Source organism: Pan paniscus, chromosome 2 (genome assembly GCF_029289425.2).
Source record: "Pan paniscus chromosome 2, NHGRI_mPanPan1-v2.0_pri, whole genome shotgun sequence".
NCBI classification, from domain to species: domain Eukaryota; kingdom Metazoa; phylum Chordata; class Mammalia; order Primates; family Hominidae; genus Pan; species Pan paniscus.
The window spans coordinates 132,264,803-132,335,443 of record NC_085926.1 but is presented as its reverse complement, the minus strand read 5'-3'; the positions used below and the strand labels follow the sequence as shown (position 1 = coordinate 132,335,443).

Here is a 70,641-nt window from a genome sequence, read left to right as displayed (position 1 = left end):
ATTCTTTTCTCTTTTTAGGTAAGTTAAAGTAATTATCTGGATGTTGTAACAGTTTTCTCTTTATCCTTAGAGTTTAGAAATAGGTCTAGGTCATTTCTTATCCATTCAGCCTGAAAATCAACAAGTTCTTTCAATCTCCCATCTTTAGTCTCACATCTTTCTTTGCCTCAGGACAATGGTGGTTTTAAAAATTATTATTATGCTTATTATTTCTTTCATGTCTTCCTTTTTCTCCTTCGGAAGTCTTACCATTCATGCATGTTGGGTCATTAGATCTACCCTGCTAGACTGATCTTTTCCCTAATTTACGTCTCTGTATCTTTGTTCTGTGCTTTAAGGTGCCCTTGAGTGCTGACCTTGATTTCCCATCCCAATCATCTCTCTCAATTGTAGTGACCATTTTCTCTTTCAAGTCATCTGATGAGTTGTTTAGTTGGGAAATCACATTTTTTTTACAGCTTCGTTAAGTCTTTTTTTTCTCTCTATTTACATATCTACAGGGGCTTTTTTAAATTGTTTTTTAAATTCATGTTGTCATCTGTCTCTTTCAGCCACTGTGTCACTGGGTGTGTGTTTTGTTTGTCCCTTCTGACCGCCCTCTCTTTGCCAGCTCACTGGGTTCAGGTCTGAGGATGGGAACACCCTAAAGGACAGATGTTCTATTGAGGAAAAGGAGGGGAAAAGCTCCATCCTAAGTAGAGATGCAGGGATGCTGCCCATCTCCTGTGCAGGCACCTGGAAAAGGCTTCTCTGACCTGGGCTCTGTAGGGTCTCCCAACCTCAGGAACTAGGGAACTTAGCCCCCTGGTTCAACAACTTCTTAGTTCTGGGATGGGGCGCAGGGGACCAGGTATCTTCATCTAGTGCAATGTTAACCTTCCATTGGTCTCTGGGGTCCAAGCTCTCTCCAGCACTCACTTCTCAGACTTTACTTTGAGACTCCTCAGTATTTGCAGATCTGATGGGGAAGAACTACCAGCTCTGTTCTTTCTACTGTTTCCTACAACCGTTTATCTTGAGAGGAACAGAAATTCATTTGGAAGTGGAGAGAAAGGAAACCATATTCCAGTTACCATGTCCCCAGAATCACCTCTAAAGTGACTTTTTAAAAATGAAATTTAAGTATAAAATTGGATTTATGGAAAAGTATTAATAATATTACAGGTGGTACCTGATGTTACAGAACTCACAAAGGTGATGTTTGAATGACAAAGTCTGAAAACACTGCACCAGAAAAATGTGAAATTTCCCTTCCAACTCTGGTGTTCTATTACTCTTCGCAGCAGAGTTACCAGAATCTTCTTCTAACAGGGTGTGACGCGTCGCTTTAAAGAAAAAAAGGAGGAATGATAATCATGATTAAACTAGTTAAATGACTGGTTTTAATGACTTCTTCATGGTTATACAAGCCATACATCTATATCATATGTATAGCATAGGCATGGAGAGACCTCAGAAGAGAGACAGATAATTTAAAAAAAGCAAGGAGGCAGGAGTTACCATATAATGTTTTAGAAACAGTCCGGCTGAGCAATTGCAAGGACACAAAGCAATGGGGCTATTAGAGAAAGGCAGGACAGGAATTGCAGCCACCATAAGGGATTCCTCGCAGGAGGCAACCCCTCCATAAAGGCATCTGGGTGAGCGAGGGTCTGGAGCCCAATCTGCCTTTACTAGAGGGTATTACTCCCCAAATAAGAGCCCCGCATGTTTGTTTCTTTTGTTGTGTAGTATTTACACAACAATGTGTGGGTGAGGGGAGGAAGGTCACTGTGGCACTTCTTAAAGGCCCATCTAGCACACCTATTCTTCTCAAAGCCACAGACACACACAGAACTTCAACATTCACAGCCCTGGTCACTCGGGCTGCCATTGGCTCTTCAGCAACACACAGTCTGGCACTTTGTGCCGGGATGTCTTGCCTCCATCTGCAGTGGACTCGCCCAGTTGCTCAATGTCTCCAGAAGATGCAGATGATTTCCCTAAGGGCCCAACACTACACTTAACTGAGGACTCCCAAGAATGCCTTCCTGGCCTCAGGAAAGCTTCAGGCCCGAGGGATGATCAGAAAGGGCTTGCTTTCAGGCCACCGGCCTTACCAGTTCTGACTCATTTCGTTTAAAATAGAACATAAAGCACAGGGAGGGGATACAGCCCATCACAGTAGTTGTAAAAGCCTGACAACCAGAGGGACGTGGTGAAGGTGAGCCCTCTCCATAGCAGCTCACGAGCCCACCGACTGCCCCCCACCCCACCCCTCCTGCCGAGTGGCAGGGCATGGCCGGGCTGCACCTCTCGCTCCCAACTCCGACTCAGGACTCTAAGGGCCTGCCCCGCTTGGGTCTCCCAGACCCGGGTGGCTTATGATATTGAGCTCATCAGTCAACACCAGACGCCACTTCTTTCTAAAGTCTGCTGTGTACCCGATCGCACACTCGGTTTTGGCCCCCCACACGGGCCCAGGGCCCTTGGGGGCTCCGCTCGCAACGGAATGGGCCAGCTTCAGCCTGCGCAGCACAATGGTCCGCCCTCCCCGGCTGGCGCGTGGCCCAGCCCGGGGGGTTTCAGTCGCTTCGGAGAATTCACTTATTGTTTGCAGGGCTCGGCGGCCGCCGCCTGCAGCCGGCGGGCTGCAAATCTATTCACCCTGCAGCCTGGCGTCCGGCGCTGCCGCGGCGCGTCTCCCCCGCGCACCTGCCCGGCGCCCCCTCCCTTCCCCGCCGCCATCTGTCGTCTGAGAGCCATTGTAAGCAGCCGCGCCTGGCGTCCTGGACGACACCCAAGGGGACCCGGGGCTTAGGCCTGGCGAGAGGCAAACAAGGAGGGTTTATTCCAGTCCCGTTTGGAGGTGACCTTAAGCAAAATAGCCAAGTCTGAGGGCATCCGCCTGCTCCCCGGACCTCTGGCTTTTAGCGCAGGGTTTAGGGGCCCCTCCTGGACGCAGAGTCCCAGGGTTCACAATCTGAGCCGGAGCGTCCTGCCTGGGCATTCTGGGATGTAATCTGGCCTAGAGGAGCCCTGCAGCGGCCGCTCGTCTCCTTGAAGAGCCCCGGGAGCCCGTTTCAAATGCAGATGTTGGTTTTGTCTGCCTGCACGTCTGATCCTCCGAATTTATACCCATTGTCCGGGCCTCTTGGGATGCTGGGTTGAAAGAAGAGTTTCTCTTTTCTGAAATGGCAAATGCAGCCCTTTCAAGTCCCACCAGCCAGCCTGCTGCCCCCAGAAGTCTGTACCCATATTTGTTGAATATCACACATCCTCCTTTCATGTCAGTGGAAAGTTAAAAATGTTTTAATATATCCCGACCGAAAAGAAAATAAAACAAAGCTATGGTCATTGTGGAGCTTGCCTTTCAAACTACAACCTTGATCCGCAGATTCGAATCCTCCCTCCTTCCTAGGTATCTATCTCCCCAGCCTGTTTGAGAACCTTTCCTTCCTCTCACTGTGCACTCAACCCCCCCATACACACAAACAACAAGCACATCACATCTTTTTATAGATGGGAAAGCCAAGGCCAAAAGATGGGAGGAGCTATGGACAGCTGTGAACTTTATCTCTCTGTGGATTTAAAACAAAAGAGACCCACACTCAATTTGAGCTATTACTAACAGCCATTTCCATGCAAAGAGAAGTGTCAGGGCTCAACGTGGGAGATTTGGGGCTGGTCTCTCAGGTAAAGCTTCTCCAGACGGACACCTCAGTGGGGTTACCTGGGGCAGTAGCCCCAACTCCTGCTCAGTCTCTTGACCCTGCCACCAAGAACGGGAGTGCCAGCACCCCAGATGCTCCAGATCCCAAGAAGCACACTCTAACAAGGCTGGGCAGAGTTCCGTGCAGACTGGGGCTCTCCTGCTTAAAACTCTTGGTGCTTCCAGCCCATAATTCTCTATCCAAAGGGAGGCCTGGTGAGGATGAAATCACAACTGGAAATCGGAACTGGAAATGTGGGTAGTATATTGTACCTCAGATCTCCACTCTTGGACAGAACTGGAAAAACGGGGGGAAAATGTGCTTCTCTGCTTCCCTTTCACCATCCCCTTCAGTTCGCAGATGGGTTCTTTCTCTGTATTTGTAAATATCACATATTATTCCTTCTCTCTCTCTCTCTCCTCTTTTTCTCTGTGTGTGTGTGTGTGTGTGTGTGTGTGTGTGTGTGTAACACATATACCTGTTACTGAATTCAAAAGGAACAAATGGCTATTCAGTGAAAAACAAGTCTCCCTTCTACCCTGTTCCCAGATAGCAGTGTTTGCTTTTCTGTTCCTGCTTGGCCCCAAGAAGGCCTAGGCTTCCATCTCCTGCCAGCTGTGGGACCTGGTGCAAGACTCTTTTTCTCTTTGAACCTTGGTTGCCTTCTCAGTAAAACTAGTGTAAGACTACCTACAGCATGAGCTCATTAGGACTAAATGAGAAAAGTGTTCCAGGCCCACTGAAATGCTGTGCACCCCTGTTATCACTATTTGACACAAAGCACTATTCTCATCCCCTCACCTTGTCTAGCAAGGGCCGAAGGACAGAATTTGAAGACCTTGAATAAGAAAAGGAAAGATTTGTCCGGTGGCAGGTAATAGGCTGTTACAATGTGGAGGAGAGCTGGAGTTAAGGGGAAAAAATGGCACAAGAGGCCGAAGGGAGGTATGTCTATCAGGTTGTGCTGCACAGCAAACAACCACGAAGTATATACAACTATAATCATTTCTTTCTTGCTCAGCATTTGCAGGCCAGCTGCAGCTCTGCTTGAGACTGTGGATTTGTGGGGTGTCTGGGACAGTTCTGTTGATGTGTCTTATTCAGTGACTGTGCTGAGCTCCCTCAGGTGTGTTCTGACAATGGCAGAGGCATGAACTGCCAAGCCAAACTACACAAGTGTCACATCTGCTAACATTCTATTGGCCGAATAAGTCACTTGGCCCAATCCAAAGTCAAAGAGGGTAATGTTCACTCCATCCACCATGAAATAGTGGCAAAGGTATGTATTATCAGGGATAAAAGAATTGGGAGCAATATTTCAGTCTGTCTTCTCTACGTTCCCCATCCCCATGGCTTTAAATATCATGCATTTGCTAAGGATTCCCTAACTTACATTCCAGTCCACAGCTGTCCCTTAAGTTCCAAGCAGTCCCGAGTTCCCACAGCACTCTCTTCCTCCAATATCTCCACTTGCACATCTCACAAACTTCTTCAAATAGAAATCTTGGTTCCCTACTCCTAACCCAAGCCTGATCTCATCAGTGGCCCCTCCTTCTACCCACTTGCTCAAACCAGAGGCAAAAGATCACCTTTCACCCACCGTCTCCCTCACCATCCACACCACGTTCAACCCACACAGATGATGTTGCCTTCAGAATGTGCCTCTCCCTGGCCAAGTCCCCAGCACCTCTCCCACCTACAGGTGGCTGCTGTAGCTTCTTGACTGCTCCCTTTGCTTCTGCACTTGCTTCCTTCATGCTTTTCTCAACACAGCCAGAGCAATACTCGTGAGTGAAAGGTCAAGCCATGTCACTCCCCTGCTCCAAACCTCTGACGGCTGCCATCTCGGAGAAAATTTGAAGTCCTTATGGTGCTCTGCAAGGCCCTACATAACCTGTCTTTGGTCCCCTACCTCTCTGACTTCCTCCCTAATACTCTGGCCCCCACATGGTTTGCTCCAGCCACACTGCCCTCCTTATGGCTCTGCAAACACCAGCAGGCACACACTGGCCCCAGAGCCTTTGCATTGACTGTTCCCTCTCCCAGAAGTTCTCTTCCCCCAAATATTCGTACTGCTAGTGCTCTTTCTGAGGAAAACTTCCCCTAGTCACCTTATCTAAAACATCACCCCTGACTCAAACTTTCAGATCCCCATACTTATCACTGTCAAACATATGATAAAATTTACTTGTTTATTCTGCTTATTTTCTGTGTCTAGTAGAGATAATGTATGCTCCATGTTGGGTGACCACCCCAGTTTGCCTACGGCTGTCCCTATTTTAGCACTGAAATTACTATGTCCCAGGAAATTCCTGGAAAACTGGGATGGTTGATCACTCACAAGGGCAGAGATTTTTCTGTTTTGCTCACTATCTTATTTCTCTTCCTGGTGCTTAGCACATTGCCTGGCACTCATTAAATAGTGGTTGAATGAATGAATTAGCAGTAAAAATGACCATCTGAAAATTTAAATCAGCTCATATCTGTCCTATGCTAAAAATTAATTGATGGCTCCATGTTGCACTTGAAACACAATCTAAACTCCTTACCATGGTGTATTAGTTCATTTTCATGCTGCTGATAAAGATATACCCAAGACTGGGCAATTTATAAAAGAAAAAGGTTTAATGGACTCACAGTTCCATGTGGAGACTCACAACCATGGCAGAAAGTAAAAGACACATCTTACATGGTGGCAGACAAGATAAGAGAGCTTGTGCAGGGAAACTCCCTTTTATAAAACCATCAGATCTCATGAGGTTTATTTACTGTCATGACAATAGCACAGGAAAGACCCGCCCCCATGATTCAATTATCTCCCACTGGGTCCTTCCCACAATACGTGGGAATTATGGGAGCTGCAATTCAAGATGAGATTTGGGTGGGGACACAGCCAAACCATATCACATGGCCTCCAAAACTGCATCTCCTAGTCCTTTTCTGCAACATTTCATACCTCCTCTTCCTCCACTCTTGTTAGGCTCTGGGCCAACTGACCCCCTTCTAGCCTCTTCATGAACACCCACCCTCATAACAGCTCTAGGTCTTTGCTGTTGCTGTTTTCTTGGCTTCCCTTGGAGGCACCCACTTATCCTTCAAGATTCAGTTCAATCAGTGTGTCCTCAGAGAGGCCTTCCCAGGATTTCTGGTCACAGAGGCTTCCTCCAGTGGCTACAGCTGCTCACCCAGTGTATTTCCTGCGTAGCCTCATCACTAATTATATTCACCCCTGTTTATCTGCATGCTTGTGTATTTATTAGCTGTTGCCCACAAGGGCAGGAGCCTTGTCTGCCCTGTTCTCTACCACAGCACCACCCCCTTGAACACAATGAATTATCTCCCTTGTGGTCAGGGATGGAGGAGGGTGTTGGAAAGATTTCATGCACAGAGTGAGGAGCTAATTTCGCTGAGGACCAAATGGGCTCTTTGGACAGTGAAGGAATTCCTTGTGCATTTTCAAGGAAGATATCTGTAATAAAAATTATATTTTCCATTTATTCAGTACTTAACATGGGCCAGGCATAGTGCTAAGCACCTTCTATACATCACCTCATTTAATCCCCACAATAATCTCATTATTATCTCTACTTTCAGCTATGAAAACTAAATGTAAAATACACTGTCCACTAACTACCTATCCATTCTTCACATCTTCTTTGTTAATAGAGTCCTGGCTTTGTGTAGGGTGAGAATGTGTCCAGCCCTGAGTAATGGATTACAATAATCCTGTTCCCTGCATTCCCAGACTCCCTGGCAGCTAGGAGTGGCCATGTGAGCCTATTCTGGACAGTGTGAAAGAAGTGGAGTCTGTTGAGGGGCAAGGTGTTCTAAGAAAGCTTCCATTTCTCCCACATCTTTCTTCCTAACTTAAGGTGTTGTGTTGTCTGGAGCCCTGGCAGCCATCTTCTAACCTTGAGAAAACAAGCTCCATGGTGAAAGTCATCAGACTAAATATTGCAAACCAGAAAAAGAGAAGTTCTTTCCTATTCTGGTCACATTGCTAACCAACTGAACCAACACCAGAAACCACCTCCAATCTTTTTTGTTGCATGAATGAAATAAGTCCCTATTTGTCTAAGCTACCATTAGCCAAATTTTCTGTCACTTGCAAGTGAAAACATTCCTAACTAATAGATTGGGTTTCAGATAACTTTGGAAAGAATCAAACCTAGAGAGGAAGAATTCTGTCTGGAGATTGTGACTTGTGGAAGTCCAGCAGTATAATGACTGGAATTTATGCCCACATTTTGTTATGGTGATTGATACTGAAGACAGATGCTGAAGCCATTACTTTTGAGACTACTTCAAAGAGAGAAGAGGATAAAGGTCATATTCACTGCTGACCAGAATGTTATGGTGGATTTCCAAAAGTGACAGAGGGAAATCTATAGGAAAGGTTCAGTTTAAAATGCAAGGTTTTGCATTCTGACAAGGTATAAAAGAACCAACATCTTTCAGCATTTACTGTGCTCAAGCACTATGTCAGAATTTTTACCATATCAGCCCATTTGAACTTCCCAATTGCCTTGCAATGCAGAAATTAACATCTCCACATTGCAGAGGAGTGAACTGAGGCCTGGGAAAGCAGTAAAGCAAAATAGCTAAGAGCTACAGAATCAAAGCAATCCTACCTAAAAGCCCAGCAGGATTTTTTTTTAAAATAAATTGACAAGTTGATCTTAAAATCCATATGGAAATAGGAAGGACCTAGAATACCCAAAAACAACCCTGAAGAAGAGGTTAGAAGTCAGAGGACTAACATCTGATTTCAAAAATTATTATAAGGCTACCGTAATCACAACAGCATGGCATTGGTGCAAAGATAAACAAATAAATCAGTGGAACAGATATATTCAATATATAGCGATTTTCTTTCTTTTGGATATATACCCAATAGTGGAATTGCTGGGTCACATGGTAACTCTATTTTCAGTTTTTTTAGAAACCTCCCTACTGCTCTTCATAATGGCTATACTAATTTACATTCCCACCAATAGCGTATGAGGGTTCCCCCTTTCTCTACATCCTGGCCAGCATCTCTTCTTCCTTGTCTTTTTGATAAAAGCCATTCTAACTGGGGTGAGATGGTATCTTATTATGGTTTTGATTTACATTTCTCTGATAATTAGTTATGTTGTGCATCTTTAAATATTCTTGTTAGCCATTTGTATGTCTTCTTTTGGGAAATATCTATTTGGATATCACCCATTTATTGTTCAGATTATTTGTGGTTTTTTACTAGGATGTTTGAGCTCCTTATATATTCTGGTTATTAATCCCTTGTCAGGTGGATAGTTTGCAAATAGCTTCTACCATTCTTTGGGTTATCTCTTCACTTTATTAATTATTTCCCATGCTGTGCAAAAGCTTTTTAGCTTGATGTACTATTATTTGTCTAGTTTTGCTTTTGTTGCTTGTGCTTTTGATGTCTTGCACAAAAAATATTTGCCCAGACCAATATCATGGAGCTTTTCCCCCAACGTTTTCTTCTGGTAGTTTCATACTTTCAGGTCTTAGATTTAAGTCTTTAATCCATTTTGATTTGATTTTTGCATATGGTGAGAGTTAAGGGTCTACTTTCATTCTTCTGCATATAGTTATCCAGTTTACCCAGCACCATTTCTTGAAAAGACGGTCCTTTCTCCATTCTATGTTCTTGGTGCCTTTGTGAAAAATAAGTTGGCTGTAAATGCATCAATTTATATCTGGGTTCTCTACTCTGTTCCATTTACCTATGTGTCTGCTTTTATTCCAGTATCATACTGATGTAGCTGCTATAGCTTCATAGCATATTTGAAGTCAAGTAGTTTGATTTCTCAGCTTTGCTCTTTTTGCTTGGGATTGCTTTGGCTATTCAAGGTCTTTTGTGGTTCCACGTAAATTTTAGGGTTGTTATTTCTGTTTTTGTGAATATTGCTGTTGGTATTTTGATAGGGATTGCATTGAATTTGCAAATCCCTTCGTGTAGTATTGTCATTTTAACAATATTAGTTCTTCCAATCCATGAGCGTGGAATATTTTTCCATTTTTCCATTCTTTAATGTCTTCTTTAATTTCTTTCATCAGTGTGTTATAGTTTTCCCTAAAGAGTTAGTTCTTTCATATCTTCGGTTAAGTTGATTCCTAGGTATTTTTTATTTTTTGTAACTATTGTAAATAAGATTACTTTCTTGATTTCTTTTTCAGACTGTTGTCAGCATATATAAATGCTACTAATTTTTGTATGCTGACTTTATATCATGCAATTGTATTGAGTTCTTTTATCAGTTTTTTGGTGGAGTCTGTGTTTTTTTATATATAAAATCACGTTGTCTGCATACAAGGCTAATTTGACTTCTTCCTTTCCAATTTGGATGCCCTTTATTTCTTTCTCTTGCCTAATTGTTCGGGCATGAACAACTGATTTTTTTGACAAAGGCTCGAAAGTAATGCCGTAGAGAAAGAATAGCCTTTTCAACAAACAGTGCTGGAATAATTGGAAAAGCATATGCAAAATAGAGACTACAACAAAGAAGAAGAGGAGGAGCAGGAGGAGGAAGAAAAAAGAACTTGGGCCGGGTGCGGTGGCTCACACCTGTACTCCCAGCACTTTGGGAGGCCGAGGTAGGCGGATCACCTGAGGTCTGGAGTTTGAGACCAGCCTGGCCAACACAGAGAAACCCCATCTTTACTAAAAATATGAAAATTAGCATGGTGTGGTGGCGGGCACTTGTAATCCCAGCTACTCTGAGAATGAGGCAGGAGAATTGCTTGAACCCAGGAGGTGAAGGTTGCAGTGAGCCAAGATAGCAGCACTGCACTCCAGCTTGGGTGACAGAGTGAGATTCAGTCAAAAAAACAGGGAAAGAGAAAGAAAGAAAGAAAGAAAGAAAGAAAGAAAGAAAGAAAGAAAGAAAGAAAGGAAGGAAAAGAAAGGAAAGAAAGAAGGAAAAGAAAGGAAAGAAAGAAGGAAAAAAAGGAAAGAAAGAAGGAAAAGAAAGAAAAGAAAGGAAAGAAAGGAAGGAAAGAAGGAAAGAAGGACTTGGAGTCACTCTTTTTGCCATTAATAAAAATTAACTCAAAATGGATCATAGACCTTAATGTAAGAGCTAAAGCTATACAACCCTTAGAAGAAAACATAGGAGTAAATATTCACGACCTTGTGTCAGTGATCGGTTTCTTAGATACAACACCAAAAGCATAGTCCATAAAAGAATAAGTGGATAAGTTGGACTTCATCAAAATTTAAAATTTTTGCTCTTCAAAATACACTATTAAGAATATAAAAAAGACAAGCCACAGCTGAAAGAATACATTTGCAAACTATATGTCTGATAAAGGACTTCTGTCCAGAATACAGAAAGAATTCTTAAACTCAACAACAAGAAAATAAAGAACCCAATTTTAAAGGGGGACAGGGACAAAATATTTGAACAGATACTTTGCCAAGAAGATGTAAGGTTGGCAAATAGGCACATGAAAAGATGCCAAACAGCATGAGCCACTAGGGAAATTCAAATTAAAACCACAATGAAATACTACTACACATCATTTAGAATGGCTGAAATTAAGATTTACTATACCACGCATTGGCGAGTAGGCAGAGGCAGTGATACTCTCATATGTTGTGGGTGAACATGTAAAATAGTACAACGAGTTCAGAAAGCCATTTGGCAGTTTCTTTAAACGTTGACATATGCTTACCATATTAACCAGCCATTTCTTTCCTGGGTGACTATCAAGAAAAAAGGAACTATATATCCATACAAATATTTGAACTTGAACGTTCCTAGGAGCTTTATTTGTAATAGTAATGATTCTGGAAAAAAAGCCAAATGTCCATTAAAAGAGAAATGAGTAAACAAACTGTGCTCCATTCATACAATGCCATACTACCTAGCAATAGAAAGCGATGAACTATTGATACACACGACATGGATGACTCATCAAGGGAATCATGCTAAGTGGAAAAAAACAAAAACAACAAAAAAGAGCCTACTGAATGATTCCACTTATATAAACATTTAAACAAGGTAAACTAATCTATAAGAACAGAAAGCAGATCAGCGATTTCCTGGAGATGGGGTTGGGGAGAGGGGTGGAAGGGAAGGACTGAAATGCTGAAATTAACGAATTGTTACATGTAGTTTATTATATGTCCATAAAAGTAAATAAGACTTGTTGTTTTTTGTTGTTGTTGTTGTTGTTTGTTTGTTTGTTTGTTTTGAGACGGAGTTTCACTCTTGTTGCCCAGGCTGGAGTGCAATGGCATGATCTCAGCTCACTACAACCTCCGCCTCCTGGGTTCAAGTGATTCTCCTGCCTCAGCCTCCCGAGTAGCTGGGATTACAGGCATGTGGCACCACACCCGGCTAATCTCTACAGACGGGGTTTCGCCATGTTGGCCAGGCTGATCTCAAACTCCTGACCTCAAGTGATCTGCCCGCCTGGGCCTCCCAAAGTGCTGTGATTACAGGCGTGAGCCACCACGCCCGGCCAAGACTGTTTTGTTTTGTTTTGTTTTTTTTGAGACTGAGTCTCGCTCTGTCACCCAGTCTGGAATGCAGTGGCGCAATCTCGGCTCACTGCAAGCTGCGCCTCCTGGGTTCACACCATTCTCCTGCCTCAGCCTCCCGGGCAGCTGGGACTACAGGCGCCCACAACCATGCCCAGCTGATTTTTGTATTTTTAGTAGAGACGGGGTTTCACTGTGTTAGCCAGGATGGTCTCGATCTCCTAACCTCGTGATCCGGCCGCATTTTAAAAATACCCAAGAGCACACAAGGGGTCAGTGGGGAAGCCAGGGTCCTTACCAGATCTCCAGAGCTCAGGAGCACAAGCTCTGGCCACGGTCGTGGGCTGCCTCTCAGATGGCCTAAGTCTGTTGGCAGGGGCTGTGTGTGAAAACTGTGGATGGAATAGCTGGAATTCTTTACATAAATGCCAGGAAATCCAGGGGCTTCTGGGTACCATATGAAAGTTTAAGAGAGAAAAAGAGGCTCATTTTGTGAGAAAAATGAAAGATACTTTATGGGGTCATGGAACCATGGAAACAACCCTGCCAGCCCTTCTTCTTGGTGCTTTTTGGGGCTGGGTGGGTGTTGGGAAGAGCAAATCCCAGTTCTGCCTGCCCTTTCCAGCCAGGGTCTCACACAGAAGCAGTCCATGGTGCCCACTGAGGCTGGCAGGAGGGCAGCAGGGGAGAGGGGCCATCCATGGGCATCCAGGGAGGTGAGACTCAGGCTGCACAGAGGTGCAGGGCAGCAGAAGCCCCAAACTCGGAGAGTGGGAAGTTACGCTGTTGGGCGGAGTCACAGTAGGAGCACAGAGGTTCCCCTGAAGGAGGCCGGTGTCACCTGCAGCTTTCCCTAGTGCCCAAGCTGAGGTGAGGGTGTTCCCCACAAAAGCAAGCTCTTCTTGGCAGGTAAAGACACACTCATACCTCACACAGCTACCCTGGCTGTGGGCATGGTAGCAAACTGACTGCTGGTTCTGCTAACCAGTTCAAACTCTGTCAGCAGAGCTCGTCACTTTGTAACCAGGCCTGGACCATATTATCTACTCCTTCTTCCATTCAACAGATATTTATTGTGCCAGCACTCTTGTAGTCTCTGGAAATCGTGGCCCCCGGAGCTAACATTCCAGTAAGGAGAACAGACCATATGCAAGACAAATAAGTGAACATACAGTGTCTCAGGTGTCGGTAAAGTGTGGTGGAGAAAAATAGAGTTGGGACAGGAGACAAAGAGACAGGAAGGGGTACGGACAGAGCTGGGAGGGACTGGGAAGGAAGTTGCACAGAAGTTCTAGTGTGACCCTGCTCTTCTTTTGTCTCCTATGATGGTTTTCCCCTAATCTTGTAGCCGACAACAAAGAATCAGGGTGCACTTTGTTACTCCCCTGCGGTATCCAAGAGCCCAGAAATGAGCTAATACCACCCGAACTGAGCACTTTCCTCATCTCCCTTCCAAAAGCCAGTCCTGCTAATCCTACCTCCTAACCTTAGAAAGGTCCTATCCAGAAGTCTGTCATTATTCTACCGTCTGTATATATTCAGGTCTGCTTCTCCACACATGATCACGCTTCAAAAATTCCCATGGCCCCGCCTCTTCTCCTGTGTTCCTCACCTATCATTCCCTCCTCCTACTCAAACACTTCACACTCAAAGGTGAAACTCTAACCCATCCATTTCCAGAATCCCTCCTTGCTCACGTCAGCCCTGTGGACCTCTCTTCCTGATCTCTGATAGCACAGTATGTCTGAGCCCCATGATTGAGGCAGTGGTCTCCTGACTGTTGATTTGGTGCCTCCAGCCATCCTGGTTGTGCCTCCTGTGTTTTTGTCTCTTCTGTGTCCCTGAAATGCAAGTTCATCTGAGCAAACAAAAGGTACACCACAGATATAGCTCATTTCTCCCTTAAAAACAAGGCTTTGCTTTGTCTAAATGTTCTTCTCTCCATCTGAGAAATGAAAAAGGTTTGGAAAATTCCAGCATGGGAGTGTTCAGCCTTATTTGAGTTGTGCAAGTGGGAAAAAATGTGCTTTTCCCAAAATTAAAAAAATTTCCCCAGCCTTTCCTCTGAAAGCAATTCACAAACCTCTGAGCCCAGTATGTAAGCTTGCCAGTTTCTTCACCTCTCTGAGGAATGAATTGTCCTCCCATTTGTATGTCATGGGCACGCATGCATTTGTGGGCAAAAGAGGAGAATGGAGTCAGAGTGGAAGTTAACCAATTTGAAAATGAAGCATGTGACAAGTGGAAAAGGCAAGCTCTTTGATGCCCAAGTCCCCTGGCTTTCCAGTGTACAAAAGAACCCACTGCTCAACAGCAGTAACCCCTGACTGTTTCTATTCTTCCTCTGCATCTATCCCAGTGTTTCTTCTTTCTGATGAAGGCAGCTGCCATGTTGTGAGTTGCCCTGTGGAGAAGCCCATGTGTCAAGAAACTGAGGGTGGGCTGGGCATGATGGCTCACACCTATAATCCCAGCACTTTGGGAGGCCGTGGTGGGTGGATCACTTGAGGTCAGGAGTCCAAAACCAGCCTGGCCAACATGATAAAACCCTGTCTCTACAAAAAAAAAAGACAAAAAAAAAAAAATTAGCTGGGAATGGTGGTGAGTGCCTGTAATCCCAGCTACTCGAGAGGCTGAGGCACGAGAATCACTTGAACCTGGGAGACGGAGGTTGCAGTGAGCCAAGATCACACTGTACTCCAGCCTGGGTGACAGAGCAAGAATCCATCTCAAAAAGAAAAGAAAAGAAAAAGAAAATAGAAGAAAAGAAACAGAGGGTGGCTTCTGGCCATTCAGTGAGGTCCTGAGGCCCTCGGTCCAACAGCCTGCAAGAAACTGAATCCTGTCAACAACCGTGTGAACTTGGAAGCAGATACTCCCACATTTGAGTCTCCAGATGAGACTGTGGCTGCAGCCAGTGCTTTGCTGGTAACTTGTGAGAGATGCTGAGCCGCAGGACCTAGCTAAGTGGCATCCATATTTCAGATCCACGGTAACTGTAAGTTAGTAAACTTTGTTGTTTTAAGCCACTAAGGTTTGGGGTAATTTGCTATGAAGCAATAAATAACTCATATGCCAACTATGTGCCAGGCACTATTCTTGGCTCTGGGGACAGAGCAGAGGACAAAACATACAGCATCTTTGTGCTGACATAGCCAACATCTAATGAGGGAAGGCAGATGATAAATAAAGCATGTCGACCACTTTAGTGTCCCCCAGAATTCATGTATTGGAAACTTAGTCTCCAATACAACAGTACAGGGAGGTGGGGTTTAATGGGAGGTGTGTAGATCATGAGGGCTCCACCCTATAAGTGAATTATTGCTTGTAGGCTTGGATCAGTGGCTCATGCCTGTAATCCCAGCACTTCGGGAGGCTGAGGCTGGCAGATCACGAGGTCAGGAGATCGAGACCATCCTGGCTAACATGGCGAAACCCCATCTCTACTAAAAATACAAAAAATTAGCTGGGCGTGGTGGCACGTGCCTGTAGTCCCAGCTACTAGGGAGGCTGAGGCAGGAGAATTGCTTGAACCTGGAAGGCGGAGGTTGCAGTGAGCCGAGATCATGCCATTGTACTCCAGCCTGGGTGACAGAGTGAGACTTCGTCTCAAAAAAAAAAAAAAAAAAAAAGGCCCGCAGATGTGGATTCACTCTCTCTTGCCCTTCTACCTTCCACCATATGAAGACATAGTAAGAAGGCCCACACCAGAAGCCAGAGCCTTGATCTTGGACATCCCAGACACCAGAACTGTGAGTAGTAAATTTCTGTTCTTTATAAATTACCTAGTCTAAGATATTCTGTTATAGCAGCACAAATAGAGTAAGACAGTGACAGAGAAAAATAAAGCAGTGAAGGGAACTGGGGAATTGCCAGGGTTTAAGGGTGAGTGGTGAGGTGGGGGTGATAGTGGTTGTAGCTTTAAATAGGGTGAAGAGGAAAGACCTCTCTGAGAAGGTAGCATTGAGCAGAGACCTGCAAGTGAAGGAGTGAGCCACGAGCTATCTAGGGAACGAATGTTACAGACAGAAGAAACAGTCTAGAATGAGTTTTTGTTTTACTTAGCAAAACAAAATTTAGAGAAGGAAACTCTCTTGGCTCCTCTGTTTAGCCTGTAGAAAAAAAATAACTAAGCACTAGCAGCTCACCAAAAATGCATTCTAACTTCCCTCCTGCCCACAGAAAGAGTCAGAAGTCAGACAGAGATAAGCTGTGTTTCTGTTTTCTTTCTTTCCTACATCCTCAATATAGGCAGTTACACACCTTGGCAGGTGGGACCTCTGTGATTTTGAGGTGGTGAAAGAAGCAGTCTAATGCCTTCTTGTCCTACCATTTACCTTGGTGCGGTTTTCCTGCTTGAGTTGGAGTAGAGCATGTAGGGATCGGGGAGCTGGGGCCACAGGCTACAGGAATACCAGCTGGAGAAGACTTGCATGGCCCAGCTCACTCTGGGATCCTTGGGTCCACCCATTCACATTGGGCCAGACCCCAAAAGGGGTCTAAGAAATCCAGCCAGGACCACTCTGGCTGCCCAGGGATGGTCAGAGCCAGGGACACTGATGACCACTCACTTCTATCCACACAGGCCTGAGGCTTATCTGAGGAATTCAAGGAGAGAGCAGTTTCCAAATGAGTTGCCCTTTGAAAAACGTAGACCTAAGAAAGTTATTCTATTGTGTAAGTGAGAAGGGAGAGTTTGGGTTGGCCCACTGATCCTCCTTCTCCACACCACTGTGCTCAGAGTGAGGCTGGACATTGAGATTCTGCCACCACAGCTGCCTAGGGGAAAATCTGATTTGTGAGAGGAACAGCCAAGAGCAGCTCCCCTTCAGAAATTGGACCAGAGCCAGATCTGACTCTTTGGCCTAAGTCAGAATCAAATAGCTGCCTGTGACTTCTGCCAAACACTGGCTTGACTTGATGCCTCTCACACTCAAGAAAAAAGGGATGTGAACTTTCCATCCAGCTCACGTCCTCCAGCTCTTCACAGTGTCCTACCTTGGAACCCAGGGTACTCTGCCTCTTTGCAAACAGCAGAGAAGTTTTCAATAAAGACCTTTCCCAGCCAACAAAAATGGGAAGCTTTTGTTACCATCTAAATATAGGAAACACTCACAGAGCAAAAGGGAAATGACCCCAAATGGAAGCACGGAGGTGTAGGAAGGAATAGAAAGCAATAAAAAGGGTCAATAGATGAGAAATTCCAAATGATTTACTCATTACAATATGTAAAAAACAGTAATAATATTTTGAGAGCTTTAAAATATATATAGAACTAGGCTGGGCACTGTGGCTCACACCTGTTATCCCAGCACTTTGGGAGGCCAAGGCTGGCAGATCACTTGAGGTCCGGATTTCAAGGCCAGCCTGGCCAACATAGCGAAACTGCATCTCCACTAAAAATACAAAAATTAGCCAGGAATGGTGGCGCACTTGTAATCCCAGCTACTTGGGAGGCTGAGGCAGAAGAATCACTTGAACCTGGGAGGCAGAGGTTGCAGTAAGCCAAGATCATACCACTGCACTCCAGCCTGGGTAACAGAGAGCAAAACTCAGTCTCAAAATAAAATAAAATAAAATATATATGGAATTAAAATACATGACAAGAACAGAAAAGATGGGAGGGGAGTGAGTTACAGTGTTCTCAAGTCTTTACATTGCCCTGGAATTGCCAAAAGTATTAATTTATATTAGACTTTTTGTTGTTGTTGAGACAGGCTCTCTCTCTGTTGCCCTGGCTGGAGCGAAGTGGTGCAATCACGGCTCGCTGCAGCCTCCACGTCCAGAGCTCAGGCAATCCTCCCAATTAGCCTCCTGAGTAACTGGGACTATGGGCATACACCACCACACCCAGATCATTTTTTTATTTTTTGTAGAGATGAGGTCTCCCTGTATTGCCCAAGCTGGTCTCAAACTCCTGGGCTCAAGCAATCCTCCCTCTGTGGCCACTCAAAGTGCTGGGATTATAGGCTAAGACTTTAATAAGTCAAGGCTACATGTTGTAATCTCTAGAGTGACCATGGAAAAAAATAGGAAAACTATAACTAATAATCTAAGTGGGTTGGAATAATAAAAATACTTATTCCACAAGAAAGCAAGAAAGAAGGAAAACAAAATATGTAAAATCAATAAAAGACAAATGGTAAGATAGCAGATTTGAACGCTAGTATATTAATAATTCACTAAATATAAATGGGCTAACTGTCCCAATTAAAATCAAAGATTGTCAGACTGGATCCTTTTTAAAGGAAACTAACTCAGGACACCCTTTTGTCTGCTCCGCTTAACCTTAGCCCTCTTACTGCTTGAAGGCTGACTTGATAGCTGGAAGTGCAGTGGTTATCTTACAACCATCAGGCTAAGTCTAGACACTGTGGGCAGAGAAAGGAGGAACAGAAAGACAAAAAGAGCTGGGACACTAAAGATGCCGTGGAGCTGCCACACCAGTCCCAGTACCCACCTGCAGACTTCATGCATTATGGAAGAAAAATGAATCCTTTACTTAAGTTTAAGCCACTCTTAGTGTGGCATCCAATACTCATGGCCAAACATGATTCCTACTATACAAGGCTTAGGATATTACATCTGCAAAACCCACTGATTGTTTGATACTAACCTTACCCCATTTAAATCCACTGGGTTGCATTCCACCTACAACTGATAATAATCACAGTGTGACCACACTGCAAGAGATGAGACCACTGGACCAATCAGACCACAGAAGAGTTTAGCAGACTGGGACCAGCCGCACGCATATCCTGTGAGTGCCCACTTCTCAGACTCAGAACGTCCAAGAGTTAATTTCACTCCTTCAGCAAATTTTTATAGAGCACTTACTACGTGTCAAACATTGTTCTAGTCATCAGGGACACAGACACAAACAAAACAGGCAAAACTACCTGACTTCGTGCTGTTTACATTACAGTGGGGAAGACAAACAATAAAACAATAAATAAGTGAGATAAATAATATGTAGAATGGAAGTAAGTCAGTGGAGGAAAAAAAAATGTGGAAAAAAGGACAGGGACTAGAGTATGTTATAATTTAAATAAGGTGATCAGGGAAGGTTGTGCTAAAGGATGATATTGATAAAAGACCCAAGGGAGTGAATAATAGACAAAGACAGGGACAGAAAGCTTCAATCTTCTCATCCCCAAAGCAAAAGGAGAGAATCCCAGATAACATGACTCATCCTCATGAACAGCTTTGGCAGAGGGTGCTGCTGGCTCAGAACTGCCCTTGAGTCTTAGTGAGGGAAAGCTGGCACATGGGAGGTCCCACTGCAGTGGAGAGAGGTGAGAATTTAAAGAACTGCTCCATGAGAAGGTAATTATTGAGCATGTGCTGGACACCATTAGATATACAACAACCTTATCTATGAGCTAAGTTCTATTACAATGCTTATTTTGCACAAGATGAGAGTGAGGCTCATCTTTTTGTTCTAGGTGGCAAAACCAGTTAGAGAGGAGAGAAGTTTTCCTGAGTTGCTGTTCTCAGCACCTTGCAATCCCCCACCCTAGCCCCATCCCACCATCTTCAAGTGACCGCTTATCAGCCTAACACGCAGGCAATAGTAGGAATAGAAGAGAGTACCTTCAGCTCAGAAGTAAAAAGAAAGGACCCTAAGAAGAGTTGGTTCCTCTTGGGAGCCCTGGGCTGAGCATTCCTCCTCTTCTGACTATGCCATTGAGAAGGGCTCTGTGGGCCCAGGGGTGGGTGGCAGCTGCAAGTGTGGGGGAAAATGAGCCAGCCAGGTCTCCAGCATTAAAGGCTTTGCAGTTGCAGACACCAAGGGCTCTCTCCCCTTCCCCCATCCCATTCTACCCCTCCAACTCACTCTCCATCCCAGGACCTTCCTTCCTTAGCCATTGTTCCTCATGGAAATGAGACAGCAAGGAAGATGCTGTCTTGGCACCGCCTCCCAAGGGAGCAGGTCTGGAATGTGCTGGGGACATTAGATCTCCCAGGGAACCCCAGCTGGAGTCTGACTGCTCAGCCACTCCAGTCTGCTGGCTATAAACAGGACAGCCACCAGTACGGGATGGAGACTGGACCCCAGCATGTGTCAGGACATGAAGACATACGACTAGGGCCGATCCTGGGTTTCAGATGCTCCCCAGGGCTCCAATCCCCTGAATGGCAGGAAGGGAGGGAGAGCAAACGAATTCCCCAGTAAGTGTGCAGGGAAGAGACTGTGTTCTCTCTCTCTTTCTCTTTCCCCATTAATCATGTGCTTTTTTTAGTGCCTGGCACCAGGATAGTATTTACATATGTTATGTTGTTTCATTTTCATAACAGCCCTGTGAGGGAAAATCCATCTCATAAAGGAGGGGCTGAGGCACAGAGAAATGAGTGATCACACGCTCGAGATGACATACCACCAGGGTTGACTGAGGCAATGACCCTGGTTCTTAACTACTGTGGCAGAGTCTTTCTCTCTCGCCTCTCCCTCCATTTGCCCCTTCCTGATCTGTTATTCTTCCCTCCATCTTCTTCCTTTCTTCTCTTTCTTCTCTTCTGGCCTCCCTTTCTTCTTTGTATTCATTGATCCAATAAATATTTATGTCAATGTTACATGCCTGGCACTGTGCCTGGCACAGGGAATAAAGCAAAGTCCCTCCTGATCAAGTTGACATTCAGTTGAGGGTAGATTGACCATAAAGAAACAATCCCACACACAAATAATTAGTTGCTGATGAAATGACTTGTTTCTATGCAGAGAACAGGAAGAGGGTATGCCAGAGAGTGCCAGAGGCTGGGGGTGTTTTAAGCTGGGTGGTCATGGGGGCCTCTCTGAGGAGGCAATGTGTGAGATCAGACATGAAGGAAAAGAAGGCACCAGCCACATGAAGATGTGGAGCCAGAGTTCTAAGGGTGGGAACAGCAGGTGCAAAAACCCTGGAGTGGGCAGGATCTTGGCAGGTTTGGGGTCTAAAAGGCCAGTGTGGCTGGAGCCCAGTGACCAGGCAAGAGAGCTGTAGGAGAGGTGCAGAAAAGGGTGGATTCTGGATGTGATTTCAAGAGCCCTGGGAAGTTTTTAGGAAGAGGAGCAGTATAATCTAAGTCATGTTTCTGAAAGAGCACTCCAGCTACAATGCAAAGAACAGGCTGAAGAGTGGCAATAGTGGAAGCAGGGAAATGAGTGAGGACACTATTGCAGTGGCCAGGAGGGAGAAAGTGGCAGTTTGGACCAGGGTGGGGACAGTAGGGGTGGAGAAAAATGAGTATTTACTGACAGCTACTAAGTGCCGGGTGCCAAGAGATGAGAAAGGCCCAATCCCCTGTCTTTGCAACGCATCTAGTAACAAGTTGTTCAGGGAAACAAGATCACTGAAGTCCTGTCCTGGGTGTGAAGATAGAGGTCTGCAAGAGCACAGGGGACCCAGTCGGGAAGGATCAGCTCCATTTCAGGAGGGAAGAGAGATTGTGGAGAGAGCTTAGTCTCTTCTGAGCCTCCAACTACTGCAGATGCAGATGACATTCCTGCGGCTAGCTTCAGGACCATGCTGGTGGATCATACTCATGAGACCAGTGGGGTCCTACAGAATGAAAGTTAGTGTGTGCCAAGGGCTCCAACATTTCCTAAGTCAACCTGAAAGCTGGCATTGAAGCTATTTAGGATCTCAGCAAATGGAATTACTCCCAATAGGCAGCTGGCTTTTCCAAAAGTTCAGTAGAATTCCTTCTAGTGATCACCAAGCTGAGACTTTAAGGATACACTGAGCTTCCCAGGCAAAGAAAGGGGCGACTCAGGGCATTCCCAAAAGATGCATGTTCACAGAGGAGAAAGGACTGGGGCTTCAAGTCAACAGCCAGCAGCGCCAACTTGCTGGCAATGTGAGTGAGCCACCTAGGAAGAGGGTCCTCTAACCTCAGTTAATACTTCAGATAACTGCAGCTCCAACCAACACCTCAACTGCAACCCCCTGAAAGACCCCACGTCAGAACCCCCACCAGCCAAGCCACTCTCAAATTCCTGATCCAGAGAGTCTGTGAGCTATAATAACTATTTATTGCTGTTTTAGCCACTAAGTTTTGGGATAGTTTGTTACACAGCAGTAGATAACTAATATAGAAAGAAGGTGAGTGTTGAGATAGTATAGAAGAGAAGTTAGAGAGGAAACCAAACCAAGAACAAGTTGCTAAGGGTATCCTTACCGCGTTTACAGGCTGTATGCCCAGGGGTCTCTGCTCTGTCTGTGGTCCCTGATGAGTCCAGTGGCGCATTCTTTCCACCCACAGCCACATCTCCATATGGCTGCTTCTTATGGCTGCTTACACACATAAGGACACTTCTAAAACTAGCTTATTAACACGCAGAGCCTACTATGCGCCAGCTCTAAGCTAAGGGCTCTCACATATAAGTTTTTGTTAAATTCTCACAACAAAACTTGGAGGTGAACATTATCATCCCCAGTGCCCAGGACAATATCTAGCACAGAGTAAATATATGTATTAGCACGTAGTAAGACCACGAATAAACAGACCCCAAAATATCAGGGCCTTAAAGACAAGAAATGTATTCCTTTTTCACCAAAATCCTAGGGGACAGTTGCCTGTAATGTGAAAAAACAGTTAATATAATCTTGGCTACTGTATTAATCAGGGCTCTCTGGAGAAAGAAAACCAATAAAATGGGGACAGAGAGAGATTTTAAGGAATTGGCTCAAGTACTCGTCAGGATTGACCGGTCTGAAATCTGTAGGGCAGGCTGGCAATTATATGTATGTATACATACACATACATATTTCATTTATTTATATATACATAATACTATATATAAAGAGTACAAAATTATATATATTTATTATAAAGAGTAAAAAATTATATATATTTATATATATAAAGAGTAAAAAATGTTGTGGGGGAAGAGAATAGAAATACAACTTCAAGGAGAAAAAGAACTAACTAGAATTTCTGATTCTTATTTAATAAGAACTCCTTCATGTATTGTTTTTCTAAAGCATATGGATGGGTATTAAATTGGGATGATATTCAGATTCCCTATGATACATTTAAAAGAGCAATTGAACAGCCTTATTTTTAAATGATTTTACTAAATGTTATATCATTTGCAATGATTTAAACTTCTGAAGTAAAATTATTCGTTATTCCAGTGACTTTCCAGCTTACAATTTAGAGGCAAATATTCCTTAAGAGGATATCAACTATCAATATTTTCAAATGTTGATAAGCTGTTACCTCATAATTTCTGCCAATTTATAATTTAATATTACACCGCATACTCAAATTGTCAATCTTTCACAGCACATTACCAAAGTTGTCAGGAAAACTGGACTACCATGACCAAAGATGTTACCGAGCACACACTATTCTGACAGGGAGCGCCACCATCAAGGAGCGGTTTTCTTTAACAATTCTACTTATAAACAACATGGGAATAGAAGTAATTTAAAATGTTTAAAAAGTGTTAAATGCACGACTGTTTCTGCAAATTGCATTTTGGATGCTTTGTATTACAGGGTATAAACGACCCATCCCCAACTATGGAATGTTAAGCTGACAACCAAGACAGTCAAAGCCCTCTGCAATCAATATGCCACTATTATCTGGCCATACCAAAAAATAAACAATCAGCAAATTACCTTAAAAAAAAAGCATTTACACTTAGAATTTGAATGAGAAAGGATTCCCTCCTTCTTAAAAATGTTTCTGGAGCTGCTAAAAAACTTGCATTTGTAAACAATAGTTGATAAAAATATTCCTCTGGATTGTACAAGAAGAGGGATAGAGACCACTGCTAGGACAGGGAAGATAATATCAATCAGAGTCAGCTTCCTTCTCTGGGCTTCATCAGAGCCTGGACTCTCCTCATTTTTTTAGTTCTTCATTTTCTGCAGGTAAAGTTTCTTTGGCTTCCTGGTTAGCCACCTCATCCTGTTTTCCCTTTTGTTTGCTCTTTTTTGTCTGAAGATTTATCCTTTCCTGCTGCCTTTGTGGGCTTCCTTTCCACTTTAGGGTTAGCTGACAACCTTGCAGGTCTTCTCTTGGGCTCTTCCTTCACCACCCTTTGGCTAAGCTGAGCTGACCTTCCTTTTGGGTGTCTTGGTGGCGGACAGGGTGCGTGCCAGGTGCCTGCAGCAAGCGGTGCCGGGAGCCTTGGTGAAGCAGTGCTGCCTGGCTGCTGCAGCTCCTCTGGCTGCCTGAGCTGCTGGGACCCCTAAGCAACATTTTAAATTCTTATTTTACACATGAGGAAAACAAGGCTTAGAGAAGCTAAGTCGCAGTCACTTGTCCAAGGTCGCCCAGAGAGTAAGTGGCCCATCTCCAACCCAAAGGAAAAGGCAAGCCACAGACTGGGAGAAAGTACTTGCAAAACATACATCTGATAAAGAGCTTACATCCAGAATATAGAAAGAACTCTCACAATTCACTAAAAACAAAACAAACAACTCAATTTTTTTTAAATGGGTAAAACATTTAGACAGATACTTTTTTGGTTTTTGGGTTCTTTTGAGACAAAGTCATACTCTATCCTCTAGGTTGGAGTGCAGTAGCACGATCTTGGCTCACTGCAATCTTCACCTCCCAGGTTCAAGCGATTCTCCTGCCTCAGCCTCCTGAGACTACAGACGCACCGCACCACACCCTGCAAATTTTTGTATTTTTTTTAGTAGGGACAGGGTTTCACTATGTTGGCCAGGCTAGTCTTGAACTCCTGACCTCAAGTGATCTGTCCATCTTGGTCTCCCAAAGTGCTGGGATTACAGGTGTGAGCCACCGCGCCCGGCCTGGACAGATATTTTATAAAAGAAGATGTCTGAGTGGCCAATAACCACATGAAAAGATGTTCAGTATCACTAGTTATCAGACAGTTGCAAACTAAAACCATAATGAAACACCATTACTTACCCACTAGAATGGGTAAAATTTAAAAGGCTGACAATACCAAGTGTTGACAGATGGGGAGCAACTGAAACTCTCACACATTATTGATGGGAATGTATAACAGCACAGCACTTTGGAGAACTGTGTGGTATCTTACAAAGCTAAGCATACACTTTCCGCATACCCAGCAATTCTATTCCAAACTATTCACAAAAATAAATGAAAATATAGTCTGGGCCAGGCGTAGTAGCTCATGCCTGTAATCCCAGCACTTTGGAAGGCCGAGGTGGGCGGATTAGTTGAGGTCAGGAGTTCAAGACCAGCCTGGCCAACATGGTGAAACCCTGTCTCTACTAAAAATACAAAAATTAGCTAGGCATGGTGGCACACACCTGTAGTCCCAGGTACTCGGGAGGCTGAGGCAGGAGAATCACTTGAACCTGGGAGGTGGGGCTGGAGGTCGAGGGAGGAGCTTGCCTGCAAGCATAACAAGGAAACTTTTAAATAGATGGAGAAGCTGGGCACGGTGGCTCATGCCTGTAATCCCAGCATCTTCGGAGGTGGAGGCAGGTGGATCACTTGAGGTCAGGAGTTCAAGACGAGCCTGGCCAACATGGAGAAACTCCATCTCTATTAAGAATACAAAAAAATCAGGCATTGTGGTGTGCACCTGTAATCCCAGCTACTTGGGAGGCTGAGGCAAGAGAATTGCTTGAACTCAGGAGATGGAGGTTGTTGCAGTGAGCCGAGATCATGCCACTGCACTCCAGCCTGGGTGACAGAATGAGACCCTGTCTCAAAAAATAAAAATAAAAATAAAATAAAAATAAATACATGGAAATGATCTAAGTCTTGATTATGGTTGTGGTTATACAATTGCATATAATTATGCAAATTTCTCAAACTACACACGCAAATGGTTGAATTTTATTATATCCTTTTATATTGTTATATCCTACTAAAAATGCAGGTACACCACCATCCAAAAATATTAATAATTGCGGCCGGGTGTGGTGGCTCACGCCTGTAATCCCAGCACTTTGGGAGGCCGAGGCTGGTAGATCACGAGGTCAGAAGTTTGAGACCAGCCTGACCAACATGGTGAAACCCCGTCTGTACTAAAAATACAAAAATTAGCTGGGCATGGTGGCACGTGTCTGTAGTCCCAGGTACTTGGGGGGCTGAGGCAGGAGAATTGCTTGAACCCAGGAGGCAAAGGTTGCAGTGAGCCGAGATCGCGCCACTGCACTCCAGCCTGGGCGACAGAGCGAGACTCTGTCTTGAAAAGAAAAAAAAAATACTAATAATTGCTGTGACTCCATGGTCCCTGCCTTTCCCACCTTCCTGTGCTCTCATCCCTGCCTAGCCTATGTATCTCTGGTACTTCCCTCTGACTCCTAGGAAAAAACTCTCTGAGCCTCTCCAAGGCCAACCCCTTTGTACAAGTGCTGGATTCCATTTCTCCTCCTGCCCCAGTCACTGGATTTGTGCTGGGGTGAGCAAGATGGTTCCTGCCAAAAAGGTCTGAGAAAGCAAGCTGGGGAACCAGGAAACATCAGACCCCCAACAGAGTTTAGCCAATGACCATCTTAACTAAGACTGCACTATTCATGGTCTTCAATGCTGGAGCCATCTTATTCTCCACTAGGATGTTAGGCTCCATACTCCAATTTGTCCCTTGCCTGATATCCTTTAAGATCAGTCTAATTTCTTTCAGCCTGTCTTCACTTATGTGGGTGCCTTAAACAAAATATGTGGTTTCTTTCCTGCAGGAATTTTCAGGCTTTTCATAGAAATCGATGCCATTGTGAATCTCTAAGAAAGAATACTGATTATGGAATCTCCCTGGCATTTTAAACCAGTGCCCACACAACACACCGTGAGGACTTCTGCACAAAATAAGCAGACATTATCATATCTCCCAAGAGACACTCCAGCCCCAACCCTGCCAGGTCAAAGAACATAACTTTCCCAAAGGGGCTGAAGGGCAGCTGTGCCCTCAGGAGGCAGCAAAAGGTGGGCCTGGAGGAGGCAGAGCTCCCTCCCACCGCCTTCTCCTATGAATACAAAGAGGAAAGGTTACCCGTTTAGACCCAAAGGCAGCTCTGGGGCAGCCTTTTCCCGGAAAAGCATCCCCCTGGGGTCCTAGGATTAGCCCTGGGCCTCTGCAACCCAGGACCTCAAGTTTTTCTTTGGAAGGTCTTGGCATTGGCCATGGAGTGCTGGAGCACAGAGTCCTCACACCATCCAGAGTACTGCCTTCACAGAAGCATCCCCACCCCTGGGTTTATCCTTGGCGGATGTATGGGAGCCCAGCCCACAGCATGGAAAGCAAGCCCTGAAGTGGCAGAACCAGATGAACAACCCTGAGTCTGCCAGCTTCCTGGCGCAAGCACCCATACCAGTCCTGACAAGGCCTGGAATGAGCCACCTCAGTGGGAAAAAGGAAGAGGAAGCTAAACGGAGGAGTGAATACCTTCACCCTGGCTCCGCCCCAAACCCTGCCTGCTGGATGGCAAGAGATGAAAGAAAAAGCCAAACCCTTCAGCAAAAGGAGGCAGGAGAGGAGAAGCAGGAGAGGGATGTCAACAAAATTCTAGAAAGGGGAAAACAGAAAAATGAGATTCTTTCCTTTCTCCCTGCTGAGCGTTTGGGGCAGAATCTCCAACAAGCTTAAGAGGCACCAGACACCTCTATGAAGTGGGCCAGGGTGAGATCCAAAACAGGACTGTGGGTAAGAACCTGAAGAAGGGGAAAGGGAGCACTCTCCAAGATCCCCTCCCTCACTTCATAAAGGGAAGATCAACCCCCTTACCCCGTATCCCTCCTCACTGCCAAATTGTAGAGTTATCATCTGGAAAGCCTAAAGGCAGGGATGGCAGTGGTGGGGTCCTGGTCATGCTTATTCCTCCCAACCCCCTTCATCACCCCCTCCTCATTCTGCTCTCCCAATGCTGGCTGCCAGCCTCCAGGCAGGAGGCTCAGAGGATCCTTCACTGGAAATCTTGCTGGCCCAAGGGAAATGACCTACATATTCTGCTACTTTGGGGTCCCCAGTATTAGGGCCAGAATCCTATCCCACCCTTTTTCTGTGAAACCCTCCAAGAATCCAGCTCTGCTCCCACACAGGGCTTCCATTAGCTGTTAACTGCCTCACTCTTAAATAGGATCAGACAGCCAAGAATCAAAGTCATTTGAGGGAAGCCTTAACTACGAAAAACAGAAACCAAAACAAACAAACAGAAAAAAATGAACTTTAAGGAAACAGAGAAAATGTGAAGATTGGAATAAGAAAACAATTTTCATTATAATTACTACCCCTAAAGGGATAAGAGAAGATAATTAATTCATTAAACAAGAAGATGATGCTATAAAGAGGAATCCTGGACAAGAAACAGCTCTTGAAAATTAAAAGTGACAACAAAAATATAGAAGGGTTAAAATTAAAAAGGGAAGAAATTTCCCAGAAAAGAAAAGATAATAGGAAAAAAATTAAAAGTTGGAGAATCATTCAGGGAGTTCTAACATCCAAGTAATTGAAGTTCCAAAAGAGAGAACAGATAAATTGGAGAAAACTAACAACTAAATCATCTGAGAAAATTTCCCAGAGCTTAGGGACAGGACATGCCAGATTGAAGGGCTCACCAAAGACTCAGAATAAAAGACAAGAACATATCAAGGCACATTACTGGGAAACTTCAGAACATCCAGGCATGCAGAGAAAATCCTGTAAGCTTCCAGAGAAAGAGAAAACAATTTATATCCAGAGATCATCAGTCAGAAGTATGTTATTTTTCTCAATAGCAACACCAAAAGCAAGAAGACAATGAAGCAACTCTTTCAAAATACAGAGGGAGAATTCTTTCTCACCTAGAGTGTTATACCCAGGCAACTATCAACAGTGTATGAGTGGTTTTTTAAAAATTTGCCTCTCGCAGATCCATTCTCACAAAGTGACTAGACAAGTAAACCCAGAAAGAGGAAGAAAAAGAACCCAGGAAATGAGGGACCACACAAAAGAGAACTGAGAGGAAGGGCCACAGTGAAGATGGAGGGCGATCTCAAGATGAAAGCTGTTTGGTAGGACCAAAGAGTGTATCATCCCAATTCTCCAGGTGGGATGACCAGAGATAGACCTGATACAACTGAGTCTACAGTCATTTAGGGAAACTTAGAGTTATGTGTGTCCATTTTGGCACAACTTAATGCTAAATATGTAGAACACCAAGCAGATGCAAAATGAGGCAAAGTTTAACTTCAATCAAAACAAAAGTTATATAAGAAAGAAAATGAAATCACAGCACAGTATATGATTCTGTTCTTAACAATATTTACATAGTCACAATAATATAAACGTTGGATAGTAATTTAACCAAAAATGCCATGTAGCCGTGTCAAGAGGATGAAGGAAAGAAGTGTGTGTGGTGTACAATCCTAATCTTTCATAATAGGAATGAGGTAGATAACACCTAAAGCAGAAGCATAATGAGAGAAGAAAAATAAGAATATTATATACAGTATATATACTCTATATAATAAGGGTAAACATGGAACATTTAAAAAAGTTTAGGCCAGGCATAGTGGCTCACGCCTGTAATCCCAGCTCTTTCGTAGGTCGAGGTGGGCAGATCACCTGGGGTCAGGAGTTCGAGACCAGCCTGGCCAACATGGCAAAACCCCATCTCTACTAAAAATACAAAAATTAGCCTGGCATGGTGGTAGGCACCTGTAATCCCAGCTACTCGGGAGGCTGAGGCAGGATAATAGCTTGAACCAGGGAGGCAGAGGTTGCAGTGAGCTGAGATCATGCCATTGCACTCCAACCTGCGTGACAGAGCAAGACTCCATCTCAAAAAAAAAGTAATAAAAATAAAATTTAAAAGATGTTTAAAGTGATTGTCTCTTTGGAATGGAATTTGGTGGGGGAAAGAGTAAAACAGGGGACTGCTTTCTTACATTGTAGAACTATTTGACTTTTTTTCCCCTTTTTCTTTTGAGGTATACTTAATATATAGTAAACCCACCTATTTAAAATGCAGTTTGATAAGTTTTATCATAAGTACACCACAGTCAAGAGAGTAAATATATCCAGCACCCTCCACTCAAGTTTCCATGTGCCTTTGTAATCCTCCTTCCCTCCAGGATTACTCCTAGGGAGGGACATATGGATGGCTGCAGATCAATGGCCACCCAAGAATGGTTCAACAGTTCCTGCCACTGTTTTAGTGAACCAGGGGGTCTGTGCTTCTAGTGCAGATTCTCCAGTTGCCAGCCTGGGGAAGACATCTCACTGTTCAACTTGGCCTTCAGCACTCAGCTTGAGAAATGTCTCTTCCAGGAAGCCCGTCATGACTGCCTCCCTGTGCCCATGCTCCCTTCCTTCAAGGTGTAACTCTCCACTTTGTAGTGTACTTGCTTCTTTTTCCCCTGCACCAAGTGGCCTGAGAGCCCTGCAAGAATGGAAGCCCCCTTTGACTCATAGGGGCTGACTCAGAGCAGGTGTGCAGGGAATGTTTGTTGATTGAAGGTATGAAATACATGACAGAATAGATATGTGGAAGGGTGAATGGGTGAGTGAATGCAAGGTGTTTTCCCACGCCAATGATATAAGGCTGTTTATGTTAAAGATGGTATCTCTTTAAAGACCACGTGAAAGCCCAGCAGAGGCTGAAATGGGAGGAAAGCGCAGAAACACAACTGGAGCCATGAGTCCATTCTTGGAGAGGTCTGAGAGACACCTGTCCCAGGATGAAATCCTGTCCCAAACATCTCTTCCCCTCCCCTTCCCCTCACCCCCAACCTCAGACCCAAGACCCACCTAGGGAGCCCTGGGCTGAGCTGACCCCAGCAACTGGAGATGTGACTCACTAGGGGGCACTCTTCCATCACACTGGCCCTGCCCCAGCAGGCACAAACCCTGCCCTAGGCCCTTCCCTGCAAACTCAGGGGCCTCTTCACATTCCCTGCTGCCTCTTGCCAAGAGCAGAGGATCTTTCCAGGCAGCAATGGCACATCCACCAAATCAGTATTCACTCAGTATAAGGTAGCTTTGCAGAAAAGGCAGGTGTCTGGGGTTACATTGATATTTCAAAATGGTCTTCCTTTATTCACCGGCCAGAATGTGCCCATTCTTAGATACCCACCCTATTCTTTCCCAGTCTGATGGCTACCCACACAAAAATATACTCAAGTGTGCGCTCCTGCAGTTCATCTATGTATTCACCAATATCCAGACACGTCTTCCATGCAGGACTGGAAATTGTGAAGGCTCTGGGCAGTTACAAACCCTAGAAAAAGGGGAGGAAGTGGGAGCATTGTTCAGAGCTCCCTGCCCATTGTGTAACCTCACCATTCACAGGAATCCTCTTAGCCCTGGGCTGGCAGGGGCACCAGAAAGAAGCAAAGGGCCACAGAGGAAGGCCAGGGGCTCAAGGAATGTGTGCAGTTTGGAGAGGCAGGGCTTCTTCTTCTTCTTCTTTTTTTTTTTTTAAACAGAGTCTCACCTGTCACCTAGGCTGGAGTGCAATGGAGCTATCTGAAGTCACTGCAACCTCTGCCTTCTGGATTCAAGCTATTCTCCTGCCTCAGCTTCCTGAGCTAGGATTGCAGGCGTCCGCCACCATGCCTGGCTAATTTTTGTATTTTTAGTAGAAACAGGGTTTCGCCATGTCGGCCAGTCTGGTCTCGAACTCCTGACCTCAGGTGAACCACCTGCCTTGGCCTCCCAAAGTGCTGGGATTACAGGCGTGAGCCACCGCACCTGGCTGCTTCTTCATTTTTTTAGGACAACATCCTCTTACCTAAACCATTGTGGGGCTAATTTCATAAATCTCCAACTCTGGAGGATTTAACCCCCAAAGACACAGACCCCATGAGGCCCTTTGTGCTTAATGGAGATTCCAGACCTGAAGCATGAGGGTGAAAGGGAGAGGGGGAAGCAGTGGAAGGAGAAGACTTGGGGGAGAAAACCTAGAGGCAGTGATGAAGGGAGGGGAGGAGAAAGGGGTGAAGGGGGGACAGGGGTTTGCAGAAGGACAAAGAGAAGAAAGTCCCCCACTTGGGTGTTCTTCTGTCCTTGGAACTGGAGCACTGGAACTTCCATCCTAATGTTCAGATTCTTCCTATGAATTTGCTTCATGCTCCAGATTCCAGTAGGTTTCCTGTTCCCATAACCTGTCAGAGGGAGTGTTCAGGGGAAGCTGGAAAAGTGAATTTCACAACTGACAGTCATCCTTTGATCTTGCCACCTGCACCCTGGAGCTCTCCTCCACTAAGCAACCATTTGGGAAGTAAGGGGAACATTTCCTTCCCAGCTCCATGGGAGGAGGCTGCTAGGGTCCCACCAAGAACTCACTTTCATATTCTGGTTGGGTGCAGTGGGATGCAGCTGCAGGGCCAGACTGAGGCCATAAAACAGGCACAGACCCAGACCGGGGCTAAGGAGAGGCGATGGTGTGGGTGCCTGGATCCCTTGCTAAGCCCTGTACACACCTATGATGCAGCCACACCCCAAGGAGCTACACTTCCCAGAGCAAAGGCCTCCAGCCTGGCTTACTCTGAGAATTAGGTCACCTCTGCATCTTTCCTGGATAGGATTCCTGACCCAGCCAGCCACATTGTCATCTGGGAAGAATCATAACCTGTAGGAGGAAGAGAGGAGGTAAAGGAGAATGGGACAAAGTAGATTGAGACAAAGGTGGAAGAAGAAAGCACCGGCTCACTAAGAGAGCCTCTCTCGCCTCTGCTGTAAGTGAAGATTCATATGCAAGCAGGCTGGCCGGCCCAGTGTCCGCTGTGCACATCTGCCTCTGGCACATCTGAACAGTGGTCACCTTCTCCACCAACTACCCTGCAGAGCTGGGGTGGCCGCCAGCTTAGGCAGGCTCCACCGCAGGCCATGCCTGACAGATCTTGCCTTCTGTTCTTTCTGCAGAGAGAAAGGGAAAGGAAAAATAAAAGTACATGCACATTTCTCATTTAGGTTTTGGGATCCCTCTCCCGCTTCTGTCCCTTTGGGGACAGAAATTAGCAATCATGGGGGCCTGTGTGGCTCTGCAGCAGGCTTGTCCACTCCAAGATGTACCTCCTTCACCCTAGCTGCCTTGAACTGACGCCTTTCTGCAACCATCTCAAGAATATTTGTCAAACATTTTGTCAGGTATCCTCCCAAATGCCTGAAAGACAGGACTGTACCATGTGGTCTTTCTCCCCGATTTTACAACCCCAGAGTGCACATGTCCACAACCACTCCCCTGCCTCCACCAATTATGCTGTCCATAAGGTAAGGCCACTCAGAGACCTCTTTCCTTTCACTTCTAAAATTCCTACCTACAGTGGTATACTGATCACAGCTTCTCTTCGTAAGGGGATCCTTGGAAAGACAAATATCCTGTAGCTTGGCACAAATGATCCATTTGCTCAATCATCTCAGATCCAATCACTGTTTGAAACACAGTATTTGACTTCCAAGTAAAACACACACGCGCGCACACACACACACACTTTTTGTGAGTTTTATTAAAAATTAACAATGTCCCTGGCAATTAAGCTTGCAGAATTTCCTTGTCCTTGTTTCCCTCCAGTGAATTTGGGACTTGCAAACTCCATGCCAATGGGAGGACCCAGCCAGGGGTAGAAATCAGCCCTGACTCTCCAGGTGGACAGGGGCCTGACTGCCCCCACCTCACCCCAACTGACTTGTAGAGAGGGCTTGTGTGGTGGGGAACGGGGACAGCATGTGTCAGAGCAGGCTTTCTGAAGAAGGGGTTTCCATCTAGCAGTGGAAGTGTCCTGGGGGCAGAGGAGAGGATTCCATGCAGGAGCCACAGAAGTGGGTACAGGGGAAAGCCCCTGGCTGGCAGGAGTGTACGGGGAGGTAAAGAAGAGACTAAAGCAAGGACAGGGTAAGTGGAGAGAGGAGGGCTCCCAGTGTCTGCCCTGTCCATCTAGGGAGCCTGGATTCTGATAGCCAGGGAGGGGTTTTGGGAATGAGAAACCAAGCAGCCCAGTGGTTGATTACCTGGTTCTCACTGTGTGTGACTCTGGGCACGCTGCTTAAGCTCTCTGTGCCCTGGTGTCCTCATTTACAACACAGGGATGATAACAGAACTCCGTTGGAGGGTGCTTGGCAGGGCTGAATCGGATGACTGGGCGAAAAGCCAGCGGTGGCACACCTTGCACTCTGCGTAAAGGGGCACCTATTATCACCTTGGGGAAGAATTGGACAGAGCGCCTGGCGGCGGGTGATTCAGTTGGGTAGGTGGGTCAAATTGACCGGATTTTCCAACCCAGATTCACACTTCCTGTGGAGACGGTCGTAAAATAGCTGGCGAAGGTGTTTGTAAACAAAAGTGCATTCAAAGGTTGCCGCTGGGGGTGAAAACAGCGGGGGTTAGGGGAAAGAGGCTCTGTGGCTGGAAGCATTCACTTAGCCCGGGGCACTGTCCCAGCCCAGAGGATATGGATGTCTTTGCAGTCCCTCCTCCCTTTCCCCCCTCCCCCGGTACACACACACACACACACACACACACACACACACACAGCCGGAGCCCCCTCCCGCAGCAACCCCAGGACACGCGTGGTACAGCCCTTGCTGTCGTCCCGTCGATGGGTTTAGGGATGAAGGGTGAGAGCGGGTCGGCGACTGGGAGTGGAGGCGATAATGGGCAGAGTTGGATTAAATTGTCTCCAGCAGCTCCGAAGGCAAAGCAGGGGGCAGGGGCGGACACACCGCGGCCTGGAGGGCGCTGGGCGCGGAGGAACGGAGCTCGGGGGCCGGGCCGGCGCTCGGCCAGCAGCGCCGCCTCCCCGGAGGAAGGCGGGGGCCGGGAGGAGGGAGCGGGAGAAGGCGGAGGGCGGAGGAGGGCGGCGCGCTGAGAGGTTATTTGTGGTTCGCTTTGATCCCGAGGGGGAACCTGAAACTCTCACATTCCTGGCATAGCAGCCGCCTCCGGCGCGGGCCGACCCTGGGGCTGCGCGCTGGGGCGCGAACAGCCAGAGCGTCGGCGCCACGGCCGAGAACACATCTTCGCCGCCGAGCTGAGCTGGGCCGAGCCGGAGGTTGGGGTGTCTGACTGCGCTGGGCACCCTCGGGCCGCAGCGGTAAGGAAGGCCGCTCGGCGCTCGGGAGAGCGCGCGAGGCCACAGAAACGTGCCCCAGCCAAAGCTGGAGTCTCGACGCAACCCGGCCTTTTCCGGGAGTCGGAGCCTCGAGGATCGAGCGTCCTCGGGGCGCAGTGCGCCCTTTCGAGGCAGCCTCAGTGCCTGGCAAGGGCCGCTCTGCCCAGGGAGCCCAGCGCGCTGGGCTTTGCGGGGCTCTAGAAACGCGCGGGTCTCTTGGGGCTGGGGGAGAGGGGAGAGGGCCGACTCCGGAGACAACAGCCAGAGTGTTTCGGGTTGCAGGTCGGCGGGGGTGGGGGTGGCGGGGGACAGGGATGGAGGCGCCGCTTGGAGCTCAAGTTGCAGGGTCCTGCGGGCTGATTTGGTTAGGTGGGGGTTACAGGTGCCTTTGCCTCCAACTAGTCCAAGAATTCCTCTTTGTCTTCCTTGGAAAATCCTCTCTGGAGCCACGAATTGGCTCTCACTTAGAAAGAATGCAGCCTGCTGTCCAGCCCGGTGACGTCAGCGTTAGAGTATTTGGAAAACAAAGAGGGCTCGAGAGGGAGGGAGGCGGACCCGCGATGCTTAAAGACCTCTCCGGGCCTCGGGCTACCCTCACCGGCTCGCCCCAGGCGTACCAGCGGCCACCGGAGCCGCCCGGGCTCGTGGTGGGGCGGGAGCCCTGGCTGGGGTGCCAGAGTCTCCTAGCTTGGAGACTGTCTTTGGTTCCTTAGGCGAGCAGGAGCCCAGGCCAAGGCTGGAGACGCGCGCTGGCTTAGAAAGGCGGCCTTCAGAGAGCGCAGCGGGCGAGTGTAGCAGAGGTTCGCGGCCGGGGGCGCGGAAGCAGGTTTTTGTAAAGGCCCAGGCGTTTGATGTCTGAAAGGACGTGAATCTGAGGGGCTTGGCCGGGACAAATTCGCGATGAGAGGCCTTGGAGGTGTTCCTTGCTCCCAATCCGGGCACACTATGGAGCGCCTGGAATCTGTCAGGAAGGCTCCGCATTCCTTCCTGCCGCTCCCCTGCCTTCTCTGTGGGAGTCGGCCCAGAGAGTGATTATCTTAGGAAATGCCCGCAGATAAAACTCCAGGGCGAACTGAATCCCATACGAATTGAATCCCATTTGCTTGCTTTGCCTCGGGTAACTCTGGAGTCTTGCACATCTACCCCTCGTTGTGTGTGGGGGCGCATGACTGGGTGCCAGGAAGGATGGGTACAGAGGTGCCCTCCAGACTCATCCCCCACTCCCCAGCTCTGGGCAGCTGGAGTACTGGGGTGGGGAGAGGGAAAAGATCGGGAATGGCTGCTCTGCCAACATGCCATAGCCCAAACTGAAGCAGGACACTAAGGCTAGTTTAGTGGCAGAGGAGGGGCCACATTCCTCCCACCCACCCCCCCACAACCCCTGCCCATACACACAGGACCTGTGGCAGTGTGGATTCTGTTTAGTTTTCCCTGGATCCCAGTTTGGAGATTTGTGTTGGAAGAGGCTGTGGAAAGGAAGCTGGGTGAGAGAGGCAGGCAGATTTCCAGTCCATGAACCACTGGGAGCCCAGGCTTAGAAGGGAACTCCTTTCTCCGATATAATCTCCCAGCACTTTAGGCTCACAGTCCCCTCTCCCCTGCCCCAGGTCTCTCAACCAACAGCCTCCCCTTACTTCTCCAGTTGGCCCAAGTCAAGATGGGCTTCCTTGACACTGATGTCAAGAAAGATGCTGAGTGCCCATCCCTTATGTGCCTAGAGGACCAGTGGGGGCTTTTCCAAGTAGCAAGTGTGTGTGTGTGTGTGTGTGTGTGTGTGTGTGTGTGTGTGTGTTGGGGAGGATAATCATAAAATCAAAGACATCATGCCATCCTTTCTTTTTCCTGGAGCTCTCTTGCAGTTACTGTCAGCACAAAGACTGACCCACTAACCTTAATGGGTGGCGCCTTTTTGCCTCATCTTACAAAACCATTGTCCTCTTGGAGCATTTTTATTCATCCTTTATTCACCAATTCAGGTGCAATTCCTCCTTCTTCCTGTTCACCTTGCAGAATGACTGCCAAGGTCATCCCATGACAGGGAGCCCCAAATTCATTCTGTCAGCAGCGCTTGATGAAGCAGAGCCCAAGCCCATCCTCCAGGAGTTCTCTGGTTCAGGGAGAGTGGGAAAAGTGGCCAGGGGTTCAGCGGGCTAGAGGGTGGTAGGTTGACTGTGCCAAGGCTCTGGGATGCCTCAGTCTAGAGGGTGGTAGGTTGACTGTGCCAAGGCTGGGCTCTGGCATGCCTCAGTCTAGAGGGTCCTGGGGGCCTTTCGCCTAGGGCTTCTACTGGACTGCATGCATTCTTTATCACCTGCCAATAAATTGGGGCCCCATCCACCCCTAGACTGAATAGCTAAGTGGTTAGATCTGAACTAGGCCTGCCTTAGAATTGCCCATCAGGCTGTTTGATGTGTAGCTGGCTGTACGGGTGGTGGTTCCTGGTGGGTTATCTTCTGGTTTCCTGTTGTCTCTCTCCAGGAATAGTAAGTCTCCATGAATGTTATCATTAGTAATCGTTTACCAGGATTTTCACTGTGCCAGGAGCTCGCAGGCCACTGCCTCTTTTTTTTTTCCTCATCTCCATGAGTCAAGCAGAATTCTTTGCATTTTTCTGGTGGAGAAACTGAGGCTCAGAGATTAGGTAACTTGTCTTAATCAGTAGATGGCAGCACTGGTACTTGAACCCAGGCTTGTGTGAACCGCCCCACCCCTGCTCTTCACTTTTATGCTTTCCACCAGAGTAATAATGGAAATCCTGGAAAGCCTTCTCCTTTCCCATGGGTTCCCACTGATTGCTTTTCTCTCTCTCTCTCCCCACCCCACTCCAGGTGCTCTGGGGCCAGGTGCCACCGGCCATTGTCCAGGCAGCTGTGTGCAAGCCAAAGAAGCATGAGGACACTGGAAGACTCCTCGGGGACAGTCCTGCACCGCCTCATCCAGGAGCAGCTGCGCTACGGCAACCTGACTGAGACGCGCACGCTGCTAGCCATCCAGCAGCAGGCCCTGAGGGGTGGGGCTGGAACTGGGGGTACAGGGAGCCCCCAGGCCTCCCTGGAGATCCTGGCCCCAGAGGACAGTCAGGTGCTGCAGCAGGCCACCAGGCAGGAGCCCCAGGGCCAGGAGCACCAGGGCGGTGAGAACCACCTGGCAGAGAACACCCTCTACCGGCTATGCCCACAGCCCAGCAAGGGAGAGGAGCTGCCCACCTATGAGGAGGCCAAAGCCCACTCGCAGTACTATGCGGCCCAGCAGGCAGGGCCCCGGCCACATGCGGGGGACCGAGATCCCCGTGGGGTCCCGGGAGGCAGTCGGAGGCAGGACGAGGCCCTGCGGGAGCTGAGGCATGGGCACGTGCGCTCGTTGAGTGAACGGCTCCTTCAGTTGTCCCTGGAGAGGAACGGCGCCCGGGCCCCCAGCCACATGAGCTCCTCCCACAGCTTCCCACAGCTGGCCCGCAACCAGCAGGGCCCCCCACTGAGGTGCCCCCCTGCTGAGGGCCCAGAGTCCCGAGGACCCCCACCTCAGTACCCTCATGTTGTACTAGCTCATGAGACCACCACTGCTGTCACTGACCCACGGTACCGTGCCCGCGGCAGCCCGCACTTCCAGCATGCTGAAGTCAGGTAACTCTCCCCACCTTGGGCTTTCCAACTCCTGGCTTTCTTCCAGCACAGGTCTCTCAGGGAGGAGAGCCTCAAGATCACAGCTTGTGTCAGAGCTAGCAAGATCCACCCCACCTCCAACCTGAGAAGGGAAGGCTAATGCCTGGCAGAGAAGAGGGACTTAGCTGAGGTCCCCTAAGAAAGAAGTTAGTGGTGTCCTTTGCCTTAATTCAGAGATAGGCACCATTGTCTGCTTAGCTGTAGCATTCAAGTAACTAGAGTCCCCAGAGTACACAAATTGCAGCAGGGGGTTAAAGGTTAGATTTCAGAAAGAACTTCCTAAAGGCAAGGTTGGGAATGATTGCCAAACTGTTTCCAAGTTAACTAGGAAGAAGGTGGGACCTCCTTCTCTGGATATTTTTTAAGAAAATGTGAGCAGCTTGCTTTCTGTGATTATTGGGAGGCATTCCTAACTAGAGGCTGGAAAGGCCCAGTGGCCTCATTAGAGACCTCTCAGCATCTTACACCAGGGCAGGAGCTTACTTGTCTCTCCTCTTCATTTCCTGCCATATGCTCCCTGCGTCTGCAGCCTGCAGTGGGAAAGGATTCTGGGTCCAGGTGGGCCCCTTTCTGGTGAGGCTCAGGAGAGGCTGCTGGGCCAGGGTAGGGACTTAGAGTTTGATTCTGAGTGTGCTGGGAGGCCCTCAGGGGATGTGATTTGGTTTACCTTTTCTAAATGCTCTCTCTGGCTACATGCAGAGCATGGTTTGTAAGGGGCCAGAATGGAAGCAGGAAGACCGGGGGAGGCAAGAAGTCTAGAGAGTTTGGAGAAATAAGTGTTCCTAGAAACAAGGCCCTGCCTCACGCTTCTCATCTTGCCCAGCATCTTTTCCAGAGAAGCAGACACAGCCATCATTGCTGCATCTCCCCCTATGGGAGTCCAAGAAACCCCACCAAGGGACCCCAAGGATTTCAGACTCTTCCTCTGGTGGCCCAAGGTCAAAGTCTGGTTCTCTTCATGCCTGCTGAGTGTTCCTTTAGTAAACACCCGCTTTCCCACCGTCCGGCTTTCCTTGCTCTCGAGAAATGAGTGACATGATGGGGTTGGTATGGCGGAACCAGAGGATGGAGCCTCATAGTTTTTCTCCAGCCTCCACCCCTCCAGACTCGCACTTTATCGCCCCTCTCAGGGCTCGGTCAGGAAGAGTTTCGGAAGCTGAGTGGTGCTTTCTTCTTTTGGACCAGCCTTATTGAACCCTGTCAGGAAAAGATAGTAATCACGGCAAGGAAGTAGACTGTTTGCAGGAGAACAAAAAGCAGGGGAGGGAGAGGACGAGGAGAAAGGAAAGCAAGTGTGAAGGGAAAGGAGTTGCTATTCTTTCTCAGAGCTAAGTCATCCCCAAAGAATGCCAGTTGTGTCTGCCTGGCCCAGTGCAGGGGGGAGCAAGTTCTTGAAGCAACCTTGAGAATGGCCATTTTAGCAGTGGAATGGAGAGTTTGAGCACTCCAGTGGGGACCCTCTTCCCAGCTCTTACTGGAAGCCCCGCCTTAGGTAGTAGGAGAAATACATCTGCCCAATATCTCCTTTCAGATGATCCAATGAAGATTATTTGTTAGGAAACGGGCTAGACTCCTAGCCTAGGGTCCTGAGAAGAGCAGGGGGGCCATAGGCTGTATGGCAGCAAGAGTCAGGGGCAGGCTGGGTGTGCATTAGTGCTGAGATGATGCACCCAGAAGGGGAATTCGGTTTTTGCGGGGCTTCTGGGACTTGGAAGATTCTTTGTGAAACTGAGGCAGTTGTGACACTGGGAATCACAAGGTCCCAGGAAGGCCCTTGGACTCCCCGTGCCTCTTGCCCTTTGCTCCTTCCATCAACATGGAGCCCTGGGAGTGATGTTACACCAGTGCCAGAGGCCAATAGAATATTGTCCCCTGAACTCAGTGACCACAGTAGTCCAGAGGCAGCCCTTACTCCCAAGGAAACCAAGAGTTTGGGCCACATTTGTTCTCTAAACTGAGGATAAACTGAGGCTCATACTAGAAGAGATGGAGGATGGGCCACCATTATAGGAGCACCTGCCACCCGCCCAGCACTGGCCCAGCACTCTGCCAGGCCTTACATAGCGTCATCCTCAACAAATCCCAGCGAGGCTGGAGACCCTCATGATGCAACAGAGCAATGCCCAGTCTGTGGGGCTGAGGCACTCGCCCAAGATTAAACAGCTGGAGCAGGGATTTGAACCCCTATTTGTCAGACTCTAGAGCTCAGACTCTTACCCTGACATTTGTCTCATTGCTCTAACCTTAACTGGAGTCTTCTAAAAATGACTCTGGGTGAGTGGGGGATGGGGGGTGGCAGGACTTGAAATAGGAAGGAGAAAATGAGTGCTGCTTTGGCAGTCTTGAAACTGGCGACTCGTGTAACAGACACAAGGTTGCTGCTGGGGCCCAGCCACCAAAGTTGTCCTGGGGCCTGGAAGGTTATAGGCTCAGTCATGATTGACATGGCCTCCAGCCCCAAAAATAACCTCCCATTGATTAGGAGTGTCAGGGTGCATTTTTTAAGATGATGTATTTAAGCATTAGTTGCTTAGGAGGCCCAGGATTGCTCAGGCTGATCCCCAAGGCCCCAGCCACTGTGAGGCGGGTATGAAACAAGCATCCTGACATTAATCCCCTCTAGCCCTGCTGTCTGACTCTTGAGAGCCTCAGGCAGAAACATTTGGAAAAGGCCTTCCCTACTGGTCCCTGCCTAACACTAGAGGGTTGAATAATTATCTGCAGTAATTTTAATAATATATTAATTATTGATAATAATTAACCATCTTCCCAGTATGCCTAGGAGTGGGGTGACTCCAGGCTGCTCTGGTGGGAGCCATGAGGGTCTGTGCTGTCTCTGAGCACCGTCTCTTCTGTTCCCCAGGATCCTGCAGGCCCAGGTGCCTCCTGTGTTCCTCCAACAGCAGCAGCAGTACCAGTACCTGCAGCAATCTCAGGAGCACCCCCCTCCCCCACATCCAGCTGCTCTCGGCCATGGCCCCCTGAGCTCCCTCAGTCCACCTGCTGTGGAGGGGCCAGTGAGTGCCCAGGCCTCCTCAGCCACCTCGGGCAGTGCCCACCTGGCCCAGATGGAGGCCGTGCTGAGGGAGAATGCCAGGCTGCAGAGAGACAATGAGCGGCTGCAGAGGGAGCTGGAGAGCTCTGCGGAGAAGGCTGGCCGCATTGAGAAGGTAGGCCCTGCTGGGGCTTCAGAAGGGCAGACCAGAAAGAGACCCCGAGGGGCTACCTGGGGAGTGGGTAGTCCAAGGAGAGGCAGAGGAGCCTGAAAACTGTTTGGCTGGATTTCTCCCTATCCCTCTGTTTTCCACCTCCCTCACTCCTCATGCACCCTCCTGAGCTGACTCCAGACAGCTGGGGAACAGCCGAGAGGCCGGCAGAGCAGGCCTGGAGCATGAACAGTTGCTGGCCAGTGGTGATTAGAAAGAGCCCATTCACCAGCTCCTTGCACACTCGCACCCTTGCCCTGCACACACCCCCTCCCATGGACACCTCCCACAGAGAGCCCTTTGTGTCCCCCACACAACAGCAAGTCTGTTCCAGGCCAGCCCTGGCCAAAAAGAAAACTTCTCCTCTTGGAAAAAAAACGGGCGACTTGTTGGAATCACAGGCCAGCTAAGAGCACGTGCGGAACCTGCCAGCAGCCAAGTGGGAGGAGCAGCCGGGGCCCAGCTGGCCCTCTGGGTGGATGGTGATGCCTGGGACACCAGGCAGAGGCAGCTCAGGCTTAGGCCTGGTGCCCGCTTCTTTAGTGAAGGGTTACCAGTTTTCCGCTGAGGCTCAGTTTTAGCAGATGGCCTCAGGCCTCCCTTGACTGTCCTGTGGTGTCCAAGTTAGGTCAAACCACCCCATCATGGCTGGAGTCTTTCGGTGCCCACTTCTGGCCAACTATACTCAGTTTCTTGGTGGAAGCCAGCCAAGAGTAGAATGTTTCCTTCTGGACACTGGGCACAGGGAAGCTGTGTTTAGTCACCCTGCAGGCAGCTATTTCCAAAGTACCTGGCCCTGGGTTCACTCAGCATCTGGTCCTTGGGGCAGCTGATGGGACCGTTGCTTGCTGGTCCCAGCAGTCTATTCTACTTTCGGAGGCTACAAGCTTCTGACTATCCCACCATGGTCACCTGGAGGTTTTGCTCCTGTTTGGTGGCCTCTCATCTGTCACCTTTTCTGATGGAGAGTAGTGGGTCAGCCTCGAATCACTCCCTGGGAGCTCTCGCCTTCATTCAGCTCTGCTGTCTGACTCTTGCAGCTGGAAAGCGAAATCCAGCGGCTCTCTGAGGCCCATGAGAGCCTGACCAGAGCCTCCTCCAAGCGTGAGGCCCTGGAGAAGACCATGCGGAACAAGATGGACAGTGAAATGAGGAGGCTGCAAGACTTCAACCGGGATCTTAGAGGTGAGAGCCAGTCACACAGGTGGAGGTTGGAGAACCTCTGCAGAGGACTTACTTCTTTTGTTCTAGAGAAAAATTGGGAATCTCTATTCTCTGTCAAAAGTGCAGATGAACTCAGAGAGCCAGGCTGAGACCCCTTTGGAGCTGCCCTGATAGAGAGATGCTTGTCTCTATGTACTGGGCCTAGGATCCCCTCAGGGATGATGGCTCTTGACAGAGGAGGCTCCCACCCATGGGGCCCTGAGCTGAGCTGGGGTTTCCTTATGAACCCATCCCCAATATGGAGGATACAGCCCCATCCTGATAGGACGTCAGGAAAAATCCCAAGCTGGCAGCTTCACCTGACACTAAAACATCTTTACTTCCCTTGAAACAGAGAGATTGGAATCTGCAAATCGCCGCCTGGCAAGCAAGACACAGGAGGCTCAGGCCGGCAGTCAGGACATGGTGGCCAAGCTGCTTGCTCAGAGTGAGTAGGGGCCCCACTAAGAAGCCTGGCCTGTGTGCAGGCAATGGGACTGCTGCACACCCTCTGGACTAGGAAGATTGGCCTTCCCCCTTGCAAAGTAGTACTTTGGGAGCAGGTTTACTGCCCACTGTATGCCCAACACTAGACTGGATCTGGGGATAGTGGGGATAAGTGGCTTCCAAAGAAGAATAGGATCTAGTTCTGTATCTTTTAAGAAGATCAGCTGACACAAGAGGGAAAGCCAGGGAGCAGTGATTTGCTGAGCTTCGGTGCTGACCATCAGTGCAGTGCATTGGGCAGTGCGGGAGGCAAGGTAGCCCTGAAGACAGATGAGGTGAAGGAGAAGGACAGGTCTGAGAGCTTCCCAGGGAGTTCCTGGCAACAGAAAGGTCGGGAGTGTGCAATGGGAATGTGAGAGGTAGGGGGGCATGGTGGAGCTGAGCCATAGCAAGCCAAGTGGAGGCATCTGAGGCAGCCAAAAATGGGATCCTAGACCTTAACCAACAGATGCATTCTAAACGGGGCGGTCTAAGCATCCTTGAAGAATGGGCAAGTTCATTGACTAGCCCATTTATTCATTCATTAGCAGATGTGTTTTAAGCAACTGGCAGATGTTCAAGAGAGAATGGGAGCAGGCCCAGGAAGGTACCATGGCAGGGAGGTCAGGAACGAAGTGGTGAGCTTAAGAAAGGAGCAGGTTCCCACAGATGCAAAAGAACAACGGGGGTGGCCCTAGAAACGGGTGATTAGGAGCCCCGGTGGCCTGAGAGAGGGGCTCTGTGGGGATGGCAGGGGTGGAGAGCCAGCCAGAGGTGAAGGAGCTATTGGGCGGTTCAAGAGGTACGTGGGGTGGGTGGCAAAGGGAGCCCTGAGCTCAGCAGCAGGAGGCTCTAGCGATCAGAAGAGACTAAGAACAGTTATTTATTGAGCTCCTACTAGGAGCTTTAGTGCTGTTCAAGGTGTTTGCAGAGAAGTGGAATGGGAGTGGTTGGTAGCTGGGTAAACATGGCTTTGAGGCTTCACAGGAACCCTACTGTGAATGGCACAAAGAGTAGTGTGGGGTGCAGAAATGGAGGAGCAGCTTGAGGACTTAGCTCTGGCTGGCAGCACCCCTATCTTCCTTCAAAGAGGGTTCAAAGACTAGGGCAGGGAATGGGGGAACACAGCACTGAAGGAATTGACAGGGTGGGGCAGGAGGTAGGCTGGTCTCTTCTGGCTGGGTGGGGTGAGATGGCAGCGGCTTAAGGTCTCTGGGAAGGAGTCAAAGGGAAGGAGGGAGAAAGGGGAGGGGGCAGCCCTGGGGTTTCCCTGAGGAGTCTGGGGAGGAGAAGCTGCAAGGGCACGGCAGATTAGGGTGCCTGTGGAGGAAGGCGGACTTCTGGGGCCTGACTCTGCCAAAGAAAGGAAGCCACGGGGCGGGTTTCTGGGAGCTTGCTAGGGGGTGAGAAGAGGGGGGCCGGCCGGGAGGCGTTTCCGCTCCCCGGGGAGCGAGTGAGCGCCGAGCTGTTCTTGGCTCCTCGCTGGAGCCATTAATCTCGCAGCCGCGGGTGACCTGGATGCCTGGCATTCCAGAGCCGCGAGCTGTTCCGCTCCCGGCCCGCCCCCCGCCGCTCCCTCCCGTGCGCGCTGCCTGGCGCCCTTCGCCCGGCTTTGGGAGGAGGGAGGGTGAGCACAAAGGGAGCCTGGAACGTGGAGGCGGGGGCTCGCTCGCTGCCCAAGGCGCATCCCGGGTCCCGTCGGCGCCTCGCCTGCCTTCCTGCCCGCCTCCGCTGGCCTTCGGGCGTCCTCTTCCCACCCGCACCCAGACCACTCATTTCTTACTAAGGAGCTCTCCTTCCCGAGATCCCGCAGGCCCAAGGTTTTATCAGGGTCCCGTTGGTAGGGGATGGCCAGAGCTCAAAGCCTCCCAGCCCCCACCAGGGCCTTAGAGGTTGGACAAGGCTGCAGGAAGCTTCTGGAAGCAGAGGGCTGGGTCCTCCGGCCCCTCCTCCCCCAGGGCTGAGGAAACCCAAGCAGCTCTTCTTGCTCCCTAGTAGCTATTGCAAAGGGAGGTGTCTGATTGACCTCCCTTTTATCTGGGGTCAGTCAACACTAGGAAAGTGTGGCCATTATCACCAATGCCATCTGCTTTTCCTCCTAGGCAAGCCACGCAGCCCCCCAGCACTGCCCTTCTGGCCCTTCTAGGCCAGCAGTGCCCCCTGGGGATCTTGCCTTGAGGCCTGAGGCTGGCCTGTTAGCTCCACCCCCTTGGGAATATTTCTTCTCTCTCTGCGCCCCAGATTCTCCAGCTATAAGATGAGACAGAGTCCTTCCCCACAGAGTCATGCTAAGGCTGAAATGAGATGCAAGCCCTGGGCAAACTGAACGCACAGGTGGACTAGGGGAGGGTCCTCCCTGCCTGAGTCCCAACCTGGCTGCCCCTCCTCAATGGATGTTAACACCCCACTCAATGGATGTTAAGCCAGCGAAGTATGAACACATCCGTTTCAATATTATTGGACTTCCTCGTATTTTCCTCCATGCCACAGAATGATACCATCCTGGGCTCAGCCTTCAAAAATCCAAAATGAATCAAGAGCTAACCTGAGTTGCCTCTGTGTCCTCCCTGCCCTGCCCCAGGGACCTGAGTAAATGAATCCTCCCTTCCACATGCCAAGGTCTCAAGCCTTCACTCTTCTGTTCCAGAACTTGCACTGTCCTATATGATAGGTACTTAGCTGCATGTGGCCCAAAGATTGAAATTAATGAAAATAAATTTAAAATTCAGTTCTCCCATCTTACTAGCCACATTTCCAGTCCTCAGTGGCACGTGTGTCTAGTAGCCACTGCATTGGAGGGTGCCGTATAGAACAATTCCACTCTGGCAGAAAATTCCACTGAATCAGAATGCTGTTCTAGAGACAGTGCCTTTAGGTTCATTAGCTGGGGCCCATAGCCCTGCCCCCCACCTGCTCTCCAGCAAGGTAGGCAGCTGACCCGCTCCTCAGGGGGCAGCCTGGGACACTCAAGGGGCAGGTGCCTGGGAGGTGGATTTAAGGCTAGAACATCAGATGGTGGGCTCTGTGGTCTGGCTTGGGCTTCTCCTGGCCCTATGGAGAGGGCCTCTGAGCAGAGTTTCTTTGGGCAATTAACAAAATGATTTAAAAGTCAGGATAGCTTGACCCTTACACACTAATCTTTGGGCCATAGTCATTTTCATTGTGCTGCAGACTTTGCATTTCCTTCTGAGCCTGGTTGCTCACATCTCAGTGGTCTTTTCAGACCATGGAAGGAAATGTAGCCCTCAACGGACCTCTCGGCCTGGGTCTGCAGAAGGAGCCCCAGAGCTCTGGGTGGCCTGTAAGTACAAACGCCTCACCACGTAGCCAGAGGCAGCCTGGGCCTTCGTAGTGTGGCCAACTGGGGTTTCCATTTGGCAGCACCATTCACCTCCTATGTTTCTCCCCTATAAGTTGGGGATCCCAAATCCTCCCTGGAGGGGCTGGAGGATTCGTGGAATAAGATGTGTAAGGGCCTGGTGTGCCGACAGCAGATGGTGGTTCTGTTCCCCCTTCTTTCATTCTCCCACTGGAAGGAGGACCATGTCACAGCCTGAGTCTCTATTTTCTCATCTGTACATGGGCATCACAGTTCCTACCTCAACAGTCTCGAGCCATCACAAGGTTCAAGGGATATTGTGGATGTGTTTTAGACATGGTGCCCCTGGCACAAGTGGATGGTGTTTGGGGCTGTCCCATGGCAGTGTGTCCCAGTAGAAAGGCAGGGTAGCCCAGTTGTTACTGCAAGGGTCCTGGAATTGGGCTCTGTCATTTACTCCTGACTTAACATGAGCCTTGGTTTCTTCTTCCATGAAACAGGGTTAATAGTGGTACCTTATTCCTGTTATTTTTGAGAGAATGAGAAGCAACTGTGCTCATCCAGTGGTCAGCACAGAGCCCAGGAGGCAATGGGGCCAGCCAACGTGGTTACTGTCACTGATCAAGCCTCTCTCTCCCTACAGGCTACGAACAGCAGCAGGAGCAAGAGAAGCTGGAGCGAGAGATGGCACTGCTGCGCGGCGCCATCGAGGACCAGCGGCGGCGTGCCGAGCTGCTGGAGCAGGCTCTGGGCAATGCGCAGGGCCGGGCAGCTCGAGCCGAAGACGAGCTGCGCAAGAAGCAGGCCTATGTGGAGAAAGTGGAGCGGCTGCAGCAGGCGCTCGGGCAGCTGCAGGCAGCCTGTGAGAAGCGGGAGCAGCTGGAGCTGCGTCTGCGGACTCGCCTGGAGCAGGAACTCAAGGCCCTGCGTGCACAGCAGGTGAGCTGAGAAAGTCTCCAGGCTAGGGCAGCATCTGAGGATGTTGGCTTCCCTTCCTCCTCGGGGACTGTAGGTTTGGAGGCCAGGGCTGAGGCCCCGGGAGCCCCTGCTTAGATCTAGGCTGCAGGCCCGTTGGAAGGTGGCAAGGATGATTGCTCTCTGCTCCACCTTTGCTGCGTGCTCCCTTCCACTCGTTGTCTTAGCAGAGGCCCTGCCACCTGGCCCATGTCCAGCCTTGGGGGACTCCTGTCCTCGGCAGCAGCAGGGCTAGTCGTCCTTGACCTCTAGAGAAAGTAAGTCAGGAACCTGGATTTAGAAGGCCTGCGAGCTTTTTTTTTTTTTTTTTTTGAGATGGAGTTTCATTCTGTCGCCCAGGCTGGAGTGCAGTGGCGCGAACGCTCACTGCAACCTCCACCTCCCAGGTTCAAGCCATTCTCTTGCCTCAGCCTCCTGAGTAGCTGAGACTACAGGCGTGCACCACCACGCCCAGCTAATTTTTGTATTTTTAGTAGAGATGGGGTTTCACCATATTGGCCAGGCTGGTCTTGAACCCCTGACCTCACGTGATCCACCGACCTTGGCCTCCCAAAGTGCTGGGATTACAGGCGTGAGCCACTGCGTCCGGCCACCAGCCAGCTTTTATATGCCTCCCCGAGATTGGGAGGAAAGATGGTTGTCCAGATCCATAGTGCTTAGCCTCACTTCGGACTTCTGTGTAAACAACTCTTGGTGTTTACAAACCAAATAGAGTTATTTCTCCACTCCCAAACCTACCCTTGCCACAGAGGTAGTATGACTGAACCCCCTGGTTTGCCCAGTTCTGTTCTAATTTACACCAGTTTTCCCAGTATAATTATTGATAGCACCCCCTTTGCCAGTTTGGAGGATTATCTGTTTGGTCTCTATGCCCTTGCCATAGGATTCAGGGCAGGGGTATGGGGACCTGTGCTGTATCCCCATTTCGGTAGAGGAAGGATGGGGAAATGTATGCTGTGTATGGCTGAACACGTACATGTACAAGTGACAGTCGTTGTGTGGAGGCGAAGACCAGTGGCTGCCACACCCCAACCTGCACCCTTGACCACGGTCTCTACTCCTTGCTCTGCAGAGACAGGCAGGTGCCCCAGGTGGTAGCAGTGGCAGTGGTGGGTCTCCAGAGCTCAGCGCCCTGCGACTGTCAGAACAACTGCGAGAGAAGGAGGAGCAGATCCTGGCGCTGGAGGCCGACATGACCAAGTGGGAGCAGAAGTATTTGGAGGAACGTGCCATGAGGCAGTTTGCCATGGATGCGGCTGCCACGGCTGCTGCCCAGCGTGACACCACTCTCATCCGACATTCCCCCCAGCCCTCGCCCAGCAGCAGCTTCAATGAGGGTCTGCTCACTGGTGGCCACAGGCATCAGGAGATGGAAAGCAGGTTCGGCATTGCAGGCCAGGCACCTGAGGTTGGGGGAGCGGGTGGCAATGTCCAGTCACTGCCCTGCCCTTGATCCCTGATAAACAGGCCCCTTTCCCCATAGAGCTCAGCACAGTCCCTCCTGCTTCTGAGCTGAACCTGCATGCTTGGCACACCAGGCACTGTAAACATGCATTTGCCCAGAAATACTGAGTCCTTGGTCTGCCCAGGAGACTCTTACTGTGGAGGTGTTGGGTGCCATCCAGTGCTTGGGCCCTGCCTCCCCTCTCTGGAGTGCCGCCCTCCAGGATGAGGGCTGTGCCGCCACTATCATCTGATGAATCTGGAACCCACCCTTAATGGCCTGCCTTTGCTGGTGTGAGAAGGGCCCAGGGCCTTATGCACTGGTAGTTTTCAGAGCCTGGGCTCTAAGAGCATCAAATTCCAGAGCTGTGGTGCCATTTCTAAGCCTTCTCTAGGTCCCTGCTACAAGCACAGAAGGATCCAGCCTGGCAGGGTTGGGGGAGTTGGGGGGGGCTTTTCCTCTAACTCCTATGAGGCAGGAAGGGTGGAGGCTGTTGGATCTGTGGGTCTGACAATGTGGGCATGGCCTCTCACCCCTCAGGTTAAAGGTGCTCCATGCCCAGATCCTGGAGAAGGATGCAGTGATCAAGGTCCTTCAGCAGCGCTCCAGGAGAGACCCTGGCAAGGCCATCCAGGGCTCCCTGCGGCCTGCCAAGTCGGTGCCATCTGTTTTCGCGGCTGCGGCAGCAGGAACCCAGGGCTGGCAAGGGCTCTCTTCTAGTGAGCGACAAACAGCAGACGCCCCTGCTCGGCTGACTACAGGTAAGAGGAGGCTGCTGCTGGGATAGATTGAGAGGTAGTTTCTCCTGGGCCTGAACACAGATTGCCAGACTTTTCCTCCCAGAACTGAGGCTATAGGAGCCAGGGCTTCCTGACCCTCTCCCAGGGGAGCTGGCTTATTCTCTGCCTCTAGTGACTCTACAGCGCAAGGCTCTCCTGCCAGTGTGAAGAGGGGTACTTAGTCCCCATCACCATAAATTCCATCGTGCTTCAGCCCCAGCCACTGAACTAGGAAAAATAGAGCTTCCTGTGCAGACACACCTTGTATGCAAGCTCCCTCCACTCTTCCTTCTAAGCAGATGCCACAGAAACTCTAGAAGATTTAATCTATAAGGAAGGGTCCCACCACCCAAAACATTTGGAAGCCAATCCAATCTGGTAGTTATTCCCATTTGAAAATAGGAGCATTTTTAGTCTTAAAGTTCTTGCAAATCAAGAGCAGCCCACTCCACCTTGAATCCCCAGCAGGGACAGTTAACTTAGAGTGTCCTTCACCAGGGCCACATCTTACAGGCATGGCAATAACCATCCACCTACCTTTCCAGCAGACAGAGCACCCACAGAGGAGCCAGTGGTCACAGCTCCCCCTGCTGCCCATGCCAAACACGGGAGCAGAGATGGGAGCACCCAGACTGACGGCCCCCCAGACAGCACCTCCACCTGCCTGCCACCGGAGCCTGACAGCCTTCTGGGGTGCAGCAGTAGCCAGAGAGCAGCCTCTCTGGGTAAGTCCTCCTGACCCCACTTCTGTGCTAGGCAGGGCCGAGGGGGCACTGGGGTGTGAACTGGAACACAAGGCCTTTTCTTCCCAGACCCCCTCCGGGTCATTGCCCGCACTCCATGGGGAGCCGTGCATAGCCAGAGGTGAGCAGGGTGTCTGGCCCACCTCAATGTGAACATGAGGGATGGCTGGTTGCATGAATAGGGAAATTGGAAACCCTGATTAGAGGCAGATCCAGAATTCAGAAAGAAAGCAACCAGATGGGAGGCACTTTAGCTCCTCTTTCATGGTCTTCCCTACATAGTTAATTTCCAATTTGATTATCCAAGAGAATGGAGCTTGCAAGTCATGCCGATGGCACTCTGGAAGCCTGTTTAAAGAGTCCGGGAAGGAGATATCTGAGAAGATGCCATTTCTTTTTCCACTCCCCTTTCACATTGGCCTTTGCATATTTGCCTGTGCCTCATGATCTCAGAAAACCACAGGCATGAAAAGAATGCTGCAGCCTCCCTTCCTCAGGGCTCTCCATTGCTCTCTCTAAGCCCTCCAACCAGTTCAAAGTTAGAAACAAATGCATCCTACACATCGGAGGTTGGTGGGCTGGGCTGAGCACTGAAAGCGGGCAGAGCATTGTGCTTGGTTGGCCGAGTTCTGGGAACCTGGGCAGCAGAGGCGGGAAAAGTTGGTGAAGAACGATCTTTGTCTTTCAAATGTGCCAGGATTTTAAAAGCAATCTAGTAACACTCATTGGCATGTGCCTGTGTTCTTGTCTGTCTCCAGACTCTGTAGCTACATCCAGAGTCCAGGACTTGTCGGACATGGTGGAGATACTGATCTGAAGGAGGTGGTGCTTCAGGACTCTGAGCCATTCTCTCCCCTCCTCTGCCCTGTGCCACTCTCAGCCATTTCAGCAGCCCCGTCAACCGCTGCTCCGTCGCTTTCCCCAGCCAGACACTCATTCCCATTGACCATCTGGTCCCAGGAGCTCAGGAGGAGGACCCCAGGGGAGAGGAGAGCTGTGAGAGCACTGGCACCCCCAGAAGACTCTGCTTCTTAGCCCACATTCCTCCAGGCCTTATGGAGAATGAGGATTCAGCCTTGACTTCTTGCCCAAGGCCTGCTACTGGGGTAGCAACTGACAGCTCAGAAAGGAGCTGAGCTCCCTCTGCCCTGCCAGTTGTCAGTCAGGCAGGGAGGGAGGGGCTGTGTTGGTTTGGGGAACTAATTTCCAAGGATGGCTGCCCGTGGACACCAGGTGGACTGGTTCACTAATCAAGTCAGCCATATTGTTCTCTGGCTAAGTTTGGTTCCAGCCAACCTCATCTGCTCTTCAGTTCCTCACTGCCTTCTTGGGATACTAAGACTTGAATTTTTTGGGGACTATTAAGGGTGTTAGTCTTGGAGAAGACACAGCCTCACCTTCTCACTTGCTGTGGGTGAGGGGCCATTTAAGTGGACTGGGAGACAGTGCGCAGTTTGTATATAATTCCCTTTCTTGTGGAACAGAAGACTGAGGCCTGCAGGTTCCGATGTGTCTTCATGGGCTGTGCTCCCCTCTTCCTACTGTCAGTTTCTGAAACTTCTGACTGGCCTCCCAGTTATGCCTCCTCCTCAAGTTCCTGGCCCGTGGATGTTAAAGCTGCTTGATTCCCAGGATCTCGGCTGCCTTCTCCTCCATCTTGAGCCCTATAAATGCCCACGGGACCCCCACCACCAGCCTCTTGAAGTGGCTCCACAGCTCCTGTCCCTGGAACATCCTGTCAGTTTGGTCATAAACCCTGAGCCAGATGAAATGAGCCACCGTGAACAGACATCTGCCATGCCCCCAGGTGGGCTTCGGTGGCCCTACCCGGTACCAGTTCTGTCCTCTCCGAGAAACTGGAGACATCTTGTTAGCATAAGTGTCTTTGTTCCCACCTGGAGGGTTTGGGAGAGGAGCAAAGCAGTTGAAAACTAGTTAATGAGCTACAAGAGTCAAATAGTCCTCTGAATGGAGCCCCCATTACAAAACAGTGCCCAGGAGGCTGGCTCCTCAAGCTACCCATGCCCAGCGCCCTAAAGCAGGACCAGATGCTTTGGAATTGGGGTGAAACACCCACATGGCAGCCTGCTAGCAGCAGTGACTTTGACTTCTGGTCTTAAAGAGTCCCTCACTTCAGCCCCAGGAGCTATTGGTGGGTTTTAGCAGTTTTGTCTTTACCGTTTTTAGTTCTCCTTGATTCTTTGTTTTCTTCCTTTATCGTTTTTAGGTTTGGTATATGTTGTTTTATTTCCATGGTTCCTCAAGTTTCCTTTTTAAACATTTGCATTTGCTGGACAATTGCAATTTTTTAAAAAACTCCCCTACCCCTGTTTAAAGCTGAAAAATACATTTGGTTCATGTGCATTGTTTACAAAGCAAAAAGAAAAAAGAGAAAAAAAAGGCAAAAAATATTGTGAAAGAAAAAAAACAACTTAATATATTTTGGATTAATATTTGGTATTTCTTTTAAAGTATGTTTTGTGCTGTGAACATTTTCTGCCAAAGACCATGATGTGTGTCTGTATGTTTAAGTTATCGTAAATATTTAAAATGTAAACATGGCTGTTTTGTTATGCCACCCTGTACCAGGATTGCTGCCGCATTCCACTGGGTATAACAGTATTTTAATTAAAAAATAATAATTAAAAGTGATGTCTTTGCACAGGTGAGACTTTGCACTGAGGGAAGGGAAAGGGTGAGGATTTTGGGGGGCCACCCAAGTCATAGTCCAATCTCTTCAAGGACCCAAGATAGAATTTAGGAATTTTGTGAAGCTGCATTAAGGATAGAGTTGGAATGAGGATGTGGCTGGCATTTTTCCCCTTTCATAGATAACATTTCTTGAAGGCTGGGAGGGGAAGGAGGGCCTGGCAGATGGCAGCCTCCCCAGGTAGGGCTGTGTTCTAATCAGCTTTGTTCGGCCACACGCTGTGGTTATCCACAGTGGGAGTGGGTGTCCAAAGATGGCTTTATCCTTCCCCCACTCCTTTTCCCACTCCCACCTAGCACATAAAGTTTTGTCCGAAACCATCCAGAAGGCCAGGCACCATGCAGAGGACATTCAAGGATGTGCATGTTCTTAGCCACCGCCTCCCTCCTTTGCTGTGACATCACCACTCTTTCCTGATGCTCAGGAAAGCATATTGCTCCAATTCAAAATTAAAGAAAGCCATTCTCAGTCTTGCTTGTTCTTGTATCAGAAACAAAATACCTGCCTTGTGCTTCTATAAGTGTGTTAGGACCCTGAGGTTCCCAGTCAGCATGTGGCCAGCAGTTAGCTGGCCATGAGGCAGCAGCAGGCTACCAGACAGCCTACGTGACATGTGACAGGAACGGTTCCCCACCATGGCTGTGAGTGAAGTGTCTTCGGGGCCAATGTGGGAACTCGGGAGCCATGTTGATGAGTAACTAAGTTGAGATCCTAGAGAAGGTGTCTTCCCGAGCTGGCCTACCAGCCCACAAGTATGAAGACAAGCAGGTGGAAGAATTGGAAACATCCAGAAACTTTTCTAGCAACTTTGCAGATGGTGATGGGCCCCACTGGATGAGGAGCTCTCCATGCAGAGACATCAAACCCACCCCATGGCCACACCTCCACCCAACCCTCCAGCCTGCCTCCTGCCACTGGGGCACTATCTATGCCAGCCTTTCTCCCATTGAGCCCTGAACTAGAGTCAGCTTCGCAAATAGGTTACTCACCTGACATGCAGGCCTAGTGTATGGAGGCGGCCTGAACAATAGGGCTCCTTCTCACCCTCCCACAGCCGCTCCTCCCTGGGCCACAGCAGCCCATGGCTACATTTGCTGACTTGCTGTCCAAAACAAAATGTCGGTGCCTGTGGCAGGGAGTTCCAAAGGACAGCTTGGCAACTCAGACCTGTGAACAATAAGCCCTGACAACAGTGCCATCTCACCCCAGTACCTTTGGCCAGGGGCTTCCAAAGCACCTGCACCTTCTGTGAGATCCAGTCTGTGGAAAGTCACTTTAATGTTTCCTTGGCACAGACCAGGAGGAATAAGAAATCGGTCCCAGTGTACCCAGCACATGTACGTGCATGTGCATTTGTGTGCACGTGTGCACATGCGTGCCTGACCATGTGTCCCAGAGAAAGGTGTGAGGGGCACCAATATCTTCTGGCTAGTGTCCCTGCAGGGCATGGGTGCTCTCCTGCCACATGGTGACCAGTGCATCTGAGTGACATTTCCTCGGGAAAGGGGATGAGTGAGCTGCTCGGTGCCCTGTGAAATGCAGTCTAATGAAGTTCCAGAACTAGTGGAGCTGCAGGCTGTGGCAGGGATGGTGAGGCCCTGTGGAGGGAGGTGTTTGCCTTCTGTGTCTAACACCTGTGAAGGGGTGGAGCCTGGGCCAGAGCCCAGGTGGCTCAGTGGGGCCCTTTGGAGGCCAAGTTCCTCTTTGAGGGGGCAGCCCTAACCTGCCTGCCCTGCCTCCACCCAGTGTCTCCACCAACAGGGCTGGGGATGTGGCTCAGGGGGCAGCCCATGGCTGCAAGGGCTGGAGGGCAGCTTATGAGTGGCTGCCCCAGCCTCTCTCCCTCCTCTCACCTCCTGGTTAATTGTTAACTCTTCCCCTGGCATAAGTATGTGCCAGGCTCAGCAAGCTTGGTGAAAATATGCCAAGACAAGGGCAGCAAATTGGGGCCCAGTCACCCAGAGATAGCCAAAGCCGCTTTACTGCCCCCGAAGAACTCCAGCTAGACAGGAAAGTTGTTTGCAGTACCACTCTGCCATCAACTAGCACAAGTAAGGGGCTGGCCAGGATGAAGCTGTCCCTGATCAGGCCTTGCTGGGAGCGACCGACCCCTCTGGAGGTGGTCCAGAAACCCCCGCAACCAGCAGTGCATTCCTGGACGTGCCATGCCTGGATCTAACACATGGGAGAAGTGCCACAGCAATTGAACCCTCAGCATCTTTTTTTTTTTCCAAACAAGATAGAATTCACATACCATAAAATTCACCCTTTTGAAGTGCACCATTCAGTGGTGTTTTGTATCACAGCATCTACTTTAAGCCATCGGTCAACCACGGGTCATCAGCAAATGCCCCACCAGTGGGCCATATGGACACAATTAGAAGTGTTATTGGATCTGCTGCCTTCACACTTGTCGGCTCCTCTTTCCTAGGCTGACACTTTGAACTTTCTATTGCAGAGAGTCCCCTTTCACCCATCCTGGGCCCAGCAGCCCCAGAGTACCTCTGCTGGGCTGCAGCCAGGACACTATCTGCTCTGAGCTGGAATCTCCCACATTTCATTCCCTAGGCTGCCAGGGTGGAGGTCCTGAGGTTTGGAAAGGAGGCCCATGAGCCCTGAGCCCAAGGCACCCATGTTTGCTAAGGTTTTCCAGAGTCAAGGAGCATTGGCAGGGGTCGGTCCAATTTTGTGAGGCCTGAAGCCTGTATAATTTGGAGGACCCTCTTGAAGAAAAAGAATGCAAAGTGGTGAATACAAAATTAGATCTAGAGTTTTGGAAGGGGCTTGTTCAAGTGAGCACCCCGAGGTACAAGATTCATTAGCTTCACAGTAAATCTGTCTGTCTGGGCATTGGGCATTGTGTTTCCCTGATGGGAATGGAGCCCTGGGAAGTACCCAGGACTTGGGTTCATCCTTGTCTCTCCCAGGTGAGGCTTGGATCTGGAAGTCAATGAAGTTGCAGTTTTTCTTCTGCAGATGAAGTGGCTGGTTCTGGATATCCACTAAAAACAGCCCCCTCTGTAGGGTGGAGGTACCCACAAAGGGAGCCTGCGGTCTAGGCGCAGGATGGGGTTATCACCACAGAGCCTGGATGAAAGGGCTGACCAGTTTGCTGAGGACCAAACTGTAAATGACTCTCATGTGCACCCTGCTCTCGCCCACCAGCCAAACCTCCAGCCCCCAGCAGGAGTGGGAGTGGGGCACATCTGACAGTTGGCTCTCAGGGTGCCCTGGAGAGCCATGCCACTTGCACTTGATTGCAACAGGGACACATTCTACTCTACTCTGTGGGCCCATCAGCTTTTGATTCTGAGCCAACCTGGTGTCATGATCTGTCCTGAGATAAATGCCTCTTACAAGTCCAAAGGCTCCTACCTGGGGGCACATTCCAGGTGTGTTGGGCAATAATTTGGTTATTTCCCTGCACAGGTTTGCCTCTTCTTGCATCAAGTTGGCCTTCTTTTGAAGCTTCAGGAGCCTTGAAAAGAGCCCTGCCCAGTCTCTCTTCTGAAGCCTTTCTTGCTCAACACAGTGTACTATGGAAATCTTCACAGCATATTTCATTATGGCAAAAATACCAAAATCTCAACCATAGAGTGACTACAAAAACCACAGCTAGGTTTGCCTTGAAAATTACAATAACCTTTTTTAACTTAAAAAGAAAAACAGGCCCCTCTCTCTTCCTTTCTCCACCATTGTAGTGTGTGTTTGGCTCCGCCTCTCTCCATGTCTTCTCACAAGACTTTCAAGATTAAGCAATTCCTGGCCAAGAAACAAAAGCAAAATCATCCCATTCCCCAGTGGATTCGGATGAAAACTGGTAATAAAATCAGGTACAACTCCAAGAGGAGACATTGGAGAAGAACCAAGCTAGGTCTGTAAGGAATTGAACATGAGATGGCACATGTATTTATGCTGTCTAAAGGTCACAATCATGTTACCATATCAAGCTGAAAATGTCACCACTATCTGGACAGTTGGACATGTTTTTTTGGGAATATACTTTTTCTCTCTGAATCTGTTAGGAACTTTCTGGTTGGCTGGGTTCCGTAATAAATACGTGAGACCTTTCATTTCAAAAAAAAAGAAAAATAGGCCTCCTTCCCAGGGGCTCCGGATTTCATCAGCCTTCTGTGCATGCCCAGCCATACAAACCACACAGGGATGGCTCCAAGTGCACTGTGGCCTCTTTGAACTGCAAGCCTTTGCACATCCCAATCCTTTTCCTCGCAATGCCTTTCTCATCTCTTTTCTCCTCCACCTTGAACATCGCTTCCTCCTGGCAGCCTCCCCTCTCCAGCTTCCTTTCTGCTCCCACAGGACCATGATGGGGAGGACAGCTGGGATGTGCAGAATGAAGGAACTCTTGCTAGCAGACATTAGTCTGTAGCTCTTCTTGGGTCAGAAGGAGCCACAGGTAAAAAGACATAACCGAGCTTTTTAATTATACAGGCGTTTACTCTTGTCCTTGCGCTGGTGTCACAGGTGGCCCTGCTTGATCAGTAGCCCTGTAGGATATTCTGACCAAAGGTCCCAAGCCCTTCCTCCTTGGCCAGGTGCCCATCCCCCATTGCCATTCACTGAAAGTGGGAGAGGTGGGAGAGGATAAAAGGGACTCTGTGGGTGGAGTCTTCAGGTCAGAGAAGGAGAAGCTGAGCCCGAGGGCTTGGGGAGCAGAGTGAATGAGCAGGTGGAGGTGGAGGTAGGTGTGTGAGCCCAGAACTGGCCCTGCCAGATGGCTGGTCCCTGAGTCAGGCCCAGGCGCTGACTGCCACGTGGGCAGTAGCCAGCCCCAGCCATGGGAACAGCAGGCGGAATCAGAACTCTCTCCACCCCTAGGAGAGCCGCACCTGCCTGGAGCTTCTCCTGCCTGGCCCTGACAGCCCTGGGCTCCCTCTGGGAGAGGATAGGGGCAGGGGCAGCAGCAAGGGAAGGGTGGGGTGAAACACTTGTTATCAGGGCAGCAGTTCCCAGCCATGCCTTGTAGTGTTTGGGTCCCAAGAACAACTCACAGGGGTTGTTGATCAAGGCCACAAAGATCTGAGCCAGGCAAGGTCCAGGGAAAGGCTTCCCCAGAGCCTCCATGCCATCCCTAGGTGCCAACCTCCCACCCCTTCCTCCCTGGAAGCCAGAGCACCACAATAAAGGGAGGGGGAGAGGTTGGTGATGCCTTCTGGGGAATGGCAGCATTTGTCTCCCAGTCCCTGCCCCTTCTGTTCCCAAGTTCATGGGAAAGGAGGACCTGTCCTGTGCCACAAGAAAGACTCTGGCTCTCACACCTGTCAGTGTACCTCTACTTGGGGCAGCATTTTCAAAGGCCTGTGCTCAAGTCCTGTGCCTCTTTCCTGCAGCCCCCAAGCTGGACCGTCAAGGCGTGGTCCTGGGAACAGTGTGGTCAGTTCAGGGGCCTGTGGTTGAACTTTTGCAGCCATCCCACCACTTGTCCATTGAAAGATATTCACCTCTCAGACCTCCCCTTGCACATGTACGCACTCAACTAATAGCCATTAAGGACCCAGCATGTACCACACCCATTCTAGATACTGGGGGGAGTCAATGGGGAATAAAGCAGACAAAATCCCTGCCCCATGGAACTTCACTCTAGCAGGAGTGGGGTGGGGGAAGACAAACAGGAAACTAAACTTGATAGAGTATGGGAGAACAATAATTCTTAAACTCTCTGTGGTGAAAAATCAGTTGTTTTTTTTCAATCTGCATTTGGATTTCTGAGCAATATCAAATTTAGAGATCCCATAGCTAGAGATGCTATAGCATAGAAGCTTCCAAATGCATCCCCTCAATTTCTGTATGTGTGTCCTCTTGCAGTGCTGGTCCACACTGTGTGCCAAGGTGACAAGAGCTTTGGGGGAAAACAGGGAAGGACAAGAGGGATGAGGAGTTTGAAGCAAGGTGGTAGGGCTGCGGGAGAGTTGCAGTTTTAAAGAGGAGTTATTAAGAAGGTGACATTTGAGCAAAGATTTGAAGGAGGTAAGGGAGTGAGCCATGTGTGTAACTGAGAAATGCGCATTCCAGATAGAAGCTTTAATAAAAGGAAAGAGAATTTATAAACTTGGACTTCAACTGGTTGAAGCCCTGCTGAGGGGCGAAGGGCAGGGGCAGGAAGCAAGGGAGCATTGTAGGAGGGACACCTGTGAAGGAAAGGCCCCCCAAATCACCCCAGGCCCACCAGCATCCTGAGTGGGGCCACAGTTACATTCTACCTGGTCTCCTCTCTCCTTTCAGAACCTTCTTTCTTTACAAGCCAGCTCTCAACCCCTGATATGAGGGTCACTCACAACACAGGCCATTCTTTTAATAAAATGACATTGTTTTCTGTGCTCAGTGCATCTACCTCCAGCTTTGAACACAAGAGGTGCTTTAACCCAGGACGTGGTCTGAGCCCTGCTTCTGCATCTATAGGCACAGGGCCATGACTGTGAGGAAGTTTCCATCCATCTGACTGGCTTCTGCATCTGAGCCCAGGTTATATGGCACAGGAGACATGTGGCAAGATGAAGATTCCTTCCTCCATTGAATGCACTTCCACACCTGCTCATGCACACCACATGCATACATACACTTTCACACCGAACACACAGGCATGAAATACACTCATGGGCTTGTCCACATGCACACCTGCCACAAACACCCATCATAAGCCTCCAGGTAAACAATATGGGCATGCGCACTTATACACACACTTGCACACACATACACATTTTTGGAGGCTTGAATGCACACCCACGCCCAACACACACCCCCTCAGGGAGGCACACATGGGTCCCCTAAACATGGACTCAGTCTTCCTACAGGAGAATTTCTATTCTGAGCAAACACCCAGCAACTGCAGTCAATGGCAAACAGATGAATGGGACAAAATTCACTCGTGTCCTGGTGGCCCTACCAATACAGCCCTGAAGGAGCAGGCAGCAGGCTTATCCCTTCACCAGCAGGCCTTCAGAAGGGCAAGACCAGGGTGGGGATCAGGTTTGGGCAGAACACTCAGAGCTTCTGGGTACTGACTCAAAGCCAGGGGCCGACAGCCTTGTGCATTCCTGACAAGTAGGTCACCATGACAAGGAGCACTGGCTCACATGCTGGGACCTACGGTGACTGGAAAAGACTTGGGGAAAATCCAGCTGTTGTGAGACAGCCAGTGTTAGTAGGTGCTGCCTTCCCATACCAGTGAGTTAGGTTGGGTCTTTGCAGCACCAGAGCTATGGAGTGTGTGTCAGCGGCAAGGGCTCCTGCTCGGCACAGCAAAGACTAGGAGAAGAAGAGGGCAGTGGCTTACGAGAGACTGTAGCGCTGGGAAGGACGGGTGAGGCAGGGGACACATTATGAATAGTGTTACTTTTTAGCACACTAGTGTGTTAGGCACTGTGCTGGGTGTTTTTCATGTATTATCTTGCAAGATACAGCCCTGCAAGTTAGATTTTATTGCCTCCATTTTACAGATGAGGAGACTGAGGCTCAGAGGGCTTAAATAAATTACTCTAGGTCTTCAGCTAATAGGGGCAGAGCTCGGATATGAGTCAAGGCTTGTCTGACTCCAGATCTCAGACTTTCTCAACATCTTCATGTTGAAGCTAAAACTTGCATTTTAAACTATCAAAAGCAAGAGGGACCTAAGGAGACATGGCAACTAAAGGTACTGTGGTATCCCGGGTGGGATCCTGGGACAGAAAATAAACATGAACTTTAGTTAACGACAATTAACTGTGATACATGTACAATTAATTGTGATACATGTACTTTACTAATGCAAAAGTGTTAATAATAGAGGAAACTGGGTGCAGGGTATACAGGAACTATTTATACTATCTTAATGATTCTTCAAATCTAAAACTGTCCTAAAATGCAAGACTTATTTTTTAAACTTTGCATTTTTGCCAGCAGCAGGAAGCAGTAGATAACCAACATTCCAAGGTGCAGCCTGTGTATAAGGCCTGAAGAGGCCAGGGCCCCTGGAAAGTTTCTCAAAATAAGAGGCCATTCTGGACTTTGTACCACTGAGTTCCCATCACCTACTTAACTTGAAATAGAGACATTAATTGCAGGGCTGTGATCACAGCCAACGCCACCTTCCTAAATGGGGCAAAAGGGCACTGAAGTCGGGCAGAGCAGCTGCAAACTGGCATGAATTCCCAAGGCTGTGGCAGAGAATTCTTGCTGGGTGTGCCTGTACCTCGCTGACAATGTGGCGTGGCCAAGCTGATGTCCCTCCATTTTCTCAACTGTTGCCACTAGAATGTAATAGGAAAAATGTATAAGTCTTATACTTCTTTTATTAAATTTATTCTTAGATATCTTATTCTTAGTAATACTACTATAAATGTAGTTGCTTTCTTGATTTCATTTTCTGATATTTTATTTCTAGTACATGAAAATAAAATTCATTTTTGCATATTGATCTTATGTTTTGTCCACCTTGCTGAACTTGCTTATCAGTGCTAACAGTTTTTTAGTGGATTCCTTAGGATTTTCTATATACTGCAAGATTATGGCATCTACAAATAAAGATAGTTTAAGTTCTTTCTTTCCAATCTTGATGCCTTTTATTTCATTTTCTTGCCTAAGTACTCTAGCCACAAGCTTCGGTACAATGTTGAATAGAATTTGTGGGAACAAATATCCTTGCCTTGTTCCTGATCTTAGGGGGAAAGCATTCAATTTTTCACCATTAAATATGATGTTAAGCTGTGATGTTTTCAAAACAAAAAGAAAATAGTTGCCCTTTATCAGACTGAGGAAATTCCTTTCTATTCCTGGTTTGTGGAATGTTTCCATCCTGAAAGAGTGTTAAATGTTTTCAAATGCTTTTTTGGCATCTATTGAAATGATCATGTGGTTTAGTCATTAATTCTATTAATTCTGGATAACATTGATATCCAGATGTTAAACCAACCTTGCATTCCTGGGATAAATCTCATTGAGTCATACAGTATACTCCTTCATATATGTTACTAACTTCATTTTGCTAGTATTTCACTGAGTATTTTTCCCACAAGAATGTGATCCAGGAAGGAAGGGCTGCATATGCCCCACTCACCACATTGTCCCCATTCCCTCTAGCAATGCCAGGCACAGAGAGTGCTCAGTGAACATCAACAAGTGAATGAAAAAGTCAATCTATAAAATACAGGATCTCATGGGCCTCCAAAGAGTTCACACTAGGAATAGTGACCATCATATTATCACAAATGTCTAAGTATGCATAATCCACATAAACTGGAGAGTCAAGGGAGGTTATAAAAAACCCAAACTTAGAATGAAGCCCTTGCTGAATGAGGGGGCGTTGGGTGGCTTGCTCCACTACAGTCAAGGGTGTCTCACTTTAGGTTCCAGACCAAGAGGCAGAAGCTTATGGGGACGTGGGGCCCTCTCTCCACATACAGGTCCCCCCAGCCTAAGGAAACATGCCAAGGTCTCAGGTGGTGACATATGATCTAGGACTGCCATGAGCAAACATAAGACACATGAGTGGCTATTTTGTGGAAAGCAGGGTCTTACCTGCTGTGGTCTGGGTAGGGATCTGTGGACCCTGTGGCAGTCAAGCTTGTCCTTGTTGATAGGTATGATCTTAATGCAACTTCTAAGCAGGTTTCTTAAGCTCATCCTGAGACCACAGCTATTAATCTAAACTCTGGGGGCTGACATGAGGATTAAATGAGATAATAAATGACGACCCCTTAGCATGATGCCTGGCATAGACTAAGTGTTCAGTAAATGGGGACATTATTGTTTTATGCTAACTTTTATTATTGTTTTATGCTTTTATTATTTTTACAATTATTTTAGAAGGATGTCCACTGACAGCCAGACTCTGTTATAGCTTCTTTTTATTCATAACTCCAAAAATGTGGCAGTCTCTTCCAGTAGGCACCATTTGAGTCAATCCAAGACCCAAAGAGCACAAGGTGCTCCCCAGGAGCAGCTGGCTGGGCACCACCCTCACCTGCTATCTGGACACAGATGAGGGGTGCTTCAAGACAAACAGGAAAGAAAGCTTTTCTTTCTCCCTGAATAAAAGCCCTGGGGGCAAGGGAAGTTGTCCTCCCTCTCACCCTCTGTCCCCCTACGCCATTTCAGGCTGGCTGTTTATGCCCACAATAAGGACAGTCCAGTCACAACACAAAGGCCATGGCACAAGAGGGCACCATAGGAAGAAAGCTGGGCACAGCCAGAGAGCTGGGTGCCCTGCCTGCCAGCTCTAAGAGGATCCCTGGTTCTTCTCTCCTGTGTGGTGGGAACTCCTCTCTGGATTCTGGCACCAGACTTCTAGCTCTTCATCTCCTCCATACCTGCCTTATCAGAGCAAGGCAGAATACAGCAAGAATGTATTTGCTGGTCTTTTAGCAACCAGTGTGCTTGCTGAGCCAGCCTCAGGCCCTTCCCTTCCAGGAAGCAGAGCAGCAGAGTCAGCCAGGCCAGGGCTTTGGCTTGAAATGCCCCCATGACCAACCAGCTGTGCTCTCAGCCCAGGTGAGCTTCTGTGGGACCACAGCCCAGATCACCTCATAGACTCCTTACAAGTGATATGGATTCCATTGCAGCCATAGGTGGAGTTGACTAAGACATTGAAGGAAATGGAAAAGAACAGTTAGAAAAGTAGAAATAGAACTGGGGCACCAACAGGATGTGAAGACCTGTAGGGGAGGAAGAGGGAAAGAGGATGGGGCCTGAAGAGGCCACAGGGTCTGGCAGTTGTGAGGCCACAAGTGGCTGTCTGGTGCAAACTTTCATAGCTAGAGAAGGTGTTCAGGTTGTCTGTCCAAGGATGTTCATTCAGAATTGTTTATAACAGGGAACCATCGAAAATAACTTCAAGGTCCAGCCCCAGGAGACAAATAAATAAATTGTGGTTCAGCCACGCACAGGTAAAAAAAACATTAGTTCACAGGTTTTGTTTGGCTATGAAGGAGAAGGGGATTGTTTGCGAACATTAAAAAGATTGAGAAGTTTTATGGGAAAAAAATCCAGATGTCCAGCTTCTCTTGAACATCAAAAACTCTGGCAACACTAGACCCTCATTTCCACTTGACTCTGGCTGGAGCAAGAAGCAGCTGCGTCCTTCAGATGAGGAAGTCCCTCCAGGTGGCCAAGGTTTCTACCCACCCCGTCTCTCATGCAGTTTCATGTCAGTATCTGTCAGCTATGGGTAGAGATCTTGTGCATGTTCTTCCCTGAGCCTGGAACATTCTCCTCTTCACCCCCAACCCTGTGCCCTGATGAGTCCTTTTGATTTTTCAAAAATTAGCATTAACGTCACCTCTTCAGGGAAAATTTCCCCAACTACTACATAGTGAGTTGGGTCATCCTGTTTCAGGTTCTCCTTGCATCCTTGTAAAACTCTTCACTACTGTCACTAAAGAAGTGTCTGTGACAGCTCTCTGTTACAGAAGAAGTCCACTCAGTGAATACAGAAAGAAATACAAAGTCACTATTAGAATACCAGATGCCCCTGAAGGCAAGATCCATCCATGGATATTAAACTCAGTGGGTGAAAGTTTAAGAAATATGATATTTACATAGTCTCAAAATATTTTCCCCAAAACAAATTTTTATTAATTACAAAGGGGAAAATAGTAACTTGAGAGTGAAGAAACCTAGCAGATTTCACTTTAACCAAGTGACCAAGGTTAACATCACCAGTAATAAGCTGCGTTGACATCCTGTACCCCTTGATAGGATGCACTGAGAAAGGCATGTCACTTCTGTGGTATCCATCCCAATAAGGCATAACCTCAATCTAATCATGAGAAAACATCAGACAAACCCAAACTGAGGGGCATTCTACAAAACAACTGCCCAGTACTCAGAAAAGCCTTAAGGTCATGAAAGACAAGCAAAGACTGAGGAACTGTCACAGATTGGAGGAGATTAAGGAAACATGACAACCAAATTCAAAGTGAGACACAGGATCAGATCCCAGAACAGGAAAAAAAAAAAGTAGAAAAGAAAGTCTGTGCTGAATGGCATTATGCTAATATTAATTTCTTAGTTTTCATAATTGTCGTACTGTATAGTTATGTGAGATATTAATCTCTGGGGAAGCCTTGTGAAGGGTATGTGGAAGCTCTCTGCATCATTTCTGCAACTCTTCTGTAAGTCTGAAATCATCTCAAAATTGAAAAAAGTCAAAAAGGTATGTGTGTAATTATTTGCTAGATGCCTGTGTCCCCTCCTGGGAGCCTATAAACTTCGTGAGGATGTGGACAGGGACTGTGAATGCACTATCTTTATTCATGATTGCATCCTGATATTATGGAAAGTGCTTTACACATAGTGGGTATTCAATTAATATGCGCTGAATAAACAGATTCATAGTTATTGACACAGAAAAAATGTCCTTGGCATATTATTAAGTAAAAAACCTAGGATACAAAACAGCACAGTGGGATCAACAGTATGATCCCATTTTTTGCTTTGAAAAATCATATACCAATATTTGTATAAATGAAAAGACTATAACAATTTAAAAATGAAATGTTGCCAGGTGCAGTGGCTCACACATGTAATCCCAGCACTTTGGGCGGCCAAGGCGGGCAGATTACCTGAGGTCAGGAGTTCAAGATCAGCCTGGGCAACATGGCGAAACTCCGTCTCTACTAAAAATACAAAATTAGCCGGGCGTGGTGACACATGCCTGTAATCCCAGCGACTCGGGAGGCTGAGGCAGGAGAATCGCTTGAACCTGGGAGGCGGAGGATGCGGTGAGCCGAGATCGCGCCATTGCACTCCAGCCTGGACAACAAGAGTAAATCTCCGTCTCACCAAAAAAAAAAAAAAAAGAAAAAAAAAATGAAATGTTGACAGTGGTTATCACTGGACGATAAAGTTTTGGGTATTTTTTTTCTTCTTTTTACTTCGCTATATATGTATATATCTTGAGACAGAGACTCAAGACTGTATATATCTTGAGACAGAGACTGCACTCTCTCGCCAGGCTGGAGTGCAGTGGCATGATCTCGGCTCACTGCAACCTCCACCTCCCGGGTTCAAGTGATTCTTGCCTCAGTCTCCCAAGTAGCTGTGATTACAGGTGCCCACCACCATGCCCAGCTAATTTTTGTACTTTTAGTAGAGATGGGGTTTTGACATGCTGGCCAGGCTGGTCTTGAACTCTTGGCCTCAAGTAATCTACCCACCTCAGCCTCCCAAAGTGCTGGGATTACAGGCATGAGCCACCACGCCTGGCCTACTTTGCTATATTTTCTAAGCTTACTTAGATTTTCACGAACTATTTTTATGTGCAGAAAAAAAAGTGTGCATATACGCATATATAAAGAATGCCCTGAGCATTGTGCCCGGGTTCGTGTGTGTGTGCAGACCTGGAGCCAGACCCCCGAGGGCTGGGCAGAAGATGCAGGTGTCTGAGCCCTGGGAGGTGGTGACCCAGCAGCATGGTGACTGAAGTCAATGGAGGGGCGAGGTGCCAAAAGGGCAAGTTAATTATCCTCCACTTCTCAGCTTCTCCATTCAGCCAGCTGGCACTTTCTGAGCAAAATTCTGAACTCGCGTATTAATTTTCTCGAGCTGCCATAACAAATGGTCACAAACTGGGTGGCTTAACGCAGGAATGTATTCTCTCCCAGTTCTGGAGGCTAGCAGTCTGAAATCAAGGTGTTCACAGGGCCATGCTCCCTCTGAAGATGCTAAGGGGGAATTCTTCCTGGCTTCTGATGGCTCCTGGCAGTCCTTGGTATTCCTTGGCTTATAGGTGAGTCACTTCAATCTCTACCCTTGTCATTACATGGCCTTCTTCCCTGTGTCTCCTCTGTGTCTCTGTATCCAAATCTTATAAAGACATCAGTCATTGGATTTAGGGCCCACCCTCATCCTGTATGACCTCATCTTAACTTGATTACATCTGCAAAGACCCTATTTCTAAATAAGGTCACATTCACAGGTATCAGGGGTTAGGACTTGAGCATATTTTTTGGGAAGAGGCAATTCAACATACTACAACTAAGAACTACCCTGTACCCATTTTCTATCACTGTGTAACACACCACTTCAAAACTTAGCTGCTGAAAACAACTATTTTATTTGCTCATAATTCTGTAAGTCAGCAATTAAAGCTAGGCTCAGCTGAGAGATTCTTTCACTAGTCTCCCCTGGGCTCATTAGTGGGGCTGCAGTCTTCTGGTGGCTTGACTGAGGGGGAAGGCCCAAGATGGTCATATTCATGTCTGACACTTGGTGCTAGCTGTAGTGAGTTGGTCTGGTGAGCCTCAACTGGGATGGTATTTGTCTACTCCACGTGGCTTGTCATGCTCCATCAGGCTAGCCCAGGCGTGTTCACATGTAGATTGGCAGATGCTAAGAGGACAAGAGCAAAAGCTGCAACGCCTCTTGAGGACTAGGCTGCTGCATTCTAGTGGTCAAAGCAAGTCACAGGCAAGCCCAAATTCAAGGGGTAGGGAAAGAGACTTGACCTCTTCAAGGAAGAAGTAGCAGAGTTATGTTGCAAAGGGGCATGCACATAGGAATGGGAGGGGTTACTGAAGCCATCTTTGCAAACCATCTACCATAGACTTCAAGTTCTGAGAGGATAAGATAAACGGATCCAGGCCTTGACCTTAAGAAGCAAGTCTAGCCCCCTGACTATGAGGCACTGCAGCAAGTGCCATGTGTTAGAATAAAGGCACAGGAAAAAGCAGTGAATTCCCTGGTGTGTGTGGCAGAGAGCTAGTAGGAAGTGAAAACTGAGCTGTCCATTTGCCCTCTAAGTCCCAAGTCAAGGGCCTCTCATCTGTGTCTGGTTCTGGATAATGACCTCCATGTCCTGGGCCCTTAGGGCTCCAGATACAAGCTAAAATAATTATAGTTTAACCCTAAAGCAAAGATGGCATGGTCTCAAATCCCCAAAGAAGCAGTTATGTTCTCATGCTGACTGAGGCAAGAAAAGGTTTCCCAACATGAGAGTTGGTGCAGAAATGGGCTTAGAGCTAACCCTTGACAGAATCCCTTTTCCCTCCCTCACAGACAAACACTTGCCCTCTTCTCCAGTGACTGCTCAGGAGAGGTCTAGCTGCCCACACTTCTGTGGGAGGAAAAACTCCAAGTACACACATCTAATATGCCATCAGGGGGTGGAATCCTGGCTGCATTTTTTTCACTTGTAACTTTGACCCTCTTTCCTCATATGTGAGATGTGGGTTCATAGGGCTACAGTAAGAACCAGTGAGAATTCTTTGCAAACACTGTGGAAATTGTGCCATTATCTGTAAGGACATGTGTAGCTCCTGGCTCATTCATTTACTTAATCATTCTTTCTTGTAATGTTTAACTCCATTTTGTCTGCCCAGAACAGCATCCTCCATCTCCCAGGATCCACTCCTCACTCTTTTCTGACCATGATCTTTGAATGGGAAATGCCATATTCCTGGATACCCTCTTCACAGTGATTGGTCCAAGGTTGAGTAATTGGCTCAAGTTGGGTCAGTCGGCATTCTTCCCTGAAATTTTTCAGTGTGAGAATGTAAAGAAGTAGCTTATTTCCCCTGTGGATTTGGAGCCAGAAAGTGCTGGAGCCATTTATAGTCAAGTCCTTCACCATGGGGAGGAACTGGAGCGAGGGCAGAAGGTGCAAGTGAATTTTGGTGCGGTGTCAGTCCTTGGTTCCAGCTGTCTCTGAGGCCCACCTACACCCTTCTCTTCCTGCAGTTATGAGAACTTTCCCAGACAAACTTCTTTTTGCTTAAACTTGTAAGCAAAGGAATCTTGACTAAGACAGGTACTTTGTTGAATGTTTATTGAGCGATTCCATCTGCCAATCCCTGGGGATACAACAGAGAAGACATGGATCCTTTCTTCTGAAATGTCACAGTGGCATAGAAGACAACAGGCAGGTGATGGGGGCTGCCACAGTCGTAGCACAGAGCAGGCATGCTCCACTTTGCTTAGGGGAGTCCACAGACGTCTCATAGGAGGAAGAGGTGCCTACCCAGAGCCTTAGGTAAGACTCCCTAGTGGTGAGGCGGGGGTGGGTGGGGAAGTGCAGGGCTGTGGGGAGTTGCAGAAGACTGTTGGGATGTGAGGGATAGACGAAGCCCTAACAGTGTGTATAAAGGCACAGGATATGGATTGACACAACCCTGTTGGGGAACAGAGCATTTCCTGGGGGCTGGGACTCAGGTGGAGAAGGAGACAGGGTCAGATCAGAAGGGCCTTGTGGACCAGGCTTCAGAGCATGACAGTAGTGGGCAGCTGCTGAGGAGCTGGGTGCAACCGGGGTCATCGTACTTGTAGGAAGAGGTGTTCCAGGCGAGATACAGGCTCTGGGAGGGCTGCTTACGGCATGCTAAGGCAGTTACCTAGTTTCTACCTACAGCCTTCACCCTGCACCTTGGGACACTCACCTGCAGGGGGTCGGCAGGTGCAAATGCAGCTCCTTCATGCAGACAAACTCAGCCTCCTCCCAAAGCTGGTCCTGTCATCAGGACCAAGGGATCAGGCCAGCCCCTCTGCACATCCTGCCTGCCCCACTCAGCAGCAGGCAGAGGCCAGCAGTCCCACAGTGGACTGGCTTTGCTGTAGGCACCATGCCCTCTGCTCCTGTGAGATCCTGGAGCAAGCTGCCCTGGCAAAAAACATATCTGCTCACAATTTTAAAAGCAGCAGAAACAACAAGTGAGCCCTTTGGTTCACACAGGAGGAAAACAGACATTTAGAGGAGGAGGATCTGTGTGGAGCCCCTCTCAGCTGCGCAGGACCAGAGGTGGCCTCCTTCTAGGGATCAGAGAGCCCTTCTTTCCTCCAGCAGTCCTTGAGTGACAGGCACCCTCTCGGGGGCTTGGTACACCAAGCAGAAGGGCCCCCAATCCAGGGGCAGCCAAGAGGTCAGCCCATGTGGAGCCTATGAGCTGGAGACAAGAGCAGGTGGTCAGCTCAAGGTGAAGGAATTTCTTGGACACTTGTACCTAAAGCTGTGGTCAGAGATCAGTGAGCACCA

The 70,641-nt window shown here is 48.5% G+C and overlaps 2 protein-coding genes across 3 annotated transcripts; both read left to right on the top strand.

Annotated features, from left to right (window-relative positions):
* The first annotated feature begins 35,764 nt into the window (after positions 1-35,764).
* Positions 35,765-53,623, top strand: AMOTL2 (angiomotin like 2). 2 transcript variants are annotated; one of them, XM_063602935.1, is made up of 10 exons: positions 35,765-35,954; positions 37,983-38,777; positions 41,680-41,986; positions 43,063-43,207; positions 43,581-43,673; positions 47,674-47,969; positions 49,078-49,385; positions 49,990-50,210; positions 50,777-50,953; positions 51,730-53,623. In XM_063602935.1, the coding sequence occupies exons 2-10, from the start codon at positions 38,044-38,046 to the stop codon at positions 51,786-51,788; spliced, it is 2,340 nt and encodes a 779-aa protein (XP_063459005.1). In that variant the 5' UTR covers positions 35,765-35,954; positions 37,983-38,043; the 3' UTR covers positions 51,789-53,623. The 2 variants fall into 2 exon arrangements, with proteins under 2 accessions (XP_063459005.1, XP_034813322.1); XM_034957431.3 differs by having other exon boundaries at positions 35,767-35,954; positions 50,774-50,953.
* Positions 53,624-57,352: 3,729 nt separating this feature from the next.
* LOC117979767 (putative ribosomal protein eL39-like 5) lies at positions 57,353-57,647 on the top strand. The gene has a single exon (XM_063602936.1). The coding sequence runs from the start codon at positions 57,408-57,410 to the stop codon at positions 57,561-57,563; it is 156 nt and encodes a 51-aa protein (XP_063459006.1). The 5' UTR covers positions 57,353-57,407; the 3' UTR covers positions 57,564-57,647.
* The last annotated feature ends 12,994 nt before the right edge of the window (positions 57,648-70,641 follow it).

Excerpts from the sequence above, each read along its gene's own strand:
- AMOTL2 (XM_034957431.3), top strand. The coding sequence starts at position 38,044 with ATGAGGACACTGGAAGACTCCTCGGGGACAGTCCTGCACCGCCTCATC. Across the intron at positions 43,208-43,580 it reads CTTCAACCGGGATCTTAGAG|AGAGATTGGAATCTGCAAAT; the intron begins GTGAGAGCCAGT and ends CCCTTGAAACAG. Across the intron at positions 49,386-49,989 it reads CATCAGGAGATGGAAAGCAG|GTTAAAGGTGCTCCATGCCC; the intron begins GTTCGGCATTGC and ends CTCACCCCTCAG.
- LOC117979767 (XM_063602936.1), top strand. The coding sequence starts at position 57,408 with ATGTCTTCTCACAAGACTTTCAAGATTAAGCAATTCCTGGCCAAGAAA.